Source organism: Nicotiana tabacum, chromosome 22 (assembly GCF_000715075.1).
Source record: "Nicotiana tabacum cultivar K326 chromosome 22, ASM71507v2, whole genome shotgun sequence".
In the NCBI taxonomy this organism is placed as follows: Eukaryota; Viridiplantae; Streptophyta; class Magnoliopsida; order Solanales; family Solanaceae; genus Nicotiana; species Nicotiana tabacum.
In genome coordinates, this window is record NC_134101.1 from 89604058 (window position 1) to 89676146 (window position 72089).

Consider the following 72089-nt stretch of genomic DNA (forward strand, 5'->3'; position numbering starts at 1 on the left):
ACAATCCCAAAAATATATACATGCATAAACTAAATATAAGTTTACACTAGATAATTTTTTGAGTTAAAATGTAAAAATATAATAATATAATTATTAAGTATGTCACTTACTTTAAAGAAAGGGAGATATCGTTGATTACATGGCTTGTGATCTCCTGCACCATCATTATAACTTGGATGTGGTTGAATTATGTCTCTTGCAAGCTTACCAATGGCCTTTAGAACACTATGAAAATGCCTATGAATTGTTTCTCCTGAATGTTGAAAAATCTTTTGTACCAATCGATTTCCAGCACCATGTGTATAAATCATCAAGAACATCCCTAAATCTTCATAGACAGACACCCCACGCATGGGTTTAAGACCATATTTATCAGTTAGATCTTTACATAAATCTAGAAATACTGACTTCCTGAATTTAAAGTTTTCATAACACCAAGTCTTATTTTCATGTAATATCTCTTGGATAAATATATTCCCAGTGCGTTTAGATGTACGACATGATTCCTTGCAAATGTATTTCTCATAATATATCAATATACTCTTACAGGCTAATCGACATAGTGTCATCCGTATCTTATTTTCTTGAGTTTCCTCTTCTTCATTTTCGTCATTTAACAAGTCATTGTTCCAGCATTCCATTAAACTGAAATGAAACAGACATACAAACTATTACGAATAAAAAATGACAAATGTTAACTTCAAAGTTGATAGTATAGTCATCTATTAAAATAAAACACATAATGTCCAAACAAGAAATGATTAAACCACCATTATGCCTAAACAGGAAACAAAACATTAAGAAAATATAACCTTCTGCACATACTTTAAAGGGCAAGTTAAAATGTCTAATACTAATGTAATATGGGTAAGGCATCATCAACAACTTCTCAAATTACATTAGATGGATTATTCGACACGAAAGATCGTCGGTGGTTGTACTCCAACCAAGATTTTCTAGCTTCATCAGTAGACAACTTCAAAAATGCATATCGTATCTCTTTCTGTGTCAACAAGTTCACAGCACAATTAAAAATATCACACATTCCAAGAATACCATGAATATTTTCTAAAATGTCCATGAACATCTCAATGGTGGGCTCTGAAGATTTAGATGTGCCGTCGTTAGATATGAACTCAATTGGGGAGTGTATTTCCTCTTTTAGCAATAATGAATTATTTTTTGTCTTGCGCTTTTTCACTTGACTGCTACTGCCACTTCCATCTATTGGCTTTTGCTTTCTAAGCGATGGCTCAGGAAATGTAATTAAATCCATATTCTATATGACATGACTTTCATCGCTTCTTTCATCATTACATTGTTCTATGTCATTATCATAAACATCATTTGTTCTATCATCATCTTGATCTAACCCAACTTCCAACTCTTGTTCTTGATTTGCTGCACGTGCTCTCTCTCCGGTGGTAAAGATATCAGTAAATAAAGCATCGTAACGAAACCATACAGCGAAAGGTCTTTGTTCCTAAATTTTTTGTATTTAAAATTCTCCTATAAAAAAAGAATTTAAAATTACTCTAAGCAAACAAATGAAACTAACAATTAATAGAGTTATGAAATAATTATAGAAAAGGGCAAGCAATGTACCTTAATTTTTTGCTCCCACCAATCATCATCTGCAATAATTATTTTTCTTGTGGGATCCCATCCTAAATCTGTCTCACCTCTCATCAACTGCTTAAAAAGAGTCCGCTCTGCTTTCATGTCATCCCAATGATTTTTTATTTGTTTTCTAGTATATTCTAGTCCCGTCTTCTTATTGAACTCACTAACCATATTCTTCTATCCATCTTTAGACAAGTAAGTGTTTGGCCTAATTTTCTTTTCTAGCTTCTTGCTCACACAATTCAATAAATTTAATATGTGCATATTCGTCCCACTTAGCATTATGTCGGTCTCCCATAATTGAATATTAACAATCTAAAGAGATTACAAGATTTAGCTATAAACGTACACATTTAATAATATTTATGCACAACTGAAAATTAACAAAGTTCAAAAGAAGCTAAAGAAACTAATAGTTAAACTAACAGTTAGTAATAAAAGAAAAATGGTGTCATTGTTTCACCAAATGTGAACGGGTTGAATAGTTGGTATAGAACTCCAAAATTCTGCATATAAAATTTGCTCAAAATAGCAATCAGATATGTTAAATATGTCATATGTGGTAGTTGAAACACTATTGAAGTACAAAGTGACCAGTAAAAATTTTCACTTCAAAGTCTGTAACTGTTAATACAAAAAAGAAATTCAGATTATATTTTCCATAAAAACCACTTTCAAGATATATAGTCCTCACATGCAATTCAATAAACCACTTAGTGTGTATTGACAGTGACACCTCTAATCTCCTCCTTACATATTCTTTCTTGACCAACCTTAATTTTCTTGAGGCTATTCTACACCCCCTATTTTCACTCAAACAAAAGGCAAATATTCAAGAAATCACCAACTTTTTATTTCCTCTACACATTTAAGAAGGATGAAATCTCCACCAACTCATGTCTTCTTTAAACATAAAAGTATGTTTCTTAGGTTTCTTATATTCATACTAGGTATTTGTTCAATAAACAAAACTAACATCTGTTGTGACCAACCTTTTTCCACCCCAATATCTTCTTCTTCTTCTAACCCTTCAAGTTTTTCAGTGATTCAACCATCACTGACACAATTAAATATTGAAGGGTATTTTAGTTTCAAGAATTTCGATCACACGGCCAAGGACTTTGGCATTCTCTAGAGGTCATGGTCATTCTCTATAAGGCCAAGCTCAAGCTTACCTATTGCTTGGCCACCAGACTGGGGACAAGATATATTATCTAGCAAATTTTCCTTTTGTGGACAAGAATGTCTCTTATTGCTTTTGCAATTCAATTTGTACAAGTACACAGTTAATATTGGAAACAACTTTGAGACCATATAAATTCCTTACAACTTATGTGTGTGGCCCTAAGGCTCAAGAAGCTGGCGATGATGGCTCTTATGCTTTGCCCTTAGGCATGTGTGGTTAACTATTTTGGATCCGGTCTCTGAATCGGGTTACGATTCGAGCTCATTTTGACCCTCAAGCTTTCAAATTTTAAGCTGACGACAGTGGCTCTTATGCTTTTGGTCGATGTGACCTTTTAGTGTGTGGCCCTGAGGCTCGTTAGGCTGGTGATAATAGCTCTTACACTTTTGCCCTTAGGCATATGTAGGCTTTGTTTTCCTCTCGTTAAGGTCATTTTTGAAATGATTTTGCCTGACCCGTCGTCGGTTCGGATAGAACCTTGATTTCATGTCATTTGCGGCGATATTCGAGCACATCGAAAGGTTTAGCTTGTAAGTTGAGTAGCTCGAAGCCTTGTGATTTGGAGGTGACATGGTCGAAGCTCTTTTGCCTGTCGAGGGTAGCCTGTTTAACTGGTTCTTTTCGAAGTAGAATCGAAGTAATGGACTATGATTTTGCAGCGACGGTCGGGCGTCCCCGAGTCGCGTTAATTTGGATGATACAATCGTATAACCGTAGTCATTTGTGTTTGGCCGGAGCCATTTTTGATCCCGAGTTTAGTAGTTTAGGCGTCTACATCGAGGGTATGCCCTTTCGAGAGTCTTACAAATGCGATATATAGCCCAAACTTCGAGATTGAGTTTATGCCTGTGGTAAGGTCTTACAAAAATTTTATGCCTTTTGAGGTCTTACAGTTTTGTTGATACTTGGTACAAGTATGATTCATGCCTTGCTTGAGATCTTACAGTTTAATTGATACTTGGTCCAAGTGTGATTCATGCCTTACTTGAGGTCATACCAGACCGAGTCTGCTCGCTCGGGGTCTTATGGCCTCGGGTTTTTTAAGTGAATGGGGATTGGCGACAGTCTCTAAGTCATCGAGTTTACTTAGACTCGGGGGCCATTACTCGTGAGCTCGGAACAACATCATTGAGGGTTTATAACTTTAGAGATTCCGACCCTGGGCTCATGCGCTTTCTGAGTTTGTGATGCCAATCTCCGAGTATTCGGGAGATTTTTCCCTTTTGGAGATGTCTCGTGATTTTCGTGTTGCCTCGTTGACAGCTTATGAGTATGTAGTTTTGACCCTGAGGCCATGCGGGCACCGAGTTATTGATGCTAGTCTCCGAGTAATTCAGGGCGTTCTCGATGGAAGGATCCTTGTTGTGAAAATGCTGAATTTTCTTCGGAGTACGAGATGCTTTTGGCGAAAGATATTCTTCGATTGTTTGGCATAAGTACATGTTGTTTTGTTGCTATGATCCTGACTCATGCGAACACGGTTCATTTGACCATTTGGCCCGGTACATCATTTCCTATTGTAACCTTGTTTGTCATTCCCCGGTTCTTCCAAGTGGATGACCTCTCAAGGGGGTGCCCTTTAATGTTCGGGGTTGATTGTAAAAGAAGCTTGGTGCACTTCTCGGATCCTCCTTAGATAGCGTGTGAACGTTGCCTCGCTAAAATCCTTGCCGGTGAAACCCTCTCCGGGACAAAAGTGCGACCGAAGGAAAAGAGTGCAATGGATGTCGTTAAGGCCTTGAGATATTCGGATTGGATTAGCATTTTCGACCGCCCTGACCGAGCGCCTACATATGGGTTAGTGTAGAATAATGAAAGGGGGAGGTGGTCTTACCTTATCGTGGGATGCGCCGGCAATGTTCCGAGGTCTGATGTATCCCCATTGTTTGGAGCAAGGACTCGGTATGGTCCTCTGTTGTGTTTAATCGGGCTTAGCCGAAGACGTAGATTGGTTATCCTTTGACTCTTTCGAGAGTGGAGATATTGGTGCCGGTGCTATGTTACGTAACGCGAACGCTTCCCTTGCCACGCGTTGTTCCTCGTAAATGGTTTTAACCCCATCCTCCGTCGGGAATTTTATCATTTGGTGGAGGGTGGACGGTGTCGTTCTCGTGCAGTGTATCCTTGGTTGTCCGAGTAAGTCATAGTATTTCATGTCTCCTTTAACGACATGGAATTTTGGCATTTTGTGTCGTGTCAGCCACGCCGACTGGGAGAGTGGTTCCCTCCTTTCGTTGTCTCGATCGTCATGTTGAATCCGTTAAGGATTCGAGAGGTGGGCACGATTTGGTCTAGCAGTCCGGGCTACTCTATTACTCTCAACCTGATAATATGGGTCAGCTACCTGGATTTACGAGCACATGTTTTATTCGAAATGAATAAATGAAAAAAAAGGTTACCAGTTTGTTGTTATGAGGTTGGGGCGAGGTCTCGGAGTCTTCTTCGCTAAACGCGAGGGCATCTTCGGGTACGTATCCCCGGGTTCGTCTTTTTCTAGTGATGGACATTTTTGTTCTCCTTGCCACGGGTTCCTGGGGAGCGGTGATGCCCCTCCAATATCATGTGGATGACGTGCCGTGATTCATTTCCTTCGTTCTTCTTGGCTGTCACTCTTTCTCAGAATGGGATTTTTGCCCGATCGTTAACAATTCTCGACGATGACTTTTATCGAGTATCCTGGCTATTTCCTTTTGGAGCTGGTGGCAATCTTTGGTCTTATGGCCACGCGTATTATGAAGTGCACATACTAAGTTGTGGTTCCTCTAGGAAGGATCCTACATAATAGGCCTAGGCCATTCGGTGTCCCTGGTTTTGCTGAAGATGAGCATGATGTCATGTTCATTGATGTTGGAGTTGTATGCTGATAGGTGAGGTTCCCTCATTGGCCTCGTGTCCTCATTGAATCTGCCTCGGTTGATGAATCCCCGAGGGTTCTATCTTCGGTTGACCAATCGATCGTTGCGAGGCGGATTGTGTCTCGGGACGTTCCTTCTATCTTCGGGGTACGGCTGGTACCTCTCTTTGTTCAATTTGGACTCCTTCGCCAGGAGTTTGCTCGGATATACTGAACTCGAGGGGGCTCCCAGCTGGTCATCCTCGACCCTCATCTTTGACTGGTACCATTTGTGGACATCCGACTAGGTTACGGCGGGATACTTGACCAGATTCTCTTTCAGCTGCCTTGAGGACGCTGAGCTTCGCTCGTTCAGACCTTGAGTGAAGGCCTGCACTGTCCAGTTGTCGGAGACCGGAGGTAGTTCCATCCATTCCGTTTGGAAGCGAGATACAAATTCTTGCAGCATTTCATTCTCCCTTTGCTTGATCTTGAATACGTCGGCCTTCCTTGTTGCTACTTTGATGGCACTGGCATGTGCCTTTACAAAGGATTCTGCTAGCATGGTGAATGAATCTATGGATTTTGGAGCCAAGTTGTGATACCACATCATGGCCCCCTTCAAGAGCGTTTCTCTAGGCTTTTTCGGTAAGACGGACCCGATCTCGTGGTCTTTCATATCATTTCCCTTCACCGCGCATGTATAGGCAGTGACACGTTCGTTGGGATCTGAGGTCCTGTTTTACTTTGGGAGTTCTGGCATTCTGAACTTCTTTGGAATGGGTTTCGGAGCTACTTCCTCTAGGACTGCCATTGTACGAACTTCTTCGAATCTACGCCCTTCAGTACCGGGGGTGCACCCGGGATTTGGTCGACTCTGAAGTTATAGGTTTCAACCTTCTTGTTGTTAGCTGCTATCATTTTCTCGCCCGACTCGATCCTTTTGGTGAGGTCTTCTAGCATTTTTACGGTGGCAGGATCGGCTACTAATCTGTTGTTGCTCGATCTCTCCAGTGCATGTTTGGCTAGGGGAGTAGTTTCCAGCGCTACTATGTTGAGAGTCTTCGGGTGGCTTTGCAGCTGAGCGATAGCCAACTGTTGTACCTGAAATATTTCAAAAATAACATGAAGACTAACTTCCCGTTCTTCCCGAGCTGGGGTTTTTTGGGCTTCCTGTTGGTCGCCATGTTGTTTGCACCTGTCGGTGTGTGAGGTTTCGTCGGCCTGCTGCACGGCCTGCGAACCTCCGTCCACTGGAATCGGTCCTGGTGCGTTATCGGGGTTCTCCGGTGGCGCGCCAATAATTGGAACAGCCACACCGTTTTCTCCGTGGTTTTCAAGGTTGACGTTCTCAACTCTATTCACTGAGCCAGACATTTTCACCTGAAATCGAAGATCTTGGACAAGAAAAAGTGTAAAAGACAACTTGCGTTGTGTGACGAAACCAGCAAGAAAGTAATCACTATTATTTTTAGCCCCATGGTGGACACCAAACTGTTTACCGTGAAAATGGTAATGACAATTAAATTTGTTAATGGGACTCTAAAAATATGTGATCTATTTTTATGCTAGTTGTTTAAGAAGTTGATGCTAGATGTGTGAAGCTTAACGGTGAAATACGAGCTAAAGCAGAGTTATAATCATACCGATGGGCTAGCTATCCGGGCCTCAGACTGACGATGAGGGGCCTCGAGGTCGATGCCTGGGCTTGGGCTCGAGCTATCGGGGGTAATCGGGGAAGGGATAACAGTTAGGATATAATCAAAGGAGGCTCTATATGGTCAATAACAAACAATAAATGAAGAATGGATATGAGAATAATAAGCAATAGCGTCGGAAAAATGCGTTAGAGAGAAAAGAGAGAGAGTTGTTATATTTCGTGTAGAATAGTTGGAGCAACATTAGCCCCTTACAAAGTGATGAGGATCACCTTTATATAGGAGGGGAAATCCAACATAGTACAAAAATGCATTAATTGTAAAGGTATGGAGATGGGACGGCTAGATGCGACATCGTGATACAGGCTCTGGGCAGACCAGATTTGTCAGACTTAGCCGCGTGCCTAGGGAATCCCCTATTTTACTCTAGCCTTGATCAATATTCTCTTCGGGTCGGACCTTGACGAGCTTCAAAGGAGGGAACTCGGTCACAGCTTCGCGTCCTCGAGGCCTCGAGGTGTTCTTCCGGAGTAACTTAACAGTAAGAAATTGGATCCTCTAATTTCGCCGCATACAGATATAAAAAAGTATTTTTTTTATTTCAACAAAAAAAAAGTACTTTCTTTTCATAGAAAAAAGTATTTTCTTTTATTTCAACAACAAAACTATTTTTTTCATGATATAAAAAAGTACTTTTTTTATTTCAACAAAATGAGTACTTTATTTTCATATTGTAGAATAAGTACTTTCTTTTTCAACAAAAAAAAGTATTTTTCTTTTAGTTATGGAGCACAAATTTTAATATTATTTTGCGTAAAAAGGTAAAGCAACACATTAGTTCCTTTGGGTTTGTGTGAATTTTTAGAAAAATAATTAAATTCTTGAAAAAAATAAAGTCCCGAAAACGTTGGGTAATTGGGGAGGGGAGGGGGGAGCAAGGAAACATGGGGACTTGGGGGAAAGAGGGTGAGAAGAGTAGCATAAAAAATATTTTCTACTTTCTAATCAAACAAGAAAAATAAGTGATAAAATCACTCATTTTCCATGAAAATATTTTCTAGGAAAATATATTTTCCATGAAAACATTTTCCTTCGTACCAAACACATCCTAAATAAGGAGATCTAATGGAACATATACCTTTGATTTCCTATTTTCTAAAGAACCTTCTTTACTGCCAAGGGTGGCTTTAGGGTAAGGCAAGTGAAGCTCTTGCTTTAGGCCCTCAAATATTTAACACCCCAAAAATATAAAGTACTATTATATCATTATATAATATATGTAATTTATATTTATACAATTATTGATAAAATATTTTAAATTTTAATATTTTTTTTTTGATATTTAGTAGGTGTAGGATTGAATGAGTTAATAGGATAAAAGAAATTCTCTCACTAAATTAAATAATATATTTATTGTATACGGCTAAAATCGGAGAGTCTGATTTTATGATCATTATGATACTCCATAGCCCGTCTCTAGAAGGCTCGAGGCACAGCATGAGGTTTGGCCTTGAGGGTTCCCTATGTTCGACCTCGGGGAAATGCAAATCGGTGGCTATGATGGACAAGAGGGAAATTCCCAAGGCACGTGGTTAGAGCTGATCAGGTCTACAAGAATAGTACAAGTCCGTACCGTGACATTAAATGATTGTACCAGCCACATATCTTTGTAATAAATGTACCTGTACTATGTTAGGATTCCCCCTCCTTTATAAAAGGGACCCTTATCATTTTGTAAGGGACATATTATTCAATACAATAATAAGAACATTCTCTGCTCCTCAACTCAAACATATTCTTGGGTCATTTTAATGCTTACATTTATTGTGTTTTATTGATTGTTCATCATTTATTACTCATCATTGATCATAAAGAGCCACAATCAAGGCCCTCGGAACTGTTAGTTCTTCATCAACCATTCCCAGTCAGGCACTTCAGCTCGACCTCGAGGCCCAGCGTAGGCCAACTCGAGACCCCAATTTACGGCTATTCGGTTTGCATAGCATACTGTCCTTGAGCTCTTATCTCATTCCCCTAACTCACACTTAGCATCTATCGCTTAACAACTAGCATTAAAATAAATCACGTATTTATAGAACCACAAAATCAAATTTAGTTGTAATTGTTATTTTCAAAGTAAACAGTTTGGCGCCCATCGTGGGGCTAAAAATAACAACGATTGTTTTAGTACTGGTTTATTGAAAACACAAGTTATTCTTCACACTTTTTCTTGTCCAAGAATCTTTCATTTCAGGTAAAAATGTCTAACTCAGTGTATGCACATAAAAACAACGGTCCTGAGGACCATGGAGAGAATGGTGTAGTTGTTCCAGGCGCCGGTGTACCACTGCAAAACCCTGAGATGCACCAGAACCAATCCCTGTGAATGTGGGCTCGTGCAATACCCAACACATTGATATAAGCTCCCACACTAACGGGAGCATACGCCAAAAAACAAACAAGAAGCTCAGAGAACCCCAGCTCGGGAGGAATAAGAGGTTAGCCTTCATGTCATTTTTGAGATGTTGCAGGCGCAACAGCTGACGATTGCTCAACTGCAAAGCCACCAAAAAACTCCAAGCACAAAAGCACCGGAAATGGCTCCTCGAGCCGAACAGGTACCAGAAAGATCGAGCAACAATGGGTCAGCAACCGACCCTACTATTATGAAGATGCTCGAGGACCTCACAAAGAGGATTGAATTGGGCGAAAAGAAAATAGAAGCTAATGACAAAAGGTGGATACCTACAATTCAAGGGTCGATCAGATCGCGAGCGCACCCCCGATTCTGAAGGGTGTAAATTCAAAGAAATTTCGTACATAAGCCATTCCCATCGAGTGCTTATCCAAAACCCAACCGAAAGAAATTTAGAATGCCCGATGTCCCAAAGTACAACGGAACCTCGGACCCCAACGAGCACATCACTGCTTTCACTTGTGCTGTAAAGGGAAATGACACTGAAGGACGACGAGATTGAATTCGTCCTGTTAAAAATATTCGGAAAAAAACTTTCAAAAAGGGCCATGATGTGGTATCACAACCTATCCCCGAATTCGATAGACTCATTTGCCATGCTGGCAGATTCTTTTATAAAGGCACATGTCGGTGCCATCAAGGTTGCTATAAGGAAATCCGACGTCTTCAAAATCAAACAGAGAGAAAATGAGAAGTTACGGGAGTTTGTATCTCATTTCAAATGAAGCGAATGGAATTACCACCAGTTTTCGATGACTGGGCAGTGTAGTCTTTCACCCAAGGTTTGAATGAACGAAGCTCGATAGCTTTGAAGCAGCTAAACCAGAACTTGGTTGAATATCCCATCGTGACTTGGGCGGATGTTCACAACCGGTATCAATCGAAGAAAAGGGTCGAGGACGACCAACTAGGAGCCCCCTCAGGCTCAGTATATCCTAGCAGGCTCCTGGCAAAGGAACCAAGGCCAAACAAGGAAAGGTACTAATCGTACACTGAAGATTGAAGAAACGCCCCAAGACGTATAACATACCCCAAAACGACCGAAGGGTAGAATCCTTGGGGACTCGTGAGCAGAGCCGGATTCGACAGACACGCAAGACCGATGGAGGCACCCCGATTATCTGAATACAACTTCAACATTGATGTTACGAACATCGTATTAGCCATATGTAAAATCAAAGACACCAGATGGCCAAAACCCATACTATCAGATCCGTTGCAAAGGAACCCTAACCTGGTGTGTGAATTTCACGGCACACACGACCATAGGACCGAAGATTGTAGATAGCTCCGAGAAGAAGTAGCCCAACTAATCAACAAAGGGCACCTCCGAGAGTTCCTTAGTAAAAATCAATTTCGGGAAAGAGAGGCGAACAAGAAAAATGAAACAGAAGAGCCAAAACATGCCATCCATATGATCGTTGGAGGAATCGACATCCCACGGGAACCCATTGTCAGACAAACAAAAATATCCATCACCAGAGAAAAGCGAACTCGAGGTTACATACCCAGGGATGCTCTCAAATTCAGCGAAGAGGACATCGAGGCCCTGTCTCATCCTCATAACAACGCATTGGTAATTTCTTTTCTTGTGAATACATTTCAAATTAAACGTGCGCTTGTAAATCCAGGTAGCTCGGCCAACATTATCAGATCGAGGGTAGTGGAACAGCTCGGACTACTCGACCAGATCATGCCCGCCTATCGAGTCCTCAATGGATTCAACATGGCGAGCGAGACAACCAAAGGGGAGATCACCCTCCTGCTCAACATGGCTGGCACAACCCAAGATGTCAATTTTCATGTCATCGAAGGAGAGATGAGATACAATGCCTTGCTCGGAAGGCCATGGATACACTGCATGAGAGCAGTACCATCAACCCTTCATCAAATGATGAAGTTTCCAATGAAGGACAAAATAAAAATGGTATACGGGGAGCAGCATGCAGTAAGAGAGATGTTTGCGGTGCACGATGTGGCACTGGCATCGACACCTTCAACATAGAAGGAGCTAAAGGATAAGCAAACAACGAAGTAGCAATCACAAGCTACATTATCGGCTGCACCCAAGTGAATGAGCAAAGGACCGTACCGCATCCCCGGAGTGAGTAGTTAAAGCATATTGAGGCTCGAGCGCCATCACTACTAAGGTATAACCATCTCCCTTTTTATTTACGTCTTACACTAACCTGTGTGTAGGCGTACGGTTAGAAAAATTGAAGCACCTTCCAGCTTGAAGACCTTAGGTTTTAAAGCATGTATTGCACTCTTTTCCTTCGATCGGATTTTATCCCAAGAAGGGTTTTACCGGAAAGGTTTTTAACGAGAAAACATCTATATGCTACCTAAGGAGAACTTAACAAGTATTCAAGGCTTCTCTTCAATCAACCTCGAATACTGGGGGGCATCCCCCCGGGAGAACACCTCCCCGGAGAAATAAAGATGAGACAAAGAAGGTCTCGATAGAAAAATGATGTATCGGGACAAACGGTCAAATGAACCGTGTCCGCATAGAATAATCGAACCCTCGATGCTAAAAACATGTATACTTGTACCAAGTAATCAAATGAGTATCTTTTACCATCAAAACACTTCGCGTTATGTATACTTGTACCAAGTAATCAAAGGAGTATCTTTTACCATCAAAACATTTCGCGCTTCAAAGAAGATTGCTATTTTTACAAGAAACGGACCCAGGGCCAGAAATTTCTCGAATGCTCGGGAACTGACATCAAAAACTCAAAGTCGTAAGACCTCCGGGCCGAATACTTTGAGCTCATAAGCCCTCAATGAGGCAACGTCAAGTTTACAAAAGAACAGCTCCAAAGCCAAAAACTTTCAATGTCTCGGGGACTGTCGCCGACTGTCAACCCATCGAGCTATCAAAAACTCGAGGCCATAAGACCGCAAACCGACAACCTCGAGACCGAAAGCCCTCCATATGGCAATGCTAGAAAATATAAGACCTCCATGAGGCAACCTCGAGCTCATAAGACCTCCACAAGGCAATATCAAATCAGTAAGACCTCAAGCAAGGCATGAATTATACTTGTGCCAAGTAACCAAAGAACCTGTAAGACCTCAAAATTTATAAGACCTTACAAAGGGCATAATACCGATCTTAAAGTCAAGGCTATATATTCGAACTTGTAAGACCCGTAAAAAGGCATACCCTCGATATAGATGCCGAGGCTACCTCACTTGAGGACTAAAAGTCTACGGCCAAACACAATGACTATGATCATAAGGCTCCGACGAAACTAACGCAACTCGGGGACGCCCGACTATAATATCACAGGCCTTCAAATACTTCGAAAAGAACCGGTTAATCAGGCTACCCTCGTCATAAGCCAAAGAGCTTCGATCATGTCAGCTCCAAACAATAAAAAGGCTTCAAAACAATTCAGCCATCGAGCGAAACCTCCCGATGTGCTCATTTATCGTCACATAATGGCTTATAATCGAGGTTCTTATCGAACCATCAAAGAGTCGGACGAACACAAAAACTTCAAAAAGTCTTTGATGAGGAAAACATAAAGCCTATATTAGAGTTCGAACCGACCCAATGCGTAAGAGCCTAAATGCCAGCCTATATTAGAGATTGTACCAACCCAACACGTAAGAGCCTAAGTGCCAGCCTATATTAGATGTCGTACCAACCCAACGCGTAAGAGCCTAAGCGCCATCCCATTTAGAGGTCGTGATAACCTAAAGCGTAAGATCCTAAGAGCCAGCTTAAAATTCAAAAACTTAAGGGTCGAAGAGCTCGAGTCGAAACCCGACTCGAAGATTAAGCCCGAAATGGTTAACTAAAAAGCGCCTAAGGGCAAATGCATAAGAGCCTACAGGCCAGCCTAACAAGCCTCAAGGCCAATTTGTAAACCTAAGGGTTTTACCTCGAAGTCCAATTCATCTGGCTAATCATTGACAAACGTCAAAATTCAAAACAAAAGAAAGACATACACAAGCAAAGGGAAATTCATGAAAGGGGAAAACCGAAAGGCTTATCTTTTTATATGTTTATGTGAAATAATACAAGGCTTCATTTACATTGTTATCCAAGAGCATTTTACGCAAAATCAGAAAGGAAAAGCCTAGTCTACTTTCCCCTCGGGGACTACGGCTCCATCGGCCTTTTCCTCATTATCTTCGGCATCGGATAAGAGGAACTTGGCATCGTATTCATCCGTCTTGTCCTGCTCTATCTCTTCTGAGAGATCGAGGCCCCTAGTGTGGATCTCCTCGAGGGTTTCCCTTTGGGATCTACACCGGGCATATTCAATGCTTCTGCTCTCCCGATCGGAAGCCCCTCTCAACTCAGCCCGAGCATCGGCATCGTCTTTTAAATAGACAACCACTTTTTTATCAGCCTTAGCTCAAATCTCTTCATCTTCATCCCGGGAATCCACGACCTCGGCCTTTATCTTCAAAAGGTTAGACTCGAGCCTTACAATCCTGTTCATCTGGACCGAGCTATTTTCACGAGCATTTCAGAGTTGCACCTCGAGGGCAGAAGCCTTGGCCAAAGCATTCTTCTTGGCCGCAACTTGGGCATCTATCTGAGCCCTTAGCTCATTACACTCATATTTGGCCTGACGAACTTTACCCCAAAGGCGTTCCAGGTCCTCCGTCTTTCTCTGCAACTGGAGTATCAAAATATTAATCTCTTAGGATAGATAGAAGAAACATGCATCCCCTCGAAACACAGGTTACATGTCTCTCGGGGCGGCCTTCGTAGTTCTGGCTTCGATTCATCTCGTACCGAAGGTGTATCAACTCTTTTTCCCTTTTATAACAAAGAAGCATGAGGGATTTCTCCTCGTCCAAGGCTTTCCGCAACCTGGCTTCACGGTAGAACAGCTAGGACTTAAGCTTGTCAAAGGCCTATGAGAAAGAAGCTCAGTAAAAAATGAAAATACAAAACTAAAAAACCAACAAAGTCAACCAAAACTCACCACAGAACAGAACTGTTAAGCCTCCTCAAAAGCTGAGCGTACATATACTGGCATGGTCTCATCGGCCCCAGGCCCCTAGCCTCGAACTTCCCTCTAAGTACCTTCGACGGGAGAAGAAGACAGCGGCAGAAAATCTGTATCCCTCTAAGTACCTTTGACGGGAGAAGAAGATAACGATGAAAGATCCTTGTCTCTCGAAGTACCTTCGACTAGAGAAGAAGACGGTGGCAGAAAATCTGTATCCCTCGAAGTACCTTCGATGGGAGATGAAGATAGCGACGAAAGATCCTTGTCCCTCGAAGTACCTTCGACCAGGGAAGAAGCCGGTGGCAAAAGAGGAGCCACTCCCCCGAGGCTAGAAACCTCGGGTATTGCAAGCTCATCTGCCCCGAGAGGTCTCTCGGCTCGAGCCATTGATGTGCGGCCACTCCTTTCTGTTGCACCAATGTTCGCACGACGGCCGATAGGTACATGATCTACCTCAATGATTGCATCTCCTTTACGCATGCGGGCAGACCCTGCCTCACTATAAATATCCTCGCCCACCGAGGATTCCTTACGCTTGTTATTGCTCTTCAGCCCCGAAGCCGATGATCCTCCCTCCTCTTCGAGAGGGCATGGTCTCATCTCAAAAAATTCTCTAACGCCCGCAGTAAATAAGTTAGGAAACACAAAGGGAAATATTCCTTAAAGAAAAGGATCATACGGTACTCACCGTGGTGTTTTGCCTCCTATATACCCTTCTATAGGTCTCTCCACTTACGCTTATCGTAGGTTGAGCAAGCTACCAGTTTTCGAGTCCAATCTGCCAGATCAGAGACCTCATATGGCAACTACGAGATTGTTGCGGAAATGGAAAGAAAACACCTTTACGGAGTCTGCCTCCACTATGAACTATAATTATTAAAGCACAAGTGTACCACTTACGTGTGAAATTCCATTTCTCAGGGAATGGCAGGAACTCTACGGGGATAATGTCAACAGTCCACACCCGGACAAATCGACTCATCCACCCTCGATCCCCGTCTTCTTCATTACTGTCAACAAAGGGCCGGGTTGATCGATGTCGTAGAGTAATGAAGCCTCGGTAATGCAAGGGCCGGTATAATCTAATAAGATGGCCGAGGGTGAACTCGAGCCCGGCTTTATCTATAAAGAACCTTATCATCAACACTATACTCCAAAATGACGGGTGAACCTATCCCAGGGTAACCCGATATCTTCTACAAAACTCGAGCACGACTCTATCAAGAGGGCCCAATGTAAAGGGGTACGTGTATACATTCAAAAAACCCTCCACATGATCCATGATGCTCTTTTCTAGGGAAGGTACCTGTAGTACTGCCTTTTCTCCCCATCCACAGTCTCACCTAACTACCTCGAGGTGTTCCTCCCCTATTGATGAGATGAACCTCGATGCATGCTCCCAATGGCCCTAAACATTGGGAGGTCTCTCGAATGTAAAGTCCCTCCTCGAGACAAAGCATCTCGAGGTTAGCTCACCAGACACCGGCGGTGTACCACCGATCGAGTGGGAAGTAGAGGCGGAACTCTCCTCTTCTTGGTGAACGGATTTAGGTGTAGCGGCCATAACTATGGTGAAACAAGAGAAGGGAAATGAAAACTTAGGCGAAAGCTTTGAATTAAAATGGTGAAAGAACTGATGCAAGGAAGGAGAGCGCTATAAAAAGGATAGTTGCTCAAAGTATCGGAATCCTCAAATAAAAAGAAAGCAAATACATATATAGAGCAAGCGGCGACTGTTTGCCTATTCTGAAGGTCAATTAATTCTGACCATGCCATTACCACTATTGGGGAAGTGTACCAGTGGGACCACCCCGATCACTTCACGGTCATGTCATATGAATGACACTGTCATATAACGCTCGAGAGATATTGAGATCCCCACATCGATCTAGCCTCGAGATGGTGCCCGATATAGAGGATCTCTGTTATTACAAGTATGGGCTCTAAAAGAGCTATCAAATCTAGCCTCGAGATGGTGCCTGATCTCGAGGATCTTAGTTACTGCAAATGTGGGTTCTAAAAGAGCTATCAATCTAGACTCGAGATGGTGCCCGATCTCGAGGATCTTGGTTACTCAAAGTATGGGCTCCAAAGAGCCGACATCAAAATTCAAAGATTAACTTTTCATAAGCACTAAAAATAAAATTTGAAAACTTGAAGCAAAGGAATCTTTTTGCATTCCCAAAAATACATTTACAAAGGGTGTCTTTACAATGCTCCACCGAGGAACCCATATACAAAAAGAAAGAAAAGGAGAAGCAGAGATGACAATGCGAGTCTATTCTTCACCCTCACTACTCTCTGAATCACTTCCGGAACCCTTATCCGAAGTAGTTGAAGGTACTGATTCTTCCTCCAAGGCTCTGGCTTTCTCAATCTCAGCAGAGAGATCGACACCTTTAGCGCTCGCCTCCTCGAAATCCTTCCTCCTAGCTTGCAAGAGAGCATGAGCAACGGCCCGAGCCTGCTTCTGCTCGGCCTTCTCAGATATCTCACTGGCTCGATCATTTTGCGGTGGCGGCATCTCTCTTGTATGAGTACATATATTCATCAACCTCAGACTTGGCCACAGATAATGCATTGCCTCCTTCTGAGCACTTCGAAAAAGATCCTGGGTCGAGTCCAACTCTTCCCGTAAAAGGTCTTTCTCCGAGGTCACAGCCTCATTCTGCCTCTTCAACTCAAGGATCTCCATATCCTTAGCTGCAACCTCTTCCTGAAGTTGCCCCACCAGGGCATTCTTTTTCCCAATCTACAAAGGTGAATCAAGATAGTGAGCATCAAGTTTTAAGAATAAAAAGATGAACTCATGAATGTCGTGTTACTTGCTCAGCAAAGCTAGTATGTTCCTAGTGCACTCCCTCCAGACTCGCCCGAAGCTCACTCAGCTCCTCTTTCTTTCGGGCAGAGGAAGCCTTCGACTCATTTAGCTCCAAGGTGAGCTTCTCAAGCTCCTCCTCACGGCATGAAAGCTCATCTTGAAGCTTAGAAAAGGTGCGATCATACAATTTCTTGACCTATAACAAAGCAGAGAAGTTAGAAAGGCAAGGGTAAAAATTTGAAGCATTGAAACCTCTCAGTCTCCTCGAGAGCGATGAGGGCGTCTAGATCTGTATCCTCGTCAACACCAATGAAGTAGTCCTTGAACGCATTATCCTCTCCCTGAGAGGTCCCCACATCAGCAGCGCCCCTATTCTGGGCATCCCTTATTTCCCTCAGAGAAAATGAAGGACCCGATTCAAAGCCACCCACGATATTAATTTCTATAGGGGTTTCTTTTCGACCCCGAAAAATTTTGAATTCAGGACCTCCGAAATTGCTAGACGAGGATTCGCCAGCACGGACTGTACCATGTCCAACTTGAGGCTCCGGGACTGCGCCCAAACCCTCCTTGAGGGTCTCCTTAGCACGAGTTTGGTCCACATTGGCCACCCCCGACTCAGCAACTTCTTCCCAACAGCTTGTAGAGCATCAGCACTCCGTCTTACCCTTTGTACCAAAGGGCGATCGCCATCATCATCATCTTCGTCTTCGGTATGAGGACTTGCCGCAATAGTCAAAGTCAAGACCATGGCGTCGGTATGAGGCCTGCAGAACTTGGGTTTCTTTGATTTTGGAGACTCGATCGACACCTCCTTCTTCCTCTTCTTACCCTTGTCAGGTTTCGAGGCTTCTACTTCACTAGGAGGAGGTAGTCTCATCGACACGCCTTCCTTGAGGTCTGGACAGGCATGATGTATTAAACTTAATGCCACAAAGAACACTCATAATAAACTTGGTAATGGAAACAAGGAAAGCATACCATGGTTCTTGGACTGCCAATGCGTTTTGGCAAAACCACGCCAAACACGCTCGCTATATGAAAAAGTAGAGTATAATAGTTCAATCCATTCTGGAATGTTCTGAACCACGCCGGGGAACCAAACGGTGGCTACATAATCAAAAGAAGATCATTTTAGAAGAAGAAAAGGGGCAATAAAATGTGCTCGATGTAGGGACACTTACGCTTCATGTTCCATTCCTCCGGGAATGGCAGCCTATCAGCAGGGATGATGTCTGAGGTTCTTACTCTGACAAATTATCTCATCCATCCCCGGTCTTTGTCTTCATCGATGCTCGTAAAGAATGTCTTGGCGGATCAATGGTTAAGCTTGATCAAACCCCCTCGGAAGAGACAGGGGTTGTACATTCTGATCAAGTGGTTGAGGGTGAAGGTCATTCCCTTGATCCGGTTGGAGAAATATCTGAGCATGTAAATAATCCTCTAGAAAGAAGGATAGATCTGACCGAGTGTCACTCGGTACTGTATTACAAAAGTGAAGAATCACCGGATCTATCGGTGGGGAAGAAGAATCTATAGGGCCTAGAGTGAAGGGGTATGTGTATACGCTGAGGAAACCAACTTTGTGTGCTACTATGCTTTCCTCAGCTTTGGGGATCTCTACTTGCACTGCCTCCCCCATCAGTAGTCTATCTTTACTCTCTTCATGTCGGTCACCACACTGATGTACCGAGATATAGGCTCGCATTGGCTCGGTGTAGAAGGGGGTTTTTCAATGGAAAGTCGGAGACCATATCGGAGTGGCCAGGGATACATTGCTCAATACTTGGAGGTGTTTTTGGTTTGCCCATGGACGGACGTGATGAAGAAGTGGTGCCCTCTTTCTGAGGTACTGTTTTGGAGGTTTTAGCCATAACTATAACAAAGTTTCTAAGAAAGAAAATGAAGAGGCACGCACAGAGAGGAGATGAATGCAGAAGATGGTGAATTTAGCTCTGAAAACTTGAAGATATTGTAAAAGTATGAATGACAAACAGTTGAGGTATTTATAGAAGCCGTTTGGGAAACGTTTGAGAAGCGGAAAAGTTGAACCAATAACGGTTTGTGGGCTTCTCGATAATCATGCTAATAGTAACCTCTACGCAGCCTTTGAGTCATGTCATTTAATGATCTGACGGGCTGACGTCATGGTGGAATTATCGAAGAGGCAAGAATTTAAGATCGTTTCTTATCATTTTTACTCTTAGAAACGCGGGGACTATCTGTATACGGCTAAAATCGGAGAGTCCGATTTTATGATCATTATGACACTCCATAACCCGTCTCTAGAAGGCTCGAGGCACAGCATGAGGTTTGGCCTTGAGGGTTCCCTATGTTCGACCTTGAGGCAGTACAAATTGGTGGCTATGATGGACAAGCGGGAAATTCCCAAGGCACGTGGTTAGAGCTAACCAGGTCTACAAGAATAGTACAAGTTCGTACCGTGACATTAAATGATTGTACCAGCCACATATCTTTGTAATAAATGTACCTGTACTATGTTAGGATTCCCCCTCCTTTATAAAAGGGACCCTTATCATTTTGTAAGGGACATATTATTCAATACAATAATAAGAACATTCTCTGCTCCTCAACTCAAACATATTCTTTGGTCATTTTAATGCTTACATTTATTGTATTTTATTGATTGTTCTTCAGTTATTACTCATCATTGATCATTAAAAGCCACCATCAAGGCCCTTAGAACTGTTAGTTCTTCATCGACCATTCCCAGTTAGACACTTCAGCTCGACCTCGAGGACCAGCGTAGGCCAGCTCGAGACGTTGATTTACGGCTATTCGGTTTGCATAACATACTTTCCTTGAGCTCTTATCTCATTCCCCTAACTCACACTTAGCATCCATCGCTTAACAACTAGCATTAAAATAAATCACGTATTTTTAGAACCACAATATCAAATTTAATTGTAATTACCACTTCCAAGGTAAACATTTACCTTCTCATCAATTCTATTTTATTCTTCTTTATGTATAGTCTTTTTTCATATTTCTTATTCATAGAAACTAAGCACCCACCAAACTGTATAGAGAACCGGGTTCTCTATCAGTTCCCACTGTAAGCATCAGACTGTTAGTATAGGGAATCAGGTTCTCTATTTGTTTCCATAGTAAATCGGTAGTAAATAAAGAACACAGAGGAATTCTACGTGGAAAACTCCCAGCTCAACGGGATTTAAAACCATGACCTACCCTTGTAGGATTCAACTTCACTACTGAGCAATCCTTAGATTACAACCTATTGTAACCTAGTAATTAACCTCTTGATCCCTCACTAATTTGTAACTACATTATTACAAGCCACTTTGTAATAACTCTATTACAAAGACTTAGTCACTCACTAACTTGTGACAACACTATTACAAGCCACTTTGTAATAACTCTATTACAAAGACTTCACAACTCGACTAACTCTAGCCAAGACAAAAACACAAGGGTTTATGATTTACAAAGGGTTTCCTACACATTGCTTCTAACTAAGCTAAGTAAGAGTTACAAATGAAGAACAAATAACAAATACTCAACAAACCTAAGGACTTAAGATATCTTTAATCTTGGATCTGCTCCTTGAGGTTGCAACAGCTTTGTTCTTGAGGGAGGTTGTGGCTAGCACTTGAGTGAATATTTTCAATTAAGTTTTCAAGTGTTAGAGAGATGAAATCACTTGCCTCATGTTGATAATATATGTGTGTGGTATAATCAAGGATGATGTAATAAAGTGCCCTTTAGTTTGGCCTTAGCAATCTACAACTGTGTTGTTGTACTGTTGCCAGACGGTACAATGCAGCAGTTTGCCAGACGGTATAGTGCAACAGCTTTTACAGTTGTAGAGTTGACTGTACAACGACGAGGGAAACTGATCTCTATCTAGTCCCTCTGTTGTTTCCTTATCTGATTTCATTGAGAATTGATCTAGACATCTCACTAGTTATTCGGAAAGCAAGGGAACTTAATTGTATCAGATTCCTTATCTTGTTCTCTCATGAAGTAAGTTGTTTTACCTTCCTTGATTGTATTTATACATCTGTGACATCACTTACAATAATGTAAGCAATGTAGGTAAAAAGCCTTCCATAGAAAGTTGACTGTTGCATTGTTCCTGTACAGTAGCGTGTGCAGGCAGCAACTTTCCAGCTGGAGAGTTGACTTCATACAGTCTCCTCGGGAACTGATAGGGACATGTTCACTCAGTTGTTCCTTGCACTCTAAAGAGTTGAGTTATATCCTACGCTGGATCCCATCTTGGAACTTTGTGATCTTAAGGTCTTGTAAATCTGTAACAGGTTCCTTATCTGGTTCTGGATGGTAAGTTTGTTAGATCATCAAAAAATAAAGTAAAGTACTTATTCCCAAAGTACTTGTAACCTATCAATTTCCCCCATTTTGATGATGACAAACTTAGAATTGATATTCCACCTGAGAACTGGATCTCCACATTGTTCCCCCTACGAATCAGCCATATCCCTCCTAAGAACCAAACCTAAGGAACTGATCACAACTGGTTCCTCAAGACTATTTGGCAAATCATTAAAACTCAAAATACCATAACTTATCGATTTCCCCCCTTTTTGATGATGACAACCCCAGAATTAACATTCCCCTTGAGAATTAGATTCCTTACATCTACTGATCACATCTGGTCTGTACCTAGTTCCTTGAGAACGTTTGTCATCGTCAAAACATGACATAGCGTAACTTAGAGCAATTTCTCTGTTTTTGATGATGACAAACCCAAAATTAATATAAAACTTAAGAACTAGATTCCTCACATGTTTCCCTATGGATAAGACCTATAATCAACACATTATCAGCAACGTTCCCCCTGAGAAACAGAGCTATCTTTCATGCACAACATAATATATCAATTCGATTATGTTCCTCCCCCATGTTGACACCTATATAACTTCCCCCTTTTGGCATCATCGAAAAGAATAATAGAAGAAGCACAGCGAAAAAGAAGTTCAACAACATTACCTCATGCCACTTGGGCAACACAGCATAAATAATAACAAGAACAACAAGTGAATGTCATTGCACAAAATAGAGTGATTGCCCATAGTAGAGTAATTATAATAAAAACACAGTAGTTTTAAAAATACATAATATGAGAAATTAAACAACTAAAGTACCAATGTCATCAAATATAGGAATCAAAAGAAGATAAGAATTCAAGGAAATTTGGAAGGAGCGAAAGACATGGATCACTAGGTAGGAGGAAAAGTAATGGGCTAAGGCCTTGATGAACTTGTCCATTCATTCATTCACTCTCCTTTGGTCAATGATCATCTGCTCTCTCAATTCCTCCACCTGTTTCCTCAATCTTTCATTCTCACCCTTCAACTTAGCATTCTATTCTGCTAAGGGTCCATGAGGACTAGGTTATCAACCTATCTAAGTAGGCTAAACCATTAATTAGATCACCAAGAATCTTCCCAAGTTTCTTCTCATCAAGAACAAACTCAATCCCATTCACATATACCATCATAGTATCACATAAAACATAGAAGTTTTTACTTCTTCTTCATAAACGTTGGGACTTGGAGGAACAAAGAGGTGATTCTATTTTTGGAACTCAACAATGTCAAGAAGTTCCTTCATTTTTCAGCAATATCAAAGTCAACACTCTACCTTAAACCACTTTTTGAGACTTCAGAGTCTTCTACCTCTCCAAACCTAATGACTCAACATTTTGCTTCTGTAAGGAACTAGGTTCCTCACTTACACTACCCTTTCTATCCCTGAGCAGCCATGTCTCCCTCTTCTTCTTCTCAATCTGTTTACCCTTATCGTCTGCTACATCTTTCTCAGCCAACCTTCTTTTCTCCAATATTTTTTTAACTCTTTCTCACAAGTAAAGATTTCATTTCATTCTCTCTTCCACAATCACATCAGCAGGTCATACCACTTCATCATAAATCAGCCTACTTTTCATCAATCCTTTTAACTGGATCGGAAGTTCATTTAAACACAGAACTCAAAAAGAAAAAGATCATCTTTAAAATTGACTTCCTGAGAAGGACTGAGGGATCAGGTCCATCATTCCGTTCTCATATTTACCAATTTCTCCATCCTTAAAGACTTTCACAAATCTATTAACAATTTCAACCTCACGCTCTATAATATTAGATCTACCCTGTTCCCTTTCAGTTAAACTTCCATCAAAATCTACCAAAGACTTCTTGGGGTTTTGATTCAGATGGAGTTAGGATTTTGGAAAGTGACAGAGTTGGGTTCACTTCTGGCATATTTGGAAAGAAGGATTCTTTTGAGAAAAGGTTGATTTTGGTTTTGAAGAAAAGAATCGATTTTAGTTGGGTGTAAGATAAAGAAGTTCCTTTTTAGGGCAATGGGTCATTTCATAAAAGGTTTAACATTTTGGACTTCAAACGTTAGGAGAGAAGCAGGAGAAAGCCGAAAATAAATTAATGACATGACTCTTCAGTAGCTTATAAAGGCATATAAGTATTGAAGAGACCACTAACCTAAGCCCATGAACCAGATTCCTTGACAGTTTTTGAAAATCTGAGCAAAGACTTCTAGAAGTGCAATATCACTCTTATTGTTTTTGTCCTAAAACTGCCATATGTGTATACCTGTAACAGTATAGATTTGAGTTAGATGCCGCCAAAAAGCACTTTTTAGCATTGTACCTTTCCTTCTTAACATATCCAATCATTGAGTGACCAGGTCCCTCTGTGCCTTTTGGTGATTCTGTTGTATCTTCTACATTGCTCTACTTGATTTGACACATCAAATCAGTCTTTCCATTTGCAATATCTATAGCTTCACCAGGAGCATTTTTTAGTTCTCCATCTTCATCTTCTTTGTTATGTGACCCTTTACCACTATTGTTGAGAACAAAACATTTTGTATCCAAAGGCTTTCGGGTAAGTCAGCTTGAGATTTCTCCTATTGAGCAGTTCATAGTGAGACTTTTTGAGAAGGGACCTGATCATGCACTTGTTAATCAAGTATTAGCAAGTGTTGACTGCTTCAACCCAAGAATCAGGTCCTCCATAACCAACTTGCTCAGCAAATAAAAACTCACATGCCCCAGTCATCTACGCCATAACTCAGCATCATCATCAATGACACTTAGGCATGTTAGATCGCCACCATTAAGTGAATCAAGGTCTGCAACATAGATGTTCTTTAACTTTTTGGCTATCAACACCACTTCACCAGTTTTGAGATTAGTGACAATGCAATATTTGGACAAGAAGTTCACTACATTTTTCCTTATCACAGATTTGAGACACACTCAAAGCTACATTTCAAGTTATTCACAAAGTACACATTTTCAATTGCATGGGAGAGCGTTTTGTCAATTTTGCCAACACCAAGAATATAGTCTTCTTTTCATTTCCAAAGGACACACTCCCACATTTGAAGGCCTAGAGTGAGAGGATATCATTCATTCTTCTAATTTTATGATTAGTGCAGCCACTATCCATGTACCATTTTTGTTTTTGACTGATACCTCTCACTTCAGCCTGCATACTAAATCAATAATTAGACTTAGGAACCGAAGCTAGCTTGGGTCCCTTATAATGATATAACAGGCGGATCAACCTTCTTTTTGCCCATGCACGCAGCACATGTTTTCTTTTCAGGGAACCAGGTTCCTCATCAGTATGCCTCTTTTCAACAAAAACTTTATTTTTCAGCAAAGACTGAATTTTAGCTTTACAAGAGTCCTTGTAATGACTAGTTTGACCACAGTGAGTGCACAACCTATTATCAGCCACAGTTACATACTTACTATGGGGATTATAGGAGATTTTAGCCTTTTGGAACCTGATGCCTTGCCTGTTTCCACTATTACTTCTGTACATAGACGTTATTACATCAGAGGACCGGGTCCATTTAAGTGACTTATCAATATCATTTTTAACCCTTTTTAAATCCTCCTAAAAATGTCTATTCTTTTCAAGCTCAGCAACAAGACTTGTTGTAATTTTCTTAAGCTCACTCTCAAGCTCAAGTTGAGCCTCACTAGCCACTTATTTACCCTTAGTGTTGACCATCCATTTTTTTGTTTGCTTTTTCAACAAGTTATGTTCTCTAGTTACTTATTCCACTTGTTCCTTCAAGGCTACAATGGAAACTATCATATCATACCTCTCTTGTTCTATGTCACCAATTTCTTCTATTAAAGCATTTTCTCATTAATGAGGCTATGATAGGTATCAATCAACATATTTGCTAAGGACATCAATTTTTTCTTAGAGTAAGTTTTTAAATTTCTTTGAACATCAAGAAAACTTACCTCATCTTCCTCTTTGTCCTCATCTTCATCAAATTTATCCATGAATGCAAAGATTGACTCATATTCATTGTCAACAACCATCATAGATGCATCTCTTTGGTCATCCTCACCTTCAGATTCACTAGAGGAATCTCGCTAGTCAGCCAAAGCTTGCTTCACCATATTGTCAGCAGCATCTCTTCTTTTGAATTTCCCGTTAGGGATCGGGTTTCTCTTAGCTGCCTTATCAGTGTTGGTTTTGTAATGATCTTTCTTATGAAGAGGGCAATTTTTAATAAAGTGCCCAGGCTTTCCACACTTATGACAGCAATCATTTCCTTTGAAGTTCCTGCTGGAACTTCCTTTCTTTGGGATCCCACCATTTTTATGAACCATCTTTTGAAATCTTCGAGTGAGATACGTCATTTCAGATTCATCACTACTTGAGTCAGTGAGTGCATCTTTGAGAACTAGGTTCCTCTCCTTATTGGTCTCTCTTCTTTCAAGATCCTTCTTTCTCTTCATCTAATATGTTTTGAGATTTCCAATAAGCTCGTCAATAGTCAGCTTCTGCAGGTCTTTGGCTTCAGTGATAGCATTAACCTTGCTCTACTAGCAACCTGGTAGAACACTGAGTATTTTCCGGACCAACTTGTTGGTTGGAATGATTTCACCAAGTGAATGAAGCTCATTGATTATAGAGGTGAAACGGGTATGCATCACTTGAATGAACTCATGCTCTTCCATTTTAAGGAGTTCATACTCAGTTGTATGCATATCTATTTTGGACTGCTTTACCTGAGTAGTTCCCTCGTGAGTCGTTTGAAGAGCTTCCCAGATTTCCTTGGCAGATTCACATGCTGAGATACGATTATACTCGTCTAGTCCAATACCACACACAAGACTCTTCTTTGCCTTGAAGTTCTTCTCAATAGCTTTTCGATCAGCTCCATTGTATTCTTTTCTTGTTTTTAGAATAGTCCTTGTTCCCTCTCCAAAAGCCTTCATAGGGACAAAGGGACCATTACAAATCACATCCCAAAGCTCGGAGTCCTCAGCCATTATGAAGTCATGCACTCTTGTTTTCCACCAACCATAGTATTGACCGTTGAATCTTGGTGGTCTGTACGTTGATTGTCCTTCCTCAAAGTTTAGTGGAGCAGCCATGTAGATCCTTTCTAGGTGTTAACCTTTTAGAATGAACCCTCTCTGATACCAAATGATAGAAACTAAGCGCCCACCAAACTGTATAGAGAACCAGGTTCTCTATCAGTTTCCACTGTAAGCAACAGACTGTCAGTATAAGGAATCAAGTTCTCTATTTGTTCCCATAGTAAATCGGCAGTAAATAAAGAACACAAAGGAATTTTACGTGGAAAACTCCCAGCTCAACGAGATTAAAAATCACGACATACCCTTGTGGGATTTCAACTTCACTACTAAGCATTCTTTATATTACAACCTATTGTAACCTAGGAATTAACCTTTTAATCCCTCACTAACTTGTAACTACACTATTACAAGCCACTTTGTAATAACTCTATTACAAAGACTTAATCACTCACCAACTTGTAACAACGCTATTACAAGCTACTTTGTAATAACTCTATTACAAAGACTTCACAACTCGACTAACTCTAGCCAAGACACAAACACAAGGGTTTATGATTTACAAAGGGTTTCCTACACAATGCTTCTAACTAAGCTAAGTAGTAATTACAAATAAAGAACAAAGACTCAACAAACCTAAGGACTTAAGATATCTTCAATCTTGGATCTTGTCCTTGAGGTTGCAACAGCTTTGTTCTTGAAAGAGGTTGTGGCTAGCACTTGAGTGAATATTTTCATTTAATTTTGCAAGTGTTAGAGAGATGATATCCCTTGCCTCATGTTGATAATATGCGTGTGTGATGTCATCAAGGATGATGCAATAAAGTTCCCTTTAGTGTGGCCTTAGCAAGCTACAACTGTGTTGCTGTATTGCTGCCAGATGGTACAGTGCAACAGTTTGTCAGACGGCACAGTGCAGCAGCTTTTATAGGTGTAGAGTTGACTGTACAACGACGAGGGAAACTGATCTCTATCTAGTCCCTCTGTTGTTTCCTTATCTGATTTCATTGAGAATTGATCTAGACATCTCACTAGTTATTCGGAATGCAAGGGAACTTAATTTTATCAAATTCCTTATCTTGTTCTCTCATGAAGTAAGTTTTTTGTACCTTCCTTGATTGTATTTATACATGTGTGACATCACTTACAATGATGTAAGCAAGGTAGGTAAAAAGCCTTCCACAGAAAGTTGACTACTGCATTGTTCCTATACAGTAGCGTGTGCAGGCAACAACTTTCCAGCTAGAGAGTTGACTTCATAGGAATAGATAGGGACTTATTCCCTCAGTTGTTCCTTCCACTCTGAAGAGTTGAGTTATATCCCATGCTGGATCCTAACCTGGAACTTTGTGATCTTAAGGTCTTATAAATGTGTAACAGGTTCCTTATCTGGTTCTGGATAGTAAGTTTGTTAGATCATCAAAACATAAAGTAAAGTACTTATGCCCAAAGTACTTGTAACCTATCAATTTCCCTCTTTTTGATGATGACAAACATAGAATTGATATTCCCCCTAAGAATCGGATCTCCACATTGTTCCCCCTACGAATCAGCCATATCCCTCCTAAGAACCAAACCTAAGGAACTGATCACAACTGGTTCCTCAAGACTATTTGGCAAATCATCAAAACTCAAAATGCCATAAATTATCGATTTTCCTCTTTTTGATGATGAAAAACCCAGAATTAACATTCCCCTTGAGAATTAGATTCCTTACATCTACTGATCACATTTGGTTTGTACCCAGTTCCTCGAGAACGTTTGTCATCATCAAAACATGACATAGCGTAACTTAGAGCAATTTCTCCCTTTTTGATGATGACAAACCCAAAATTAATATAAAACTTAAGAACCAGATTCCTCACATGTTTCCCTGTGGATCAGCCCTATAATCAACATATTAAACCTGATTCCTCACATGTTTCCATGCGGATCAGACCTATAATACACATATTATCAGCAATGTTCCCCCTGCGAAGCAGAGCTATCTTTCATGCACAACACAACATATCAATTCGATTCTGTTCCTCCCCCATGTTGACACCTATATAACTTCCCCCTTTTGGCATCATCAAAAAGAATAAAGAAGCAACACAGTCGAAAAGAAGTTTAGCAACATTAACTCATGCCACCTGGGCAACATAATATAAACAATAACAAGAATAACAAGTGAATGTCATTGCACAAAATAGAGTGATTGCCCATAGTAGAGTAATTATAATAAAAACACAGTAGTTTTAACAATACATAATATGACAAATTAAACAACTAAAGTACCAATGTCATCAAATATAGGAATCAAAAGAAGATAAGAATTCAAGGGAATTTGGAAGGAGTGAAAGACATGGATCACTGGGTAGGAGGAAAAGTAATGGGCTAAGGCCTTGATGAGCTTGTCCATTCGTTCATTCACTCTCCTTTGATAAATGATCATCCGCTCTCTCTTTTCCTCCACCTGTTTCCTCAATCTTTCATTCTCACCCTCCAACTTAGCATTCTATTCTGCCAAGGGTCCATGAGGACCAGGTTCTCAACCTATCTGAGTAGGTTGAACCATCAATCAGATCACTAAGAATCTCCCCAAGCTTCTTCTCATCAAGAACAAACTCAGTCCCATGCACATATAGCATCATAGTATCATATAAAACATAGAAGTTTTTACTTCTTCTTTATAAACGTTGGGACTTAGAGGAACAAAGAGGTGATTCTATTTTTTGGAACTCAACAATGTCAAGAAGTTCCTCCATTTTTCAGCAATATCAGAGTCAACACTCTGCCTTACAACACTTTTTGAGACTTCAGAGTCTTCTACCTCTCCAAAACTAATGACTTAACGTTTTGATTCTCTAAGGAACCAGGTTCCTCACTTGCACTACCCTTTCTATCACTGAGCAGCCATGTCTCCCTCTTCTTCTTCTCAATTTGTTTATCCTTATCATCTGTTGCATCTTTCTCAGTCAACTTTCTTTTCTCCAATATTTTTTTTAATTCTTTCTCACAAGTAAAGATTTCATTTCATTCTCTCTTCCAGAATCACATCATCAGGTCACACCACTTCATCATAAATCAGCTTACTTTTCATCAATCCTTTTAACTGGATCAGAAATTCGTTTAAACACTAAACTCAAAAAGAAAAAGATCATCATTAAAATTGACTTCCTAAGAAGGACTTGAGGGATCAAGTCCCTCATTCAGTTCTCATATTTACTAATTTCTCCATCCTTTAAGTCTTTCACAAATCCAGCAATAATTTCAACCTCACGCTCTAGAATATTAGATCTACCATGTTCCCTTTCAGTTAAACTTCCATCAAAATCTACCAAAGACTTCTTGTGGTTTAGATTCAGATGGAGTTAGGATTTTGGAAAGTGATAGAGTTGGGTTAAATTCTGGAATATTTGGAAAGAAGGATTCTTTTGAGATAAGGTTGATTTTGGTTTTGAAAAAAAGAATCGATTTTAGTTGGGTGTAAGATAAAGAAATGCCTTTTTTGGGCAACGGGTCAGTTCATAAAAGGTTTAACATTTTGGACTTCAAAAGATAGGAAGAAGCAGGAGAAAGCCGAAAATAAATTAATGACATGACACTTCAACAGCTTAAAAAGGCATATAAGTATTGAAGAGACCACTAACCTGAGTCGTAGGAACCAAGTTCCTTGACAGTTTTTGAAAATCTAAGCAAAGACTTCTAGAAGTGCAATGTCACACTTACTGTTTTGTCCTGAAACTTCCATATGTGTATACCTGTAACAGTATAGATTTGAGTTAGATGTCGCCAAAAACACTTTTTAGCATTGTACCTTTCCTTCTTAACATAGCTAATCATTGAGGGACTAGGTCCCTCTGTGCCTTTTGGAGATTCTGCTGTATCTTCTATATTGCTCTGCTTGACTTGACACATCAAATCGCTTGACTTGACACATCAAATCAGTCTTTCCATTTGTAATATCTATAGCTTCATCAGGAGCATTTGTGAGTTCTCCATCTCCATATTTTTTGTTATGTGACCCTTTGGCACTATTGTTGAGAACAAAACATTTTGCATCCAAAGGCTCTTGGGTAAGTCAGCTTAAAATTTCTCCCATTGAGCAGTTCATAGAGAGACTTTTCGAGAAGGGACCTGATCATGCACTTGTTAATCAAGTAGCAGCAAGTGTTGACTGTTTCAGCCCAAGAACCACGTCCTCCATAACCAACTTGCTCAGCAAATAAAAACTCACATGTCCCGGTCATCTCCGCCATAACTCAGCATCATCATCAATAAAACTTAGGCATGTTAGATCACCACCATTTAGTGAATCAAGGTCTGCAACATAGATGTTCTTGAACTTTTTGGCTATCAACACCACTTCACCAGTTTTGAGATTGGTGACAATGCAATATTTGGACAAGAAGTTCGCTTCATTTTCCTTATCACAAATTTGAGACACACTCAAAGCTACATTTCAAGTTATTCACATAGTACTCATTTTCAATTGCATGGGAGAGCATTTTGTCAATTTTTCCAACACCAAGAATATAGCCTTCTTGTCGTTTCCAAAGGACACACTCCCACCTTTGAAGGCCTAGAGTGAGAGGACATCATTCATTCTTCTAATTTTATGCTTAGAGCAGCCACTATCCATGTACCATTTTTGTTTTTGACTGATACCTCTCACTTCAGCCTGCATACTAAATCAATGATTAGACTTAGGAACCCAATCCAGCTTGGGTCCCTTATAATGATATAACAGGCGGATCAACCTTCTTTTTGCCCATGCACGCAGCACATGTTTTCTTTTCAGGGAACCAGGTTCCTCATCAGTATGCCTCTTTTCAACAAAAACTTTATTTTTCAGCAAAGACTGAATTTTAGCTTTACAAGAGTCCTTGTAATGACTAGTTTGACCACAGTGAGTGCACAACCTATTATCAGCCACAGTTACATACTTACTATGGGGATTATAGGAGATTTTAGCCTTTTGGAACCTGATGCCTTGCCTGTTTCCACTATTACTTCTGTACATAGACGTTATTACATCAGAGGACCGGGTCCATTTAAGTGACTTATCAATATCATTTTTAACCCTTTTTAAATCCTCCTAAAAATGTCTATTCTTTTCAAGCTCAGCAACAAGAACTTTCTTAAGCTCACTCTCAAGCTCAAGTTGAGCCTCACTAGCCACTTCTTTACCCTTAGTGTTGTCCATCCATTTTTTTGTTTTTTCAACAAGTTATGTTCTCTAGTTACTTCTTCCACTTGTTCCTTCAAGTCTACAATGGAAACTACCATATCATCCCTCTCTTGTTCTATGTCACCAATTTCTTTTATTAAAGTATTTTTCTCATTAATGAGGCTATGATAGGCATCAATCAACACATTTGCTAAGGACATCAATTTTTTCTTAGAGTAAGTTTTTAAATTTCTTTGAACATCAAGAAAACTTACCTCATCTTCCTCCTTGTCCTTATCATCATCAGATTTAGCCATGAGTGCAAGGATTGACTCATATTCATTGTCAACAACCATCATCGATGTATCTCCTTGGTCATCCTCAACTTCAGATTCACTAGAGGAATCTCCCCAGTCAGGTAAACCTTGCTTCACCATTTTGTCAGCAGCATCTCTTCTTTTGAATTTCCCATCAGGGACTGGGTTCCTCCTAGCTACCTTATCAGTGTTGGTTTTGTAATGATCCTGCTTATGAAGAGGGCAGTCTTTAATAAAGTGCTCAGGCTTTCCACACTTATGACAACAATCATTTCCTTTGAAATTCCTGCTGGAACTTTCTTTCTTTGGGACCCACCATTTTTACGAACCATCTTTTGAAATCTTCGAGTGAGATACATCATTTCAGATTCATCACTACTTGAGTCAGTGAGGGCAGCTTTGAGAACCAGGTTCCCCTCCTCATTGGTCTCTCTTCTTTCAAGATTCTCTTCATCTTATATGTTTTGAGATTTCCAATAAGCTCGTCAATAGTCAGCTTCTGTAGGTCTTTGGCTTCAATGATAGCATTAACCTTGCTCTCCCAGGAACCTAGTAGAACACTAAGCATCTTTCGGACCAGCTTGTTGGTTGGAATGATTTCACCAAGTGAATGAAGCTCATTGATTATGGAGGTGAAATGGGTATGCATCTCTTGAATGAACTCATGCTCTTCCATTTTAAAGAGTTCATACTCAGTTGTAAGCATATCTATTTTGGATTGTTTTACCTGAGTAGTTCCCTCGTGAGCCGTTTGAAGAACTTCCCAGATTTCCTTGGCAGATTCACATGCCGAGATACTATTATACTCGTCTGGTCCAATACCACACACAAGAATCTTCTTCACCTTGAAGTTCTTCTCAATTGCTTTTCGGTCAGCTCTATGTATTCTTTTCTTGTTTTTGGAATAGTCCTTGTTCCCTCTCCAACAACCTTTATAGGGACAAAGGGACCATCACAAATCACATCCCAAAGCTCGGACTTCTCAGCCATTATGAAGTCATGCATTCTTGTTTTCCACCAGCCATAGTATTGATCGTTGAATCTTGGTGGTCTTTACGTTATTTGTCCTTCCTCGAAGTTTGGTGGAGAAGCCATGTAGATCATTTCTAGGTGTTAACCTTTTAGAATGAACCTTCTCTGATACCAATTGATTCAAACTAAGCGCCCACCAAACTGTATAGGGAACCGGGTTCTCTATCAGTTCCCACTATAAGCAGCAGACTGTCAGTATAGGGAATCAGGTTCTCTATTTGTTTGCACAGTAAATCGACAGTAAATAAAGAACACAGAGGAATTTTACGTAGAAAACTCCCAGCTCAATGAGATTAAAAACCACAACCTACCCTTGTGGAATTTCAACTTCACTACTGAGCAATCTTTAGATTACAACCTATTGCAACCTAGGAATTAACCTCTTAATCCCTCACTAACTTGTAACTACACTATTACAAGCCACTTTGTAATAACTCTATTACAAAGACTTAATCACTCACTAACTTGTAACAACACTATTACAAGCCACTTTGTAATAACTCTATTACAAAAACTTCACAACTCGACTAACTCTAGCCAAGACACAAACACAAGGGTTTATGATTTACAAAGGGTTTCCTACACAATGCTTCTAACTAAGCTAAGTAGGAGCTACAAATGAAGAACAAATAACAAACACTCAACAAACCTAAGGACTTAAGATATCTTCAATCATGGATCTGGTCCTTGAGGTTGCAACAACTTTGTTCTTGAGAGAGGTTGTGGCTAACACTTGAGAGAATATTTTCATTTAATTTTGCAAGTGTTAGAGAGATGAAATCCCTTACCTCATGTTGATACTATGTGTGTGTGATATCATCAAGGATGATGCAATAAAGTGCCCTTTAGTTTGGCCTTAGCAAGCTACAGCTGTGTCGCTGTCCTGCTGCCAGATGGTACAGTATAGCAGTCTACCAGATGGTACAGTGCAATAGCTTTTACAACTGTAGAGTTGACTATACAATGACAAGGGAAACTGATCTCTATCTGGTCCCTCTACTATTTCCTTATCTGATTTCATTGAGAATTGAACCAGACATCTAAGTAGTTATTCAGAATGCAATGTAACTTAATTGTATCAGATTCCTTATCTTGTTCTCTCATGAAGTAAGTTGTTTTACCTTCCTTGATTGTATTTATACATGTGTGACATCACTTACATTGATATAAGCAAGGTAGGTAAAAAGTCTTCCACAGAAAGTTGATTGTTGCATTATTCCTGTACAGTAGCGTGTGCAGGCAGCAACTTTTCAGCTGGAGAGTTGACTTCATACAGTCTCCTCAGGAACTGATAGGGACATGTTACCTCAGTTGTTCCTTCCACTCTGAAGAGTTGAGTAGTATCCCACGTTGGATCCCAACATAGAACTTTGTGATCTTAAGGTCTTGTAAATGTATAACAGGTTCCTTATCTGGTTCTGGATGGTAAGTTTGTTAGATCATCAAAACATAAAGTAAAGTACTTATGCCCAAAGTACTTGTAACCTATCACTTACTATTTTATTTTCTAATTTCAACTCAGATTCTCTAAATTAGCTATTCTTTCTGGTCACATTTGATTGATCCACACATCAAAAAGCAAGTTCTTTTGTATCTTATATCTTTTAACTAAGAAATCCCCAAGATAAGTGTACATAAGGTTCAAAACACAATGTATAATAGGCTCAACCATTTTATCATTTTCACTTAATGCTATATTTGTGTACATGGGAAAGTTCAATATCATATTACGCGTGCCTGACCCACATATAATACGTTACTCTCTTTGATCTATATCAAAGCCACACATATTTTTTTTTATATTATATGGATTTTATGACAGAAATTTCAGGATATTCTAATATATGTTAGTTTTAAACCACTAGTTCCGTTGAGCCATCCTGGTTAATGATCAGCAACTATTTATCGATCACTTCCCATGAACGTGTTGTTTAATAAACTTTATTCAAAATTGATAACTAAATAACTCATTCACTAATTGTTGTTTTATCTTAATTGAAACTCTATAAAATTTGATTGAGAATGAGCGTACATGTGACTCAAGTAGGAGACTAGTAAAGCTTCGATATAGGTCCCAAAAATTTTCAATAATGAATTTTATGATTTTATTTCATGTTAGACAATATCAAAGTTTGCGAAAAAAAGTACAAAAAACTTTGAACAAAAGAAAGAAAGAAAGATTGTCTACTCATTAACACTAAAAATATTTTATAACTTTGAATTAAATTACTTAAATCTTTATATTAGTAAATATTTATTTTACAACAATATCAAAGGTAACATATTGAAAATACATGTCTAACATCTTATTTATTTAAGTTACTTCTTACTAATATAAACGATAATACTACTATGTGAAGTTAAGTTAAATGCTTTATGCCACGACCCTAAACCCATACCCGATCGTGATGACGTCTCTCGTGAAGACAAGGCCATCTGACACACTCCCAATTCATTTTAAGCAAATACAAATAATACAAATTAAGTCTTTAACATAATAATAATCCCAAAATAAGGTGAAACAGTTCAATTGCGGAATAGACAGAGCCCGACATCGGGGTGTCACCAGTCATAAGCATCTACCAACCGATTTAAAATAGAAAGAGTCTATATAGTCTATTACAGAACTAAAACAAGAGAATATAAGATAGAGGGAGAAGCACTGGGCTACGAACACCGAGCAACTATCTACTGAATCTCCGAAATCTATTGGAAGCTCTCAACCCTCGCAAGCAGGACCTGAAGCGCCTGAATCTGCACACGGGGTGCAGGGAGTAAAGTGAGTACTCCAACTCAGTGAGTAATAATAATAAATGAAGACTGAGCGATAAGAAATCACGTAAAGGCACATCAACATGCTATAAGGAGCAGTATAAAGCCAGTAAAAGCAATGAAACAGTGAAAACATGTAAAGTCACCTTAGTTCAGTTTAAGCTTTCGTAAAATACCTTTTTAACAGTTAAGCAAGTAAATGACAGGTAGCTAGAAAATATAAACACATAAAGAACCGCCCCCGGGCACAATGTCAACAGAATGCGCCCCTCGGGTAATATCATGGAACAACACCAACCCCTCGGGCTATCTCACATCACAATGGATACCCGCGCTCACTGGGGGTGTGCAGACTCCGGGAGGGGCCCTTACGGCCCAAGCGCAATATCAAGCCATCTCGTGGCATAATCAATAGGCTCTCGGCCTCATATCAAGCCACCTCGTGGCGTACAACTCAGGCCCTCAGCCTCATAATCATAAATCAATATATCCTCACAACACAAGCCCTCGGCCTTACTCAGTCAAAATCTCATAAGCCGCTCGGAAAATAGTATAACATGATGCTCAGCCCAAATTATCATTTCAAATATCATTTAATGTGTTAAAACAGAGTAAACATGGCTGAGTTTTGAAAATAGTAGAATACGACATGACTGAATACAAGTATAAAGTCAAAACAGTGAGGAAATATTAGTAAAAACCCCATAAGGGTCCAAATATGGCATTCAGCCCAAAACATGATGATAGCAAACAGTTTTCAATCAAATACGCGGTAAAACAGTCATTCAGAATGGACTAAGTCACAATCCCCAACGGTGCATGACCCCACGCTCGTCATCTAGCGTGTGTGTCACCTCAATATAGCACAACAATGTGAAATCTGAGGTTTCATACCCTCAGGACAACATTTACAATCATTATTCACCTCAATCCGGTCCAAAATAGCCCGTGACGCCTTTGACCCTCAAATCGACCTCCACTCGCGTCGAATCTATCCAAAATCAGAATCACGATGTCAAAATATGCTAAGGGAACGAAGCTCATGCGAAAATAATCAATTTACAACATAAATCCCGAAATTAATCAAAACCCGACCCCCGGGCTCACGTCTTGGAATTCGATAAGATGCATATCAATAGATTCCTTATCTCCCCACGAGTTCATACATATCAAAAGTCAAAAAATCCGACCATAAATGGTTCATCAAATCCTCAAGTTTAGGTCTCCAATACCAAGCCCTAGTGTCCCCAATTTTAACCCTTAAATTTTCATAATTACAGCTCTAATCCGTGAAATAATACCATAGGATCGATTATTAGACTCAAAAATCTTACCTCCAGATGATATCCCTTGATTATCTCTTCAAAATCTCCCAAAAAGCTCCAAAACCGACTTGAAATGGTAAAGAACAACTTAAAACCCGCGAAGGAATGCTTTTATACATTCTGGCCCAGGCTTTTCGCACCTGCGGGCCATATCTCGCTAATGCGAAACCGCTTCTGCGGTCCGGGCACCGCTTCTACGGTCACCACTTAAAATTCCAGGTGCCACATCTGCAAAGAAATTCCCGCATCTGCGCTACCGTAGGTGCACCTACCTAGCCGCTTCTGCAGCTCCAGCTCTCCTTGGCCCCCTTCCGCTTCTGCGACTACAAACTTGCTTCTGCGAGACCGCACCTGCGGTCCCCTAGCCGCAGGTGCAGTTATGACAGCAATGGAACATCTTCAGCTGCTATAACCAACTTTCAAACTTTCCGCCAACCATCCGAAATCACCCTAAAGCCCCCGGGACCCCAACCAAAAGCACCAACAAGTCCTATACCACCATCCAAACTTATACCAATCTTCAAAACACCTCAAACATCATCGAATCAACCAAAACACATCGGATTCAAGCCTAAGTTTTCAAAATCTTCCGAATTCTGCTTTTGATCAAAAAGTCTACCAAACCACGTCCGAATGACCTGAAAATTTGCACGCACATCCAAATGACGCAACGGACCTACTGCAATTCCCGGAATTCCATTCCGACCCCTATATTAAAATCTCACATATCAACCACAAAACGCCAAAATACCAATTTTGCCAACTCAAGCCTAAATCTACTCCAGACCTCCAAAACTCATTCCGATCACGCTCCCAAGTCCCAAATCACCTCCCGAAGCTATCCGAACCATCGAAACTCACATACGAGCCCTCTAACACCTAAATCAATATCCGGGTAATTTTTCCAACTTAAGCTTCCTCAAAAGAGACTAAGTGCCTCAAACCTTATCAAAACCTCTCTGAACCCGAGCCAACCAACCCGATAACACAAAATACAACTGAACAAGGTAATAAGAAGCATAAATGAGAGAAACGGAGTGGTAACTCATGAGACGACTGGCCGGGTCATCACATCTTATCATTTAAGAATGATATACTATAAATAACAAATATGAAAAATAAAATGGCAACGCTAGCTTTTTCTGCATATGTATGTATATGTACTAATAAAAAAAGTTATAAAGTCTCTTATTAAAATTTGGCTTTAGGCCACTAGTTTTATAGAGTTGCCCTTGTTTACTACTATTATTTTATATTCTACCATGCATGCACGTATAATGTCAGTATTTTTCTATACCTTTTTGTTTCACCGCTAAAAATGGTATTTCTTCCCAACATTAGTGGATCGGGCCAAAAAGTCGCCTCATACTCTGCTAAAAATTAAATGAATTCGACAATAAAATAGGAGAGTAAAGAAGAAACAGGCACCCACTGTTTTCCTAAATGACACGAATAACACTAAAAACAAGGGAGCTGACCTTCTAAAATAACCCATACATATTTTTCCAGCTATTGGATTGTCAACCTTAAAAGCGAACAAAAAGAACATAAAAAAAGGACTTTAACAATTATACATTATCAATGTATAATAATTTTTATCTTACTAGAAACTATCTTATTTTCAAAGTGCCACTCATCATAATTTCCAAATGTGCATAGCCTCTGGAACTGTATGACCCAAAATTTAGATCTAAGTTTTTATACAATTAAATTCATAGAGAAAAAAAAGTTTAATCCAAATCAATATTAATGTCCAAATGACAGATCTAGTATATTCGTGATGACTATCGAACATATGTTCTTAAATAACAATATCTTGGAGTAATAATGGAGCAATAAATGTGTCAAGAATGTGAAAGATAACAATAAATAATAATAAATAGAATTTATTTAAATAAAGGAATACGGTTCACCCGACAGGGATGGGATTTCTTCACTGATTCCTATAACAATGGTGGATAATGATAAGCACTTGAATATTTTGATTCGTCTTGGATTGAGAGAGAAGAAATACAAAAATAGGTATAAAGGCAAACTTTGTATGTATATCATAATTAAAGAGAGAGAATCTTCAAAGAATATCAATATTGTTCTTTACAAAAGTGTTATATCCCCTTTCTAGAACTACATATCTTCCTACTTATAATGGTACATGGGCCACAAAACCCTAGATAGTCCAACAGAGGAGAATATTCTCTAGGGAATCTAAATCCTTAAACAAACAGTTATTGCATACCGAGGACAGATACTTGTCCTCGTCCTCGTCTTCTATCAAGCTACCTCGACCTCGACGACGACCTGCCTTCATTATATGACCTCGACATCTTGATATATTTTAATACCAATGTATGGCAACCTTCGAAGGCTATTATATACATTGACCATGTCAAAATACGTGACGTGAAGTTTTTTACCCCTACAGTTAGTCCCTCCATTTATCAAGTCAAAATGGATATAAGGTTATTCGATTTATGTAATGACATGACCGGTCATTTTGAGTTATGGCATTCCATTTTGTGATTTGAGACCTTCAATGGTGCGATATGATGCATTACAACTTGCGAGCATGATTGATTTTAATTTTTTGAGAGGTTCGGGATTAGTTTGGAAGACTAATTTTTATTATGGAAGCTTTAAGTTCGAAGAGTTTATCAAGGTTAAACTTTTGAGTAAACGACCTCAGAATCAAGATTTGATGGTCTCAATATGTTCGTATGATAATTTTGGACTTGGGTCTATGTTCGAATTTTCTTTTGGATGTTCCTCAGAGATTTTGACTCTATTTGTCAAAACTTGTCAATTTGAAATTTTGGAGAGTTCTTAAGTTTGACCGGTAGTTAATTTTTGGGCTAATGAGCTTTGATTGTGGTTTTGAGACCTTAGATAAATCTTAATTTTTGACATAAACTTGTGTGCAAAGTTTGGTTGCACTTCGGAATGTCTAAGTATGATACAATCGCATTTGGCGAAGTAAGATTGTTTAAAAGTTAAGAGATAGATTTGATCTTCGTTCTTGGTTTTGTTGTTGTTTTTTATATTTTGATCCTTGCGACAAGTTTGTAGGGAGTATATGGACTTTATGTAATGATTAGACGGATATCGGAGGGTTCTAGTGTAATTTTAGACTATTTTGGACTATTTTGGTTGAGTTTGTAGCAGTTGAGTTGCTAGTGTATTGTAGTGCTTCACTATTGCGGAGCAAAGGCTCGCGATCTCAAAGAAGGATTTTGGTTGGCTGTATTTTGTACATCGCATTTGCGGGCTGATAGTCGCGATCGCGGAGTATTGTGGAGCCGATCTTCTCATTCGCGTGCGATGCTTGCGTTCGCTCAGAGGAGGAGCTGACTAGGGAGAATTTGCTTTTCGCATCTGCGAAAGTGCTAGTCGCGTATGACAAAAGTTCTTCACATATCAGTGTATATAACATACACCCAACCAAAAACAATAAACACACAATATAAACACGATAAAACTTACCACTTATTTACATCAAATCAAATAATTTATACATAAAAGATATATTCTCTCCGTTTAAATTTATATGAACTTAATTCTTATTTAAGACACTTCGAAAAGAATAAACTCATTCTTAATCATAGAATTCAATATCATATACTTACAATCACAAGTTTTAAACTCTAACTTTATGTCCAATCACTATCTATTTCATAAAAATCGAAAGCGAGGGAGTATAAGTTTTTACCATACAAACATAGCCCCACCTCCGATGTCCTACCATACCAGCAAAGCATGCCCTCCTTTTCCACCCTTTCACCTACCACTATTACAACTCTTGAGCAAACTCTATAATATCATACATCTAGAAATTATTACAGACTCCATTTCCTATCAAATTTCATCAAAGTAACACGAATTTTGAATAGCTCCATTTTGAACTCATTCTAATTAGAGCAAGTTCCCTAATTTCTTCTTAAATCCATCACTGAAATTTCATCAAAAATCACATCTTTACTCAAATTTAGTCCAAAAAATAAGTATAATGAAGAAACTCAAAAGCTTTTACAAAAAACTCAAACATCCACCGATAATGGAAAGCAAATGGATCTATCCACTTGCAATAGCCTCAATTGTTTCCATTTTCATCGTATTCCTTACAACCTTAATTTCACCAAATGGCACTCCTTTAATACCCCTTTCCATTTTCGTCGAATCAAAGCTTCAATCTTTACCCATTTCCGACGCTTCCCCGCCGCCACGTTTCGCCTACTTAATCTCCGGCTCCGCCGGCGACGGCGGCATGCTGAAACGGACCCTTCAAGCTCTGTACCACCCCAATAACCATTACGTAGTGCACCTTGATGCTGAGTCATCAGCTGAGGAGAGACTTGATTTGCATAATTTTGTGTTTAATCACAAAATTTTTGCTAAATTCACGAATGTAAAAATGATTAGTAAAGCTAATCTTGTTACTTACCGTGGGCCCACTATGGTGGCTAATACTTTACATGCTGCTGCTATATTGTTGAAAGAAGGGGGTGAATGGGATTGGTTTATCAATTTAAGTGCTTCTGATTACCCACTTGTTACTCAAGATGGTAAGTGTGAGTTCCTTTTTTCTTGTGAATTTTGCTGAGAGGCGGATTTAGAACGAGTTCAATTGTGATTCTATTGCTTTCTGTTCAAACTATATACATTCAGATGCTAAAACTTATTAAAATATATTCATGTACTATTATTACACTCGTTCTGAACTCACAGATTTCTGGTCCTGGATTCGCCTCTAATTATGCTTATTGAGATTTTCAGTTGGTTATGGTTGAATCTTTTACTAATGGGGTTTGGCTGTTGAATTCTTTTGGTTCATTAGATCTAATTCATACATTTTCGCATATACCGCGGGATCTTAACTTCATTGATCATACTAGTGACATTGGCTGGAAAGAGTAAGCAAAGTTTCCATGTTTCCTTATTTTGGATGGGATATACAGCATTACTTGGGTGATGTTTGAATTTTTTTTTTTTTTTGGTTTATATTGCTGAAGGTTTCAAAGGGCAAAGCCAATCATTGTTGATCCGGGGTTGTATTTGAATAAGAAATCCGATGTTTTCTGGATTAGACAGAGAAGAAGTGTGCCAACAGCTTTTAAGCTTTTTACAGGTGAATTTTCTATCGTTTACTTCTGTGCTTAGGCTGAAAGATTTGAACTCTTTTTGTCCATGTTATGCTTCACATATGCTGCCGTGTTGATTACATTCCAACCCGCTGTTTGCTATAATGAATTGTCTTGAATTCTTTCTATTGTAAGATCTCTTAATAAATGAGGTTTTTGCTAGGTAAAATTTGAAAAATTGACAGATCAAATTCCCTTAGCAGAAAAATATACAGCAGTTCCTCTGTATATGTCTAGCTCCATTTGCCTCTGTGTGCTAGCTGTGATCTTACACCAGTAAATCCAAATTCTGACTTGCTGGTAGAGTTTTAGTTTTTACCACATAGGGAAAATCCGTTGGATAGGGAGTCCTTTTTTCTTATGAATCGAGAGATGCTTGAGGATTTTACATTTCATACTATAAACAATTTCGACCATTGTGCCTAATGCAGTTAGAGTTTTGCCTTTGACTTCTGTCCCAGGCAACATGCTGGATGAGCAAACTTTGATAGATTAAAAGTTACGCACATTAGTTTTTGTTCCGCAGCATATTATGCATGTTGCAGTTGTCAGGATTGATTGGCAGAAGTGGATTAGAAAGCTGTTTGATAATATATGCTCCCTCTGTCCCGTTTTATGTGGCACACTTTACTTTTTAGTTTGTCCAAAAGAATGACACCTTTGTATATTTAGAAACTATTTAACTTTAAACATCTCATTCTACCCTAATGAGATGACTATAGCCACACAAATGTTTTTACACTACAAGTTTCAAAAGTTTTCTTTTCCTCAACTCTGTTAGTCAAACAATGCCACATAAATTTTGGACGGAGAGAGTAACACAGGAACAGCTCCTATATATAATTTTTTGATTAGGTAAATAACTTTATTAATGTTGCGAACATCTCTCATATACAAGTAGTATACAAAAAAAGTAAAGAATCTACAAAAGGATATGATTCTCTATGAAAGATTACCAATTCTCTATACAAATCGGAACCTCAGGGATGCACCAAAAGTTTACTCGGAATAAGAGGCTATTTTTCAAATGTAGTAAGTCATTCTTTATCCCATCTAAAATTCTCCTATTTCTCTCATTCCATATAATCCATATGAGTGCCAATAGGGGAACATCCCACGCCTTGCTTGTCCTCGTCCGGAAAAGTTTTCCATAAGCCCTACTGAACAGTGCCTGGCATTGTCCATTGTATCCTGAACCATCTCAAAATCTCCCATCACAAGTGCATTGCTAGCTGGCAATGCAAAAGGAGGTGATCCACGTCCTAGCCTAGTTCTTGAATTCTTGCACATAAAACGCCACCTAGTATAGGTGATCCTTCACTTCCTCGCTGCCAACCAAGTGAAAAAACACATCTTTCTTGTCGCCCTGGGTTTCCATACCCTGTGGTCTATATTGTATATGCCATTTGGTATCACCTTGGATTTTCTTGTGCTTTTCCATCCTACAGTGTGATGGACAGTTTCAACCAAGAAAATGTTTAAATGTTTGTACTGACACATTTTATTAGGAGCAAATTTACATTGTTTATTCGAGTAGTACTCACTTTGACGACCTGATGAACGGTTTATTTTTCATCTAATTGTATTTTGGTGTACTCATTGTTTGAAGATTATCAGGTGTTTACAAGTAAAGTTTTTGAAGGCTCATCTGTTATATTCTACATAAGCTTGTAGGCAGCTGTATATTTCTATTTGACATGAAGTTTGGACTTTGGAAGGAGTGTTCTTATTTAAGGAAATTTGTCATTTATTCCTTTACTTTTATTAATGATTATCTTGACAGGGGCTGGAAGGGATAAGATCATGAGCAAGACTTAACATATGGAACACCTGCTTCATTTTGTTCCTCGTCTAGATTTTTATTGCTGTTAACACTTCACAAAATTTCTAAAACTTTGTTCTTGCCTCTTTTACAGGGTCTGCTTGGACGGCCCTTTCTCGACCCTTCATTGACTTCTGCATATGGGGTTGGGACAACTTGCCTCGAACTGTACTTATGTACTATGCAAACTTCATCTCAACTCCAGAAGGCTATTTCCACACTGTCATCTGTAACGCTCAGGAGTTCTGCAATACCACAGTAAACAGTGATCTGCACTATATATCGTGGGATAACCCTCCAAAGCAGCATCCTCATTACCTTACACTTGATGACATGCAAAGAATGGTTGACAGTAATGCCCCATTTGCGAGAAAGTTCCATCAAGATGATCCAGTGCTTGACAACATTGATTCTGAACTCCTGTTTCGAGGTCAAGACATGTTTGTCCCCGGTGGCTGGTGCATAGGGAATCGGGAGAATGGGACAGATCCATGCTCCGTAGTGGGTAATATCACATTCCTCAGACCTACTGCAGGGGCAAGGAGATTGGAAAATCTGATTGGCTCTCTCTTATCAAATGACAATTTTCGGTCCAGGCAATGCATATAGTGAAACCAAGTTTTTTGAAAGTAGATTTCTTTGTGATAGTCGTCATACAGAAGAAACAGGTGATGTTATGAGTTGGCAGTTTTCTTCGCAAGAGTGAAGACTTCTCCGAAGGTACAATATATCGTTTGCTGGTCATACTGCAGGAAGAAGTAGAATATAGAGTATTGCCCCAGAAACATGAGGGCACGTGAATCCGGTCGCGTTTTCCTGCTCTATCAACGTTCACCTACTTGCCCTGTATCGACATGGGATTTGCAATTCCCTTATACGTACTAGGATGGAGCATTTTTGGAGTGTGAACAACCAGGGGAAGGAAAGAACGTGTAACCGATCTGGTGAGAGGTATTTTTTTTTTTTTTTGTAAACAATATTAAATAGAATATACTTTATGCAAATGATCGGATCTTGGAACTCTTTCTTCTGCGTATTTTTGCTTTACTTTTTTAATCTCTTTTTGGAGGGGGGAGGGGGAGTTTGTTGGTGGTGACTGGTGAGTGAATGTATCATAATCTGCACTGCTGTTTTTTATTATCAGAGACTGTCTGTGTTTTGCAGCTTACACTGTCTGTCTATAAAAGTTAAAACTCTTTCAACATATACACATTGGGTATTTTTCTGCTTGGTACTTATGAAATTTTCCATCAAAGGGAATTTCTGGTTTTGCATGGCACACATTTGTGATTGGATAGAATGATGTGGAGCATAGCCTGGTTGAGCAAGAACCTAGCATTGTGTGATTAGAGAGTAGACAGACAAACTTGTTTTCATGTTCAAGAACACAGCTGTAGGAGGCATGCGACGTAAGTTTAGACTAGTTGGTGAAGAATAACAAATAGAGGGAGCAAGGGAGCTAAGAGTTAATTCTATTTCCACCGTTAAATAGGCCATGAGGTAACATAGTATATGTTTTTTTTCAAGATTAAGCACTAGACACCCCCTAATTCAACATCAGACAGTTACTATGCCCCATTGCAAGCCAGCATCCATATTTTGGCACCTGCAAAAAATAATAATTAAAATAGTGCGCAAACAAAAAGAAGCATTGTAGAGAAATTATTATAGTTCCAAGGTGAAAAAAGGGACATACAAAGGTTCACCGATAGTAAAAGAAGCTCTTTTGCCGTGAGATTAGAATTGTGGTCTAGTGATTATAAAGTTCATGCGCACTCAAGTAGTGTGGGATTCAAATTTTACCCATGTCCTTCCCTCCCTTTCGCCCAATTCATGATCCGCTCCACGAAACACTTTTGCCTTTTGTTCTTTTAACGTCCACTCATTATAAAAAATATGGAAATATCCAAATATGCCCTTGTACTATACGAAATTGAGCACATTTGTCATTCGTTAATACTTTAGCCCACATATGCCCTTACCGTCACATAATTGGTCCATATATGTCCTTTTTGAAACGGAATCCACCCAAACTAATAAGCTCTTTCGTTAATTGTACTAAAATGTATTACAAACACTATTTTCTTTTTATTAGTACTTTTTTTAACCTTCTCTTTTCTTTCTTCTTTTTTCTTTTCTTCTCTTTTTTTTGCTTTTTTATTTCTCCTATATCCGAGTCCCTTCATTGCTGATTTTCCATTTTCGCCACCAATTTAACTTGACAAAACTTATGAATACCTGCTAATTTTACTATCACAAACCTCACAGGTTCTTCTAACCTGAAGGAGATGAAAATTATCGGAGAATTTTTTCGGTGGTGTTAATTGGGTGAAAGTAGGATATAGTTATTCAGATTTTGAAGGTCTTGTTCCCTTCAGATCTGAAGCTCCACGATGAACAACACCTTCAAAATCTGAATACCATATCCTACCTTCACTAAATTAACACCATCGAAAAAATTTCTCTGACAATTTTCATCTCTTTCTTTTCAGAAGAACCAGAGCCTTCTCGCTTGGAAGGTTTTGGTGGTGTAGGTTTGATTTTTAGGAATAAAATCACGTGAAATTGGTGACGGAAATGGAAAAGGCCTCGGCAATGGAGGAAATCGGATATGAGAGAAAGAAAAAGGAAAAAGAAAAAAGAGAAGAAAAGAAAAAAGAAGAAAGAAAAGTAAAAGAAAAAAGTACTAACAAAAAGGTGATAGTGTTTGTAATACACTTTAATACAATTAAAGAAAGAGTTAATTAGTTTGGGTGGATTCCGTTTCGAAAAGGATATAATATGGATCAACTATGTGACAGTAAGGGCATATATGGACCAATTATGTGATGGTAAGGGTATATATGGGCTAAAGTATTAATGAAGGGCAAATGTGCTCAATTTTATATAGTAGAAGGACATATTTGGACCTTTTCCGTAAAAAAAATATAAAAAAAAGATAACTCGATACATTATTTGTCGCTACGTGCGAGTTCGTGAAAGACCAGACCATATTAGGTGTGTTGTACGTAACAATACCTTGTATTTCGGTAAAAAGTTATTTTTATGGCTTGAAACTAGTCGCACGGGAATTATTCTTATTGTTTCGCCAAAACTTCTCTTTATTCACACCCTTTGCTGGTCTAGTGAAATAAGGCAAATAAGGAAAGAACATTAGAAACTATTCACATTGATTATTTATGCAAGTACAAAATGCAAATTTGCAAAGAAGTACTAAGGAATCGTGCCACAGGAGAATGGCCCTCTTGCTGTTAAGGCCTCTGCTAGCAGCGGTGCTATTACTAATTACTCCTGCGACAAGATTCTGATTAAGTTATCTGTTTGAAGCATAACACAATTTGTCGATGAAGTTTGTCTTCCGTTTTTGTGAATCAACAACAGTTAATTGCATCGCGATTCCAGTAGTTTCACGATCTTTTACTGTATTACCCAAATAATACTTGAAATTACAAAATTCTAATAGGCGGATTTCTCTAGTAAAGCATGCACCAAGTTACTAATCAATTAAGTCAAATTACTGAAAATTTAATTAATTAATTTATTATTATTTTTTAAAAAATTTGCTTAATTTATTTTATCTGTCGGATACAGTATTCACTAGTCGGGTTTACATATGAAAAATTTTAAGCTTTCATAAAGGTGCATCATCAATCTTTAAATCGAGATATAGATTCTATCAACTAATTATTTTGCCAATGTACATTATTATTGTCTATTTTACCTAGCATATTGGCCCACAAAAAAATCTCGGCTTTTAATAAATTAATGTAATAAACAATATATGCAACTACTAATGATTATATAAAGATTAAGCGTATAAGTACATTGAATGGACTAGAAAATTATTAATTAAGTTAATATATAAAATACTTATCACTTGATCCTTTCAGTATATACTAAATGCACTAGTAGAAGAAATCGAAATTATACTAATTTTATAATTAAGATACATTATATCTAATCTTATGTTTCTATCATTCCGATGGCTTATCCAATTCCAATCATTAGATTGTAATCATAAACTTTATGACTTATAAGAAAACAATAATATAATCTTACGTGTAAAGTTAAATCGCTATACACTAAATCATTTACTAGATAAACAATTGTTTCATAAAAAAATTCTATAATAAAACGCATAATTGATAGTATATCCTAACAGATTCTCCTAACACTTCGTATGAAAAAAACCCCCACTTACACTCAATATTTGTACCAAAAAACAAAATCTTACTTCTTGGTCTCTATATCCCCTATCCTTGGTCACCAGGGGCATATGTTTTGGCTAAGCTGTAAAAATTAGCTTATTTTGAAAATTATTTTTTTTAAAGTTCTTTTCTCAAAAGTACTTTTGGTGAAAAACAGTTTGTGTTTGGCTAATTAATTTGAAAAGCATTTCTGAGCAGCAATTAGCGTTTGGATAAGCTTTAAGAAACTGCTTCTAAGTATATTTTTCTCAAAAGTGCTTCTCAAAAAAGTACTTTTGGAGAGAAACTACTTTTTTCTGCTTCTCCAAAACTGCTTCTGCTTCTCCTCGAAAACACTTTTTTTCCTTCCAGAAGCTTGGTCAAACACCTCAATTTTTGGTCAAAAGTGCTTTTGACAAAAAAAAAAAAACACTTTTCGCCTAACCGGCTATTACTCTCCAGCTCATTTTCTACATTAAAGGGACTTGTTTCTAGAATTTCATGAAGACATCTTTATAATCAATGGAATTCGTGTTCAACAACTTTGAATGGAATCCTTTTCCCATGTTATTTAACTGTTGACTTACCTATGACCGACTAGCCTTCAATTCATTTTTGACTAGAGTGTAAATCATCGTAAGGTAGACCGGTTAGTCTACAATAATGCCTTTCACAGATTTCCCAGGAAGAATGAAATGGGCTATGTTAGAAATTATACAATTGTCGGTTCTGTGCTGAGTTTGTACTAGAGAGGAGCCAACTAGTTGCAAAACATGAGTTTAATTAGTATACTCAGTATATGTTATTTTGGGAAAAAGGCTAAAATTGTACCTATACTATTGAAAATTAGTCACGTTTATATTCGTTTCTATTTTCCGTCCAAAATCATACCTACCGTTAATAAAGTATATAAATTTGTCCCTAACCCTAACAAATTTTGTGGCACCGGACCCCAAAATAATTTGCCAACTAGGCAAATTTTGAAACCCCCCCCCCCCCCCCACACCCTTACAACCCGTTAATTCGTATCTTCTGAGCATCTCTCAAGCTGAGTGATGACGGCTTGAGCTGACGGCTGAGTGATGACGGCTGCCGTGACCATAAGCTGTTGCTGGTTGCGCTTCACGCTGTTTTTGTAGAATCTGGGTTTGTCCTCCTTAACCCTGTTTCCTTTACTCAACTTAGTGGGTCCTAATTTTGGAAATGTTATTGGCCTTCGGGTGTTGAATTGAAGTTTCATTGTTTAGGGAAGTTTTGTGTTGCTCACTGGTCATTGTCCGGTGGTGTTTCCACACGCAGAGTAACCTTGAATGAGGATCAGATGGTTCCCTTTTTGAATGTTGTGTCAAGATCAGTAGTCACAAAAATGAAGACAACCCGCGGTGGTGGTTCTTCAAGGAACTTCAGAAATGATAGCAATGTCATTGAAGGCAGCAAGTGACATTCATCAACAAAAAAAACCTTGAATCCTAAAGAAGATGATGGCTGATTTGCTGTCAGATTCTTTAGAAGATACTACTAATTAACGTGGTATAAGGGTGGGGCAGATTTCTAAAATAATGAGTCAAAATTTGCCTAGTTGGCAAATTATTTTGGGGTCCGGTGCCACAAAATTTGTTAGGGTTAGGGACAAATTTATATACTTTACTAACAGCAGGTATGATTTTGGACGGAAAATAGAAACGGGTATTAACGTGACTAATTTTCAATAGTATAAGTACAATTTTAACCTTTTTCCCTTTTATTTTACACATTAAGTCACCTAAAAGATAATCACATATGATCACCATAGTAATGAGGTTAGTAACTTGGTAAATATGACATATAACCTTTTACCCCATGTAAATATGTAGTGATAACAATTCTTTATTTTGTCAACATATATTAGTTAAATCTGGAAACTGTTATGATGTGAAAGCTACCACACAGGCAATCAATTCCTCGTAACCCTAGCGTCAAGGATATTTTTGCAAAACCTTTTTAAACGGGAACAAAATTTAATCAATTGCCTCAAATGATCCTATATTTGCAAATCTCCCACCAAATAAGGAGTCTTATTCACCGTTTAAATCAAATCAAATAATTTAATATTAGCATTAACAAATTAAACTGAGAATATATGTTAATTAATTATAATCAAATAATAAATATGTTGATAAGATTAATATATATATTCATGATTTTGGTATAAATATCGAATAGAAATTTTATTTATTTTGTTGGTGCATGCACAATTCGAGTGGCCCATTACATGCATAAACAATTGTAGTCTGGGAAGCAAACTGGGAAGGAAAAATTAAACTGCTTAATTGTCCCTTTATTGGTAGTCTGCAAATTAGGGGCAATTGTCTTTTCTATGTTTAAGTTTATCTAATTAAAATAAAAATTCCTCCGATCGTAGAGAAAAATGACCCCTTTTAGAGAAAATTACAGGAAACAATTAGTCGATTTACCTCCAATTTCACTTTATTACCCGATTTAGCCGCCAATCACTTTCCTAGCTAAATAGTATGTGGATACTAGGCATTGAAGTTAAACTTTAAACAAAAGAAATTATTTGAATCTTATACGTTTCCCAAGGACTGGTAGTACAAATCATGAGCTCCTAAGAATAGAGTTTACAAAGCTGATATGAAGTAAATACAACTTCTATTTGAAAAGTACATAAACAAAGTTTTATAAATCTAAGGCTATCATGAACAAGAGGCAGCTACAATAGGGACGCAGGTACATCTTCAAATCCAGCTCCCATCAAACACAACAACACCATCAACTAACACCAGCACGCAAGGTGCAGAAGTGTAGTATGAGTACAACCGACCCCATGTACTCAATAAGTAACAAACCAAACCTTAGGTTGAAAGTAGTGACGAGCTAGAACATAGGTCGGGCCCAACACCAATAACCAACATCAGTTCATAACAATGTAAAGTAGATAACAAAAGAAGTAACTCAGAATTTAAACTGCTCAATTTTTTCATAATTTTCGAAATAGTTCCGCTTCCAAGTATATCAATGAAAAACCAAATCCTTTACCGAAATCGTCGAAAAACATGACATAGTTTGAAAACTGTAAATTCTTTCAAAAATCCTTTCTACAATAAATAAGATGTTTCATTTTCTTTCTAGATAGAAAATATAAAATATCTCTCTATGCTCATATACCAATATGTGTAAGAAGTCATGAATGACGTGATACCGTACAATATGAGGAAAAATACATCTCTATGCCTGTATGTCATGTGTGCGTGTCAATGCCATGTATCTCAGAGATGAATCACGTACTCACTCTCTCAGAGTACTCAATCTCACTGTCTCACACTTTCTGTTCATCATGCCCAATCACTCAGTACCGTATATGGCCAATCCGCCCCAGGAAAGATCTATCCCGGAATATATACATCAACTGACTAACAATCACTCAGTATTGAGTAGGGCCAATCCTTCTCGTGGAGATGATCCATCTCCAGGTATATAATTCTTCGGAAAAGATCCATGTCCAGGAAAGATCCATCCCTCAATATAATAAACCGTGCTCACTAGGGGGTTTGTACAGACTCCGGAGGGGCTCCTATAGCCCAAGCACTATCATAAGCCAGACCAGACATAAATCAATATAACATGCTGCGACATATATCCCGATCCCATAACTGTCACTCATATCAGGCTCTCGGCCTCACTCCGTCATCAATCTCTCCAGTCTCACTCATGGTGTCACAATGCCATAAAACTAGCTCAACAATAATGATATGATGTATCAATAAATTACAACTGAGATCAAAATATAATATGAATGCATGAATATGACTGAGTACGAAATATCAGTAAAATCAGTGAGATGACAGCAAGAAATGACCATTATGGATCCCAATAGGATAAACATGTAGCTTAGGTATAGTTTCTAACATGTATCATAGCTCAATAGCTCATGTACGTAGAGATTTCATGGTTATAGATAAGATCAGGACACACTACCACAGAAACAACAGAGTCACTATTCACACGGTGCACGCCCATCACCTAGCATGTGCGTCACCTTATTATAAATCACATAGCACATAATTCTAGGTTTCATACCCTCAGCACTAAGTTTAGAAGAGTTACTTACCTCGAACAAGCCAATTTCAATACCGAGCAAGCCAAGCGATGCTCCAAAAATACCATCTCGCGCGTTTCGACCTCTGAATAACTCAATATGAGTCCCACATCTCAAAATGTGATAAAAGAACCAAAATCTCGATTTTATAGCTTCTGCCCAGCATTCTCCGCATTTGCGGACAGTTCGTCGCATCTGCGACCACCACTTTTGCGGTAAGACTTCGCTTCTGCAAAAACAGCCTAACCCAGCAATCACTCGCACCTGCGGTTCTTAAGCCGCTTCTGCGCACTTGAACAATATCTGTGGTTGCGCTGGTGCTTCCAAGCACCTGCACCTGCGATCCTTACGTCCAGCTCCCCTTAACGCTTATGTGATAACACTGCTGCTTTTGCGGCTTCGCACCTGCACCCAACACTCCGCAGGTGCGATCACACCAGAACCAGAAATCTTCAGCAATGCATCATGAAATGAAAATGATCCGAACCTCATCCGAAATTCACCCGAGCCACTCGGAACCCCGTCCAAATATACCGACAAGTCCCACAACATAACACGAACCTACTCGAGGCCTCAAAACACACATAACAACATTGAAATGATGAATCATATCTCAATTTGAAATCAATGAACTTTGGAACTTCAAACTTCACAACCGATGTCGAAACCTATTAAATCGCGTCCAATTCACCTCAAAGTTTGCACACAAGTCTCTAATGACATAACGAAGCTATACCAATTCCCGGAACCAAAATCCGAATATGATATCAAAAAGTCAACTCCCGGTCAAACTTTCCAAAAATCCAACTTTCGGCATTTCAAGCCATATTTAATTACGGACCTCTAAACCGCAATCCGGACACTCTCCTAAGTCCAAGATCACCCAATGGAGCTAACGAGACCATCAAATTTCTGATCCGAGGTCAAATACTCAAAAAGTCAAACTTGGTTAATTGTTCCAATTTAAAGCTTCCTAGTTGAGAATCATTTTTCCAGATCAATTTTGAATAACCTAAAAATAAAAACCGACGATTCACACAAGTCAAGATACATCATACGGAGCTACTCATGCCCATAAACTACCGAGCGAAGTGCAAATGCTCAAAATGACCGGTCGGGTCGTTACATCCTCCCCCACTTAAACATACGTTCGTCCTCGAACGTGCCCAGAGTTGTTCCCAAAGCCATCAAACCGCCGTGTAACCTTACCATGAACATACTCAGGGGTGATCCCACATCACCCTATACCATATAGGTCTGATAACATAACATAACTGAAATTTCTTAATTCAACCTAGCCCATAAACCTAAGAACCAATTTCCAACATCCCAAATCTCTATAAGATCAGAATCTCGCATCTACACACTGTATAAGTCTGAACAAGCTGTATCAAGTTGTAATCATAACCCAAGATGTAATCATGTGATATATCACATAACTCAATTACTCATAGCAATGATTTCTAATCACGGTAGCTGCTCAAAACAGCCCAATACTGGTAATAAACCTCATATCAACCAGAACCTCGTTCTAAACCTTCGTACACTACTGATGATGAAAGAAACACGTAGAAACTCATAACCATTCATCATATCAACAAGTCATGGAGCTCTCTCTCCTTCGACAAGAACTATAGCAAATTTCTAGGCCGACTTTTGATATTATCCTTCCAACACGACCACTCTAGTGACATGACACACCCATATAATCTAAAGCCGCAACCACTCTAGTGATGTGACACATCAATATAATCTAATGCCACAACTCGTGCAATCCGTGCACCAATATGTAACATTCCAAATGTACTCAAACATGGAAAATGACTCAAACAAGAGAACCGTCCCGCAAGGTCAAAGGGTACCACCACAACGCAATGCTATGAACCCATCACACACACAGAACCAAAACACACGAATCTAACACAAAGGATCATACCTCAATATAACTCCACCACAATACGTGACCCCATCCAAACGTGGTCCATATTATATACCTCAAGCCACCTTGCTCAAAATCAATAACCATGTGAAATTCAACATAAAGTACCCAAAGTGCATTACCATAACCACGGAGAGCAAATAACACAGTACCACAATCCGGAAAGAACATAGCCAACGCGCAATCAATCATGCAACACCCAAATACTCATCTCGCTAAAATTCCGCTATACATCCCAAATAGAACCGCACCATGTGTGCATATAACCCACGAATCGTAACCCCTCATAGCAAAGAAGGGTAACTCATAGAACATATCGGAACACGAATAAGCTCAACTCTAACCGAATGGAACTTCCCTCAACAACAGTAGTACGTAGTCAACTAATCCGACCTAGTATAGTATATACATCCTCATTGGCCCTCCTAAAAGCCCCAAATCAACTCTGGTCATCCACAACTAGATAAATAACTCTCCGAAGATTCACAATGACCTACATAACACATACCACCCTCTGACTAGCTTTGACCACATTTTCACAGTCCACAACCATGAAACAATCTGCTCATGAGAACTCCCAATCTCCAAATCCATAGAACATACGAATTACCACATTTGATCCCATCACCACCGCTTGAATTTCTAACATATCTCTCATACACGATCATCCCATGAGGCATACTTCTCAAATTCTTCCGTGCCACATCGCAAAAAACTGAATATTGAAGTTTCCGACATCGGAAAGGATCAAACAGATAAGAGGAAACTAACCGGCGGCAAGGGAGATGAATGTTGTAACCATTTCTAGCAGCAAGGATAGAGAAACCAGCTAATAGCAATTACAGGAACCGATGCCTTCTCCCATCGCCATCGAAGATGATAAAAATGAGGAGCCACCGCAATTATATTGGGTACCAAGATCTTTTCAGGTAGCGAAGGAATCATATGAAATGTGCGAGAATCTCATAATCCACCCCGAGGCACAAGCAAACTATATACCCAATTAACTTAGAACCCTCTATTTGATTTCATCTAGGAGAAAATCACTAAACACTAGATGCTCATCACGCCAATAGGAAATATTCACCTCGAACTGTGATAGAAATCATCGAGAACTCTTCGAAGCCTATTTGCACATAACCAAGCCATCAGAACTAAATCTCTCTAACTAAATCAAGCCACACAGGTCACCAAAAACCCAAGAGCATTACCATGAAACACCTGTAGAGACTCGCCACATCATAAGTACCCAAAGAACCAATCATACCCATTACCATATTGATCCAGCCTATTACCAAGTTGTCCAAATTCTCCGAGTTCCTTCCGAATAACTCTCAAGTTGACATTTCTCCTCGTTGGAACACCACGATCCTTACCCAAAACTCACCACAAGAGGTCTTAACATAAAACCACACGCCCTAAAGCCTATAGGCCATTGTATGCTATCTTAAGCACCCCAAAAGTACTACAACCGAGATACCCACTTTGAAAAGACCTTCTGTTAATTTAAAGTTGTTCTTTTTACCTTCCTAATTCTGAAATATAGAATTTATAATGATATAGAAATACCGCAAGTCTCGTCAACATCCAATGTAAATCACAGCTTCTAGCCATATACAAATCCTGGAAATTTCCAATTGCTACATATAAATGTTGAATCCATTAGAACCATTCTCAAGCGTCATTTACTCTACTCAAATATCAATTGCACCTCCCAAGCGAGCCAAACGACCTGTGCCCCATTAGCACGACGACACCCTAAGAGGTAATCCACACTTCTAAGCAACCGAGTGAAACCCTACTCCATGCACACTACATCATTTATGAATAACAAATCAATCATTCAATGTCTCCCATTTACCCATAAAGCATAATACAACCCGTATCCAGAAATTCCTTTACTCGAGTCATCCTCGATCTCAACCTCTGTAAATCATAACTTATTCACAAGTATACCTCAAACCGAAACCAATACAATACATAACCGTGCAGTCGACTTATCAATAGCAAATTTACCCACTTGGCTCAAAGCCATAGATCAAAATACACCATAACTCACAATGCCCATATTCTATTACTACCGTAATACCACAGTGAGATTCAACTAAATCCTTTATTTATCGTGAAAATGGTTATAACAATTAAATTTGTAAATGAGACTCTAAAAATACGTGATCTATTCTCAAGCTAGTTGTTAGAGCAGTTGATGCTAAGAACGTGGAGTTTAACGACAAAATGATAGCTAAAAGGAGGTAGTAATCAAACCGAGGGGCCTGATGCCTAGTTGCAGGGCGGATTGATGGGGACCTCGGGGTCTAGGTTTGGGTCGAGCTCGAGCTATTGGGGTCAGCCGGGAATGGGATAACAATTAAGGATATGATTAAGCAAGGCTCTTTATGACCAATATTGAGCAATATAATGAAGAACAAGTAAGAGGACAATAGATATTAAAGCGGCCTCGGGCTAGTAAGAACGAACAAGTTAGAAATAAGAGAGAGAGAGAGAGAGAGAGAGAGAGATATTATTGCACTTGTGGAGAAATGGAGTAACATTAGTCCGCCCTACAAAGTGGTAGGGATCTCCTTTATATAGGAGGGAAATCCCTTATAACACAAAACGTGTTAGCCGTGAAGATACAGGGATAGGATGGCTAGATGTGACATTTTGAAAATAGGCCTCGGGTAGGCCGGCCTTATCAGGTCAAGTCGCGTGTCTTGGGAACTCTTTCCTCGCCCGTTATAGCCTGATGTATTAGTCAGAATGCAATATCCTTCGGATCAGCTCCTGACGAACCTCTAGGATGAGTCTCGACTTCGGCTTCGAACTTCGAGGGGTATGACCGCAAAACGACCCTATGATGGGGAACTCGGGCCCCCAAGTTCGCTATATATAGATAGTCTCTGCATTTCTTAGATTGAAGTCAACAAGAAGCGATTATAAATGGTTCTAAACTCCTACTTCCTTCGGTGTCCTTGCGAACGATTACGGGCTATCAAGGTGCGCTATGTGCGCCATTACTTCGGATTTTAGCATTGACTGCGGCGGTTGGCCTCCTTTAATGTACCCACGATGCTTTTATAAATACTTGCTCTTCCCTTTCGGATCCCATTTCGCATTCATAAGCTCTTAGTAAAGTCGGTTTTCCCCTGTTCTTTGCTTTTCTTTTTAGGAGCGTGACCCCTCTCTTCTTCTTCTCTCAGATTTTCTCAAGGATGACGAATATTTCCACTACTGCTTCTCAGGAGGTTGCGGGCTCGTCTTCTTTATTTTTCTCCCCAGGCGAAGTGGCCTCTCCACCCTGTGTCGAGGAGTGTATCCCAGGACCCTTTGCGATGACTTCTGATTTTAGGGTCGATAGAGCTTCCTTGAAGTCAGGACGCCGTGAACCAGTAACTCGATATATCAGTTCTATAACGGATATCGGGAGAGTGAGGGCCAACTGTTGCTGGGGGGATACTGTTCTTGTCGAGATTCCCGCTCGGTATGAAGATATTACGGCTCACAGGGTCAGCTTTCTGAGCGTGTACACCTACCCATTTACTTTGGGACCGGTGGTCCCGTCCTCGCCCTCGATCGACCCTATGATTATCAATTTCTGCCGAAGCTACCAGGTGACTCTGGGTCAAGTTCATCCTTCGTTCTGGCATGTGGTTTATATAATCAGGCATTACTCGAGCATGATAGAGGGAATGCCCTTCACTCTGAATCATTTAATCCGGATGTACAACCTTCGTTTCCTATGTGGGGGCTTAATCAAGCTTCGCTGTCGAGCCCCAAGATCCCTTTTTGCCTGTACTGAGGAATTTGGGGATGGTGGGTGGTTGAGTTGGTTTGTCCGAGTGAGGACGTCAGATCTGATCCTAGTGGAAGGGATGCCGTTCCTTGAGAAGTGGAACGCCAGACGTAAGTGAACGCGAAGCCTCCACATCCCTTTGATGATTTTTCCTTATGTACCTGACTCTGGTTTTTTGTCTTTCCAGCCATAACGGTCTATCCTGGCGCGGTGCCGGATCTTCGGGGTTGGGTTGTCCGTTTACACTCGATCTACCCGTATACCGATCGTGCGTGGCAGGATTTATCCCAAGCCCGGTGGGAAGCAAAAGACCATGGTAAGCTCCGAGCCTTGATGCATCCGCGTATTTCGGCGCAGCTTGCTGCTAGCGGCCCTTTCCTTTCTATGCATTTGACCCCTACATCTATGTAGGTCTAGGAGGAATCCTACTTATAAGGGAGGTGTCGTCCATTGGAGGGGACATTCTGATGCTTGACGAGGAGAAGGAAAGGCAAAGGGGCATATCAGCTGAGCCACCGAAGCCCAAGAGGACCAAAGTGGATGATTCTAAGGTTGATTCATCAGTTCCGACCTTTAGGGTGGTGAGAAATCCTCGTGCTGAAGGTGAGGGAGAAAGCAGCTTCTCGGCACCCCCAGCAAAGTGTTTGGGATCCATTGCTCCTCGGGCCGAGGGGATAAATTCTTTCGGATAGGAGTTTGATACTGGCGCGACACGTCTTTATGGTGGCGAGGCAATGGATGGGGTATCGAGTACTGCCCTTGACTCGACAGGTGGCCAGAGTTCTCCTCGAGCCGGGATGCCCTTAGCAGGCAGTATGGAGGAGCCTCGATCTGGGACCCGGGATGAACGGGGGGGCGTACATTCTGGCCGACCCTGTTGGCCTGTTGGTTATTGTTGATTCTTCAAAGGGGGGATCCTTCCATCTTCCGGAATGCAAGACGAGCCTTGCAAGGATCCTTCCGTGGTGGGAGCACCGATCAAAGGTGGAGACGCACTCGGGAGGCTGGCGATCATTCTTGAGGGAAACTCCGAGATCAACGCCTCATTTATCTTTGGAGAGATGGGCAGGCTTTGTGAGCGGGTAACTTTATCTATCCTTATTTGTTTCTTCGGGGTGCTCCGACCTTTATTCTCTTAAATATTTTACATGATTTCAGGCCGAAGCGCTTTATAATCAGGCCCTTGCCCAGTACCAGGACGAGGTAAGCCGCCGCGAACATGAGAAAACCCTTTTCACCGAACAGGTTATTAATCCCCTATTTTTACTATCATTTGAGCTTTTGTGGGATTCTATTGCTTTTAACCCCTTGGGCCCTGATTTATGCAGTTCGAGAAGGAGAACGCTTTGTTGAGAGGGGAGCTTCAGGCCAGGGATGCTGAAATCTCCGAGCTTAGTCAGCATATGGACGAAGTGGCTTCAGAAAGGGACAACCTTAGGAGGATAGTCACCTCGATTGAGCGTCAGCTCCAAGACACGAAAGAGGACAGTGGAAAGTATAAGAGCCTTAATTCCGAGCTAGTGGCTGCACTGCTTCGGATCAGAGTTGAGATCGAGGCACTTGTAACTTTGCATAGGGGAGGAGCGGTCGCCGCAGATTCTCATGTTGAGATGACCTTTAAGGGGGCAGACCCAGCTTTACCTCGAGCCGCGGATCGTGCTCAGCCGGACTCTCGAAAGCTGACCATCGAGGGCGCATTAGAAGGTAGCTCGAGCAGGTGTTAAAAATGGGGGTGGATCCCCGGAGCGAGGGGACGCCGTCGAGAAGGGGATGTCAGGGGATTCGTAATCGTCTGGAAGCAATCCTTTGAGGCTGCTGATTCGGCAATAGATTTGGGCTATGTTGTTTATTCCTATTGATCTCCCTATATGTATATAACGCTTTTATTTTGGCATATGTATAAGGAAAAATCTCGTGACTTTTTTCCCTTTGTTGGCGAAAGAACTTTGGACCCGCAACATAGCTCTATGGCCTGTTTAGGCTGGTTAATACGACCTCTAATGTGAATTATTGTGGGGGGTCTCGCACTTTTGCACAGCCGTTATGCGTTGAGTCGCTGGGTCGGGTTTGTCCCGAGCTTTACTGATTTCTGCTTTCCTGTGTGGCTGAGTGATGACGGTTCTTGTCCCTTGCCCTTGGGCATTCGCTGTTTTAACTATTTTGGGTCCAGTCTCCGAGTCGCGTTAGCTTTAATTGACCCTTAAGCTTCTTCATGCTTGTGTGGGAGGATGATGGCGGCTTTTTATTTCTTGCCCTTAGGCGTTTTGTCGTTCCAACTATTTTGGGTCCAGTATCCGAGTCACGTTGCGACTCGAGCTGTAATTAACCCTCAAGTTTTCCCGATTTCTTAGTCGGCAATAACTACTCTTGCACTGTTTTAGTCGTTGAGACCTTTCAATATGTGGCCCGAAGGCTTGCATAGTTAATTATTTTGGATCTAGTCTCCGAATCTGGGTTACGATTCGAGTTCATTTTAATCCTCAAGTTGTCAATTTTTTAGCTGGCGACAAAGGCTCTTACGCTGTTTGGTCGTAGAGACCTTTTAATATGTGGCCCAGAGGCTTGCGTAGCTGGAGACAATGACTCTTATGCTGTTTTTGACCGTAGGCTTTGTTTTCCGCTCATTAAGGTCTTTTTAAATAGTTTTGCCTGACCCGTCATCGATTCTGGAAGAACCTTGATTTCAAGTCATTGTCGGCGATGTTTTGAGCACCTCGGAAGGTTTATAGCTCGTGGGTCGAGTAGATCAACACTTTTGTGATTTGGAGCCGACATGGTCGGGGCTCATTTTTGCCTATTGAGGGAAGCCTGTTTTAACTGGTTCTTTCCGAAGTATATTCGAAGTAGTGGCCTACAATTTTAGCGACAGTCGGGCGTCCCCGAGTCGCATTATTTTGGCTGTATCAACTGTTTTGACCGTAGTCATGTGCGTTTGGCCATAGCCATTTTTGATCCCGAGTGATAGTTTAGGTGTTTACACCGAGGGTATGCCCTTTAGGGATTCTTACAAATGCGACGTATACCCTAAGCTTTGGGATTTTCATGCCTGTTGAGGTCTTACATTTTGTCATGCCTGTTGAGGTCTTATAGTTTGTCATGCCTGTTGAGGTCTTACAGTTTGTGTAATGTAGAATAGATCTTGTTACGCCGAGGCTACCCGCTAGGGGTCTTACAGTTTCGGGTTTTCCAGCATATGGCGATTAATGGCAGTCTCCGAGTCATCAAGTTTGTTTAAGCTTGAAGACCGCTTCTCGTGAGCTCGGAGTTGCCTTGTGGGGGCTTCATAAGCCCGTAGTTCCGACCCTAGAAACGTGCGGGTGTTGAATTGCTGATGCTAAGTCTCCGAGTATATCGGGGCGCATTCAGCGGAGAGGCCCTTGCCGCGAGTATGTCGAAGTTCCCTTTTCTGAAGTATGAAATGCTGAAATATATTCTTTTATTGCCTGGCATAAACATATATTGTTTCATTGTTGTGAGCTCGGCCCGCGCAGGCGCGGCTCCTCGCGCAATTTGGTCCGGTGCATTGCCTCCTATCGGAGCCTTGTTCACCATTTTTTCGAGGCTGGGATGACTATGAAGGAAGTCCCGTAGGCTTTTTGAATTCTTCTTTAAGGAGTGTGCGGACGTCGCCTTGTTAGAAAACCCTGCCGGCAAGAAACCCATTTTGGGATAAAAAGCTTGATTGGAGGAAAAAGAGTGTGGCGTTTGCTCGAGGGTTCCTGTGGGGTTTCATGACCGGGTGCCCTAACAGTAATACCGCTTGAGCATCGATACATTCCTGTTGCTCGGGAGCTGCTCGCCTTCCATGGTGCCGAGCTTATAGGAGCCTTTGCCAACTATCCCGAGGATACGATACGGCCCTTCCCAATTCTGGCCTAGCTTCCCTTTATTGGGGTTTCGGGTGTTGAGAGTAACCTTTATTAGGACCAAGTCTCCGATTCCAAAATATTGGAGATTCTCTCTCCTGTTGTAATATCTTTCGATTTTCTACTTCTGGGCAGCAATCCGAACCAGCAAGGCTTCACGTCTTTCATCGAGTAGCTCGAGGGCCGTTGCCATGGCTTCGTTGTTTGATTCCTCGTTAGTGTGCCGAAATCTGGTGCTTAATTCCCCGACCTCCACTAGTATTAGTGCTTCAGCACCATATACTAGGGAGAAAGGTGTCTCCCTGTGCTTGATTTTGGAGTCGTCCAATATGCCCACAGCACCTCGGGCAGCGTTTCTCCCCATTTTCCCTTGGCGCTTTCCAATTTCTTTTTCAGGTTTTGAATGATGGTTTTATTCGTGGATTCGTCCTGGCCGTTCTCATATGGGTGGTATGGCGTCAAATGGATTCTACTGATTTTGTTGTCCTCAAGGAACTGTGTTACTTTGCTCCTGATGAATTGCCTCCCGTTGTCGCATGTTATTTTGGATGGGATCCCGAACCGGCATATGATGTGTTCCCATATAAAATTGATGACTACCTTCTCTCTTATTTTCTCGAAGGCCTGCGTTTCCACCCATTTTGAGAAGTAATCAGTCATAAACAAAATGAATCTAGATTTACCTAGTGCCGTTGGTAAAGGGCTGACGATGTCCATTTCCCATTTCATGAACAACCATGGTGATAAATGGAGTGTAGCTATTCTCCGGGTTGGTGGATCATCGGGGCGAATCTCTAACACTTGTCGCATTTTTGGACGAATTCCTTGGCGTCCTTTTCTATGTTGTCCCAATAGTAGCCTGCTCTGATTACCTTTCGGACTAAGGAGTCTGCCCGGGAGTGATTTTCGCAGGTGCCCTCATGGATCTCTTGGAGCACATAATTCGTCTCGCCTAGTCTTAGGCACACTGCCAGGGGGCCATCAAAAGTTCTCCTGTACAGGGCCTATTTTTGTCGAGCGAGAACCGGGCCGCTTTGGTTCGCAAGGCCCTCGATTCTTTTGGATCGGCGGGTAGTTTCCCGTCCTTTAGATAAATGATGTATTTGTTTCTCCAATCCCATGTTAGGCTGGTTGAGTTATTTTCTGCGTGACCTTCCTCGACCAAGGACTTGAATAATTGGACGACAGCTTCGGGAAGCAGGTCTTCCTATTCAGCAGACGATCCCAGGTTCGCAAGGGCATCGACTTTGCTATTCTACTCTTGGGGTACATGTACTAAGGTATATTCTCTGAAGCGGCGCAAAGTGATTTGGATTTTATCCAGATACCTTTGCATCCTGTCCTCCCAGGCTTCATAGCTCCCGTTCACTTGACTCACCACGAGGAGCGAATCGCATTTTGCCTCGATAATCTCGGCTCCCATGGCCAACTCCATACCTGCAATTATAGCCTCATACTCGGCTTCGTTGTTAGTTAGCTTTGTGGTTTTATGGACTGTCTGATTATGCAGCCGACGAGCGGCTTTAGGACTATACCGAGTCCGGACCCTCTAATATTTATGGCACTGTCCGTAAATAGGGTCCATACCACAGAGGTCGTACCTGATTTTAGTAAATGTTCCTTCTCTACCTCGGGGATGAGGAATGGCGAGAAGTCGGCCACGAAGTCCGCCAAGATTTGGGACTTGATGGCCGTCCGAGGTCGATACTCGATATCATGTCCTCAGAGTTCAATGGCCCATTTGGCCAGTCGACCTAACAACTCAGGTTTGTGCAGTACACTCCGGAGAGGGTAGGTTGATAGAACACAAATGCGGTGACACTTATCAGTGCGAGAGCCAATTTTTCCAGATGGGGGTACTGGTTTCGTTGTGCCCCAAGGTTCGTTTTACATAATACACAGGAAATTGCGTACCTTTCTCTTCTCGAACTAGTACGCCACTTACCGCTATTTCGGACATGGCCACATATAGGTACAACGTTTCATCCTCATTGGATGTGTGCAACAAAGGTGGGCTAGTACGCCTTCCGTTTCAGTTCTTCCAGGGCGTGTTGGCATTTCGGAGTCCATTCGAAGTTGTTCTTTCTTTTGAGTAGGGAAAAGAAATGGTGGCTTTTGTCTGACGATCTTGATATGAATCTGCCCAGGGCCGCGATCCGCCCCGTCAGCCGTTGGACGATTTTTACGTAGCTCACCACTGTGGTTTCTTCGATGGCCCTTATTTTGTAGGGGTTGATTTCGATCCCTCTGTTTGAGACCATGAAGCCCAGGAATTTGCTCGAGCCTACTCTGAAGGCACACTTTTCGGGATTGAGCTTCATGTTGTAGCTTCTAAGGATATTAAAAGTTTCCTGTAAATGGGTCAGATGGTCCTCTACGTGCAGGAATTTGACTAGCATATCATCAATACATACCTCCATTGATTTACCTACTTTATGCTTGAACATTTTATTAACTAGGCATTGGTACGTTGCTCCTACGTTTTTAGCCCGAAGGGCATTACGTTATAGCAATATGTACCGTATTTTGTAATGAATGAGGTCTTTTCCCTATCCTCGGGGTTCATCTGGATTTGATTGTACCCCGAGTAGGCATCGAGGAAGGTGAGGGTCTCGTGACCGGCTGTAGCATCGATTAGACGATAGATATTAGGCAGTAGGAAGGAATCTTTGGGGCATGCTTTGTTCAAATCTTTATAATCTACGCACATCCTTAGCTTGTTCCACTTTTTTGGTACTACCACTACGTTAGCTAGCCATTCGGGATACTTTACCTCCCTAATGGATCCGATTTTAAGATGTTTCGCTACCTCTTCTTTGATGAAGGCGTGTTTTACCTCGGATTGCAGTATCCTCTTTTGCTTCACGGGTTTGAATTTGGGATCGACGCTCAACCGGTGGGAGGTTATTTCTGGTGGGACACCTGTCATATCTAGGTGGGACCAGGTAAAACAGTCGATATTGTTACTAAGAAATTGAATAAGCCATGTCCTGAGTTCGGGGGTCAGCCCCGTTCCCAGGTATACCTTGTGATCCAGGAGGTTCTCGATCAGAACGGTCTACTTCAGCCCTTCGACGGTCGACTTGGTCACATCCGATTCCTCAGGGGCGACGAAAGTTCGGGGGGGGGGGGTGAAGAAATCTTCCTCGTCATCCCCGAGGGTCTGCACGCTCTTCTCCTCGTCTGAGGCCGAGTATGTGCGGGTTGGCATCTCATGGTGGACTGTAAACATTTCCTTTGCTGCCCGCTATTCTCCATGTATGGTCGTGATGCCATCCCTTGTGGGAAACCTTATCACCTAGTACAAGGTCGAGGGCACTACCCTTATGTTGTGTGTCTAAGGCCTACCAAGCAAGGCGTTGTATCTCATGTCGCCGTCGATGACCTGAAACTCAGTGTTCTGTGTTGTGCCAGACGTATTGATCGGGAGGGTGATCTCCCCTTTCGTTTCTTCTCCGATCATGTTGAAACCGTGGAGTACTCGAGGGATGGGAACAACTTGAATGAGCAGCTCCAGCTGTTGTGCTACTTCTGACCTGATTATGTTGGCCGAACTGCCCGGATCCACGAGCACGCGCTTTATCCTTGTGTTGTTTAAGAGAAATGAGATTACTAGCGCATCGTTATGCGGTTCCATCATGGCCTCGAGATCCTCCTCGCTGAATATGAGGGTTTATTTGGGTAAGCGTTTTCGGGTCGGTCCCTCTTCTGTTGCGGATGTTTTCGTTCGCTTGGATATGGGTCCCTAGAGATCGTTAGTTCCTCTAATAATCATGTGGACACTATGTTGGGGATTCCCCCATTCCGCTCGGGTTGAACCCGATACTGCATCGGACTATAGGTTTGTCGTGCCCTCTTCTCTGTCGCTTTTGAGGTTCTGGCTTCCCATTTCACTAGCCGAGCCAAGCGTCCTGCCCTGAAAGTGAAGATCTTGGGCAAGAAGAAGTGTGAAAGATAACTTGCATTTTTGCAACGAAACGAGCAAGGAAATAATCACTTTTATTTTTATCCCCACGGTGGGCGCCAAACTATTTACCATGAAAATGGTTATAACAATTAAATTTGTAAATGGGACTCTAAAAAAACGTGATCTATTCTCGAGCTAGTTGTTAGAGCAGTTGATGCTAAGAATAGAGTTTACAAAGCTGATATGAAGTAAATACATCTTCTGTTCGAAAAGTACATAAATAGAGTCTTATAAATCTAAGGCTACCATGAACAAGAGACAGCTACAACAGGGACGCATGTACATCTTCAAATCCAGCTCCCACCAAACACAAAAACTAACATCTGCACGCAAGGTGCAGAAGTGTAGTATGAGTACAATCGACCCCATGTACTCAATAAGCAATAAACCTAACCTTAGGTTGAAAGTATTGACGAGCTGGAACATAGGTCAGTTCTAACACCAATAACCAACAGCAGTTCATAACAATGTAAAGCAGATAACAAAAGAAGTAACTCGGATTTTAAACTACTCATTTTTTCATAATTTTTAAAATAGTTCCATTTTTCAAGTATATCAGTGAAAACCCAAATTCTTTACCGAGATCATCGAAAAATATGACATCCTTTCTACAATAAATAAGATGTTTCATTTTCTTTCCAGATAGCAAGTGTAAAATATCTCTCTCATATACCAATATTTGTGAGAAGTCATGAATAATGCGATACCGTACAACATGAGGAAAAATGCATCTGTATGCATGTATGTCATGTGTGCATGTCAATGCCATGTATCTCAGAGATGAATCATGTACTCACACTCTCATAGTACTCAATCTCACTGTCTCACACTTTCTGCTCATTATGCCCAATCACTCAGTACCGTATATGGCCAATTCGGCCTAGGGAAGATCCATCCCGGTATATATACATCAACTGACCAACAGTCACTCAATACTGAGTAGGGCCAATCCAGCACGTGGTGAAGATCCATCTCCAGGTATATAATGCTTCGGACAAGATCCATGTTCAGGGAAGATCCATCCCTCGATATAATCAACCGCGCTCACTGGGGGTGTGTACAGACTCCGAGAGGGCTCCTACAGCCCAAGCGCTATCATAAGTTAGATCCAGGCATAAATCAATATAGCATGTTGCAGTGTGCAGCCCGATACCATAACTGTCAATTATATTAGGTTCTCGGCCTCACTCAGTCATCAATCTCTCTAGTCTCACCCTCAGGCTCACAATGTCATGAAACTAGCCCGGCAACAATGATATGATATATCAATAAATAACAACTAAGACCGAGATATGATATGAATGCATGAATATGGCTGAGTACAAAATATCAGTAAAATCAGTGAGATGACAGCAAGAAATGACCACTATGGATCCCAACAGAATAAGCATGTAGCCTAGACATAATTTCTAACATGTATCACAGCTCAATAGCTCAAGTACGTAGAGATTTCATGGTTACAGATAAGATCAGGTAACTACACAGTACCACAGAAACAACAAAGTTACTATTCACACGGTGCACGCCCACATGTCCGTCACCTAACATGTGTGTCATATCATCATCAATCACATAGCACGTAATTCGGTGTTTCATACCCTCAGCACTAAGTTTAGAAGAGCTATTTACCTCGAACAAGCCAATTTTAGTACCGAGCAAGCCAACCGATGCTCCAAAAATGCCATCTCGTGCGTTTCGACCTCCAAACGACTCGAAACTAACCAAAAACAACTCAAATACATTAAATAGTGCTAAAGGAACCAATTCCAATCGAAAAAGGTTAAATCTTGAATCAAAAGCCCAAAATCGGTCAAAACATCCAACACGGGCCCACACCTTGGACCCCACAAAACTCACAAAATCCAACAACCCACTCAATTACGATCCAATCATACTAGTTTCACTCAAATCCAACTCCAAATCGGTGTTCAAAACTCAAAAATTCATATTATGAAACTTTAGGCAAAAACCTCCAATTTCTCTTTAAAATTCATCAACCAATTGCCAAAAATAAAGATAGATTCGCCAAATAAGATCAAAACCAAGTGTGGAATACTTACCCCAATCCTTGTGATGAAAATTTCTTCAAAAATCGTCTCGCTCCGAGTCCCATATCTTAAAATGTGATAAAAGAACCAGCACCTCGATTTTATAGCTTCTGCCCAACATTCTCCACATTTGGGGTAAGACTTCGCTTCTACGAAAACAGCCTGACCCAACAACCACTCGCACCTACGATCCTTAAGCCGCTTCTACGATCGCGCTTCTGCACACTTGAACTGCATATGCGGTTGCACAGGTCCGTCCAAGCACCCGCACATGCAATCCTCACACACAGCTCCCCTTCTTGCTTCTCCGATAACACTACCGCTCTTGCTGCTTCGCACCAGCGCCCAACACTCCGCAGGTGCAGTCACACCAGCACCAGAAATCTTCAGCAATGCAACATGAAATGAAAATGATCCGAACCTCGTCCGAAACTCATCCGAGCCACTCAAACCCCATCCAAATATACCGACAAGTCCCATAATGTAACACGGACCTACTTGAGGCCTCAAAACACATATAATAATATCAAAACAATGAATCACACCTCAATTTGAAATCAATGAACTTTGGAACGTCAAACTTCAACAACCGATGCCGAAACCTATCAAATCACGTCCAATTTACCTCAAATTTTGCACACAAGTCCCAAATGACATAACGAAGCTATTCCAATTCCCGGAACAAAATTCCGAATCTGATATCAAAAAGCCCACTCCCGGTCAAACTTTTCAAAAATCCAATTTTGGCATTTCAAGCCAAATTCAATTACAGACCTCCAAATCACAATCCGGGCACGCTCCTAAGTCCAAAAATGCCCCATGGAGCTAACGAGACCATCAAAACTCCGATCTGAGGTCAAATACTTAAAAAGTCAAACTTGGTCAACTGCTCTAATTTAAAGCTTCCTTGTTGAGAATCATTCTTCCAAATCAATTCTGAATAACCTAAAAATCAAAATCGATGATTCACACAAGTCAAGATACATCATACGGAGCTACTCATGCCCGTAAACTACCGAGCGAAGTGAAAATGCTCAAAACGACCAATCGGATCGTTACAGTAACTCAATCTTGTTCTCATAAACTCTATGAGTTAACTGAAACTTGGAAGATATGATTCTATTTCATGGTTGTCATAAACACTTACTTTCAAATAATCATAGACTTTTCACTTGGTCAAACCATATCAAGCTGACTTTTCTTGGCTTACCTTTAGTACTTTTCTTCTTATATTTACTTGAACAGTGGCGGTTAAAAATGTCCCTTTCCACATTATTTATACTTTCAAATGCTTTATGCACTTATTTACAAGTTACATCCATGGTATGAAGCAGGAGCATATAGTTATCCAATGTAAAAAGCAGGAAAGAAAAATCAACAAATGAATTGGGTTTTTATGAAGCCACTATTGAAGGACCCATATATTATACATCATTATATATTGACACAAATGATGCTTTAGGACTTAGGACAACATTCATATGCAATTTTTTGTTTACCCACCCATTATATAATCCGTCAGTATTCATCGCCTTAACTTTAAATAATTACTATAAAAGATAGTACATTATATTTTATTTTTCATAACATATTGGTGCTTTCGATGATCCCCAGTGAACTTAGAAGCTTTGGTGAATGTTATGTTGTATGCGTTCACAAATAAAACCAAATAATTATAATTATCATAGGTCGGAGTCCATCTCCAATAAGCACACAAATTTATTATACTGAAAAGAAAGAAACACCACATGCTTAAAAAGAGCTCTTGCAAGAAGGGCATCCGCCAGACGAGATATAAAAAATTAACCAATACAAAGAAAAATAGATTACCAGACCATATCCATTTTTACGCCATGGTTATCTCACTCGAATCAGGAGTAGTCCGGCAAATTTTATGGCCTAAAGCCAAACTTCATGAGGGGACTTAACTTTCTTTTATAAAGTCTATTTTTTCAGTTTTTTTTAGATGCAAAGTTATTATTAATGTTCTTTTAATCAATTTTTCCTAATACGACTTTCTCAATTGATAATATAGCTAATCAATTTAATCTCTCTTGAGACATTGTTGATTTTAAGTATGATTTTATTAATTTTAATTTTGAAAACTTCTTTCCGCTTAAGCAACGTGCAACGATAAGAGAAGTTATCAATATTATTCTACAAGCATTTTAGACATATGGAAAAGAATCAAATCTTTTTATTTGATTGAGTATATCAATTAAAATGTTATCTCTTTTAATTTAGAAAATAAATCTAAACCATCAACATTAGATTGATTATTATGCTTCCAAGAACATTCAAGGTAATTTTATTTCAAATTTTCATCATCTACCGATCTCAGTTATTTACCGATAAATAGAAAATCAAAAATATTTTCATATTGCTTCGAATTGTTCAAATCTACTTTGAAGTGAAAAAAATATTCTTATCTACTATCAACATTCTCATCAAATTTTTTCTTCCTATAAATCACACGTTTCTTACGAAATTCAAGTTTGATATTCATTGCAAATGCAATTTCCTTGGAATAAATCGTAGTAGTTGCAAATCTTTCTGCTCTATATTTATTAAAGAAAAAATAAAACCTTTTCACTTCACATATTTTATCTTTTCTTTAAACATATATATAAAACCTATTAGGTGTAATAAAATATGGGCCCCTATAAATGTGGGACCTAAAACAGTTACTATACCTGGTTTATGGAAGGGCCACCCTGACTCGAATTATGAGTCCGGAACCAAAATATGATTTTTTGGACTCAAAGAATTAAAATATGTGGAAAGAAAACTTAGCGACCAAAATATGTATAGCGTTTTTGAAAGACGCTATATTTTAACGGCCGTTTGGCCAGTTAAGTATAGCGTTTTTTCAAAAAATGCTATATATATAGTGTTCTTTACTAAAACGGTATACATATATATAGGCATTCTTTACTAAAATGCTATACATATTAAGTGGGCCCATAAATAATTCTTTTGTGCTTAACTGACATAACAATAATTCAACTGGGTATAGCATTTTTTTAAAAATGTTATACCTCTAATAATTGAACCCCAGGCTGGTTTTTGCCTAATTTAAAGTGTTCTGAAATTTTTCTTTGTTAAGTTGTTTTGAATTTTGTCATAATGTCTAAAGAGCGAAAAATTAGGGTTTTATTATATTGGGGGAATGAGGTTGTGGTGGCGAATAACTCAGTAAGCTATAGTTTATCTCATAGTCTCATGTTAAGTTGCCACTTACAATGGAGTACGATAAATTGGTATCGTTGATATGTAAAAAATTGAGTGTGAGAAAATATTCGGTGAATCTTAAAATAACTGGAAGATATTCGTATTCTGTGACTCCGCAATGGGTTGCTTGTTATGCCGAGTTTAACATCGAAGACGATGAAACTCTGAGAGATTTTTGGGGACTCTGGATGAATACAGGGAATTTATTGTGATAAAACTGTTGGAAATGTACGCCAAGGCTGAAGACGTTCGCAATAATGAGGTTGCACAAAGTAGGGAAAATCCTCAATCATCGAGTGCTTATTTTGGAGCAGTTTTAGCCGAACAGGTTCCGGCTGGAAGAGTATGGCCGGATCTAAACTTATCTCCACGGGAGAATGAGGAGCGAGGAAATAAGTTCTCCCTACTATACATAATTTGCAAGCCGAGTGGTAAACTTCAATTTTCCTTTGTAT

The 72089-nt window shown here is 40.1% G+C and overlaps 2 protein-coding genes across 3 annotated transcripts; one reads left to right on the forward strand and one right to left on the reverse strand.

Annotated features, from left to right (window-relative positions):
- Positions 1 to 26457: 26457 nt before the first annotated feature.
- Positions 26458 to 27012, reverse strand: LOC142175976 (uncharacterized). Its single transcript, XM_075242989.1, has one exon. The coding sequence runs from the start codon at positions 27010 to 27012 to the stop codon at positions 26458 to 26460; it is 555 nt and encodes a 184-aa protein (XP_075099090.1).
- Positions 27013 to 41277: 14265 nt separating this feature from the next.
- LOC107809236 (beta-glucuronosyltransferase GlcAT14B) lies at positions 41278 to 45713 on the forward strand. Of its 2 annotated transcripts, none has more exons than XM_075244387.1 (4): positions 41278 to 42115; positions 42382 to 42457; positions 42557 to 42672; positions 44602 to 45713. In XM_075244387.1, exons 1-4 carry the CDS (start codon positions 41554 to 41556, stop codon positions 45114 to 45116), a joined length of 1269 nt encoding a protein of 422 aa, XP_075100488.1. In that variant the 5' UTR covers positions 41278 to 41553; the 3' UTR covers positions 45117 to 45713. The 2 variants fall into 2 exon arrangements, with proteins under 2 accessions (XP_075100488.1, XP_016489322.1); XM_016633836.2 differs by having other exon boundaries at positions 41279 to 42109.
- The last annotated feature ends 26376 nt before the right edge of the window (positions 45714 to 72089 follow it).

Bases quoted from the DNA above. Each gene is read 5' to 3' on its own strand.
- LOC142175976 (XM_075242989.1), bottom strand. From the start codon at position 27,012: ATGGCTGCTCCACTAAACTTTGAGGAAGGACAATCAACGTACAGACCA.
- LOC107809236 (XM_075244387.1), top strand. From the start codon at position 41,554: ATGAAGAAACTCAAAAGCTTTTACAAAAAACTCAAACATCCACCGATA. The intron at 42,116-42,381 runs GTGAGTTCCTTT...TTGGTTCATTAG, and splicing joins TGTTACTCAAGATGGTAAGT to ATCTAATTCATACATTTTCG. The intron at 42,458-42,556 runs GTAAGCAAAGTT...ATATTGCTGAAG, and splicing joins AGTGACATTGGCTGGAAAGA to GTTTCAAAGGGCAAAGCCAA.